This window comes from Coturnix japonica, chromosome 12 (genome assembly GCF_001577835.2).
Source record: "Coturnix japonica isolate 7356 chromosome 12, Coturnix japonica 2.1, whole genome shotgun sequence".
Classification (NCBI taxonomy): domain Eukaryota; kingdom Metazoa; phylum Chordata; class Aves; order Galliformes; family Phasianidae; genus Coturnix; species Coturnix japonica.
Genome location: NC_029527.1, coordinates 2,780,628 through 2,852,716, shown reverse-complemented (window position 1 = coordinate 2,852,716; position 72,089 = coordinate 2,780,628). Strand labels below are relative to the sequence as shown.

At 39.5% G+C, this 72,089-nt stretch overlaps 1 protein-coding gene across 1 annotated transcript; it reads right to left on the bottom strand.

Moving 5' to 3' along the window:
* Positions 1–28,329: 28,329 nt before the first annotated feature.
* On the bottom strand, positions 28,330–71,859 carry SLC6A1 (solute carrier family 6 member 1). Its single transcript, XM_015874826.2, has 15 exons — positions 71,731–71,859; positions 41,448–41,827; positions 40,559–40,690; positions 39,706–39,806; positions 38,415–38,524; positions 38,189–38,321; positions 36,883–37,017; positions 36,688–36,791; positions 36,240–36,364; positions 34,721–34,833; positions 34,036–34,167; positions 33,409–33,511; positions 32,667–32,767; positions 31,935–32,102; positions 28,330–30,835 (listed from the first exon to the last, which is right to left on the bottom strand). Exons 2-15 carry the CDS (start codon positions 41,680–41,682, stop codon positions 30,731–30,733), a joined length of 1,797 nt encoding a protein of 598 aa, XP_015730312.1. The 5' UTR covers positions 41,683–41,827; positions 71,731–71,859; the 3' UTR covers positions 28,330–30,730.
* Positions 71,860–72,089: the final 230 nt, after the last annotated feature.

The following is a 72,089-nucleotide window of genomic DNA, read 5'->3' as shown; positions in this document are numbered from 1 at the left end:
TCTCCAAACTGAAAACATACAGATTTGATAGGTGGACTGATCTAGTGCCAGGTCTCCCTTATGAGGAAGCTGAGAGAGCTCGGGCTTCTCAGCCTGGGGAAGAGTAAGGCTGCAAGGTGACCTGATAGCAGCCTTTCAGTATCTGAATGGAATCTACAGGAAAGAAAGGAACAGACTCTTTAGCAGGGCACGTTGCAGCAGGATACAAGCCCGAGTTGTTAATTCGCTGGTGTCATTCTGAGGCAAAACTGTACTAATAGAACTGATGGGATTTTGTCACTTCCACCACCATTCCTTCCACTGGATGGCAATGTTTGACCAGATACCTGACCTAATATGGTGAAATAATAAAACGGGAATCTGTTACTCTATTGGTGGTAGAAGAGGTACACATTTTCTTTTAGTTTTACGGATTTCTTAAGTCTGAACAGAAAGAAAATATTATGTTAGTAAACTGAATCAAGTGTATTTACTCTGTTTGTTAGCCTTCCAGAAGTGCTTGGAAAACTGCTGAGCCCTGAGCTTCAGAGTTAAATGCTTTAGAAAAGGTATGCTGATCATTTCATGCCTGTGAGAACTTGATAACTTTCTATGAATGCAAGCTCACTTAGGAAGTATTTTCTCTTAAGGTTACTGATTTAATCTCCATGGCTGAGCAATGCCATAAACCAGAAATCAGTAAATGGTATAACAATATACCAGAACACCAACTGTAGTTGTGAAGATGATGATGGTGAGAAGTTGACTTAGTTTTAGAGTGAAAAAAAAATCAAGATAGGACTTAAAACCCCTTGGACCATTCTCTTCAGCTGCAAGCACCTTTCTACATTGCACTTATAAATCCAAGTATTAATTCAGCAGGCTGTTGGAACTGGAAAAATATAACTAAATCAGAGCATATTTCACAGTTTTTTGTTCTACTCTGAAGCCCAGGAAAGGAAGTAACTTCTTCTTGAATGCACTTACACATTACACTTTCTGTGCGTGGAGGTGATATACAACTCCAATAGAATGTTTATATCCAAAGCAAAATTTGTTTTGTGAAGAAGTGCCTACTGTATCTGCACATGTTCTACATGTTGGAATAATTAGTAGCCCAAATGATACAACTCTGATAATTTTTCCTCCCACAAACCTTATTTCTCAATCTTTGGTATGAGCAACATTTTTAAAAAAAGAAAAAAAACATAATTATTTTCTTCTCTTTGAAGTAATAAAAACATAATAAAATATAAATATATATAAAATATATATAATATATAATATAATATAATATAATATAATATAATATAATATAATATAATATAATATAATATAATATAATATAATATAATATAATATAATATAANATATAATATAATATAATATAATATAATATAATATAATATAATATAATATAATATAATATAATATAATATAATATAATATAATATAATATAAATATAAATAAAAACATAATAAAAATTCCAAATCCAGGAATTCTAGTAGCACAAGACTAAAAAAATGCACCAAGGATCTTGCTCATTGTGTATAGTAGTTAGTGAAAGCAGGTAAACAAACAGCAAAGTATACATCTCTCATATCTGCTATGGAATACAGGAGTCCACCTATATCTTGGTCACGATCCAATCTCTATGTCAGGCAATATTCTATTTACCTCACTCTCACATGAAGGCAATATAGTCCCTCAGGCATTTGGAAGAAAGAGTACGTGGAGTAGAAGAAGCAATTATATCCATCTGTTGAGTATTTTCCTCTCCCTCTGTGCTAAGTGGGAAAATGCTGCTTGCATTTGTAAAGCTTTAACACTTGTACCATTTCAAATGTGTTTTCATTTGCCAAGTGAACTCTCAAAAATTAGATATTATTGTAGAAAGCACTGCTTAATGAGCCAGTGTCATTTAGAATATTCAGATTTATATCACTACCATCCAGTTTTCAAGACCTAAAAATGCCATTAATAGGCTTCAGAAATACATGGGGTGGTCACAAGGACAATAGACCTGGGTTACAGCTGTTCTTGCAGCTGCCACAAGCTTCACATGCTCCAGATGACAGTGACTGATAGTCAAATTACATTGCCAGTACTTGTCTGTGTTAAACTCATTATTAGGCACAAAATGACTCAGTCGCTCTTGGGAATTTGCTTCACATAACTGTTCACAAGGTGAATTCTCCCATTACAATAAGATAACATAGCTTAAGCTTGAATACATTTGTACAGTTAGAATAACGCAAGAATAGTAACATATAGTTGGAATAGTACAAGAATAGTTATAAATAGATAGCCAGAGGTTATCTATAGGAAAAACTCACCAACTCCGAGGCCTTCAGTCAAGATGGAAAATGTTGAGTCTTGGCACCAGTACCTCCCACAAAGGAGCAATCTCCAGAAAGAAATGCTGGCTTAGTGGTGGTCAGCCCTTAAATGAAATCTAGGAGAGGTGGAGTCAAGCTCCATGCCTTCCAGGAGCACAGCTGAATTACCTTCACCTGTGCTCCCACAGCTGACCTGATGCTTAACTCAGATGGTTAATCAGAGGTTCAGGCTGTGATGAGCAGTTTCCCATACAACATTATATTAAGTTATATTAACTTCTATTAAGTTCAAGCATGTTTATAATACATAAGCTATTTTTCCCTAATCACCAACTCCTTAGAAATATTTGAAGGTAGGAAGTAGAGGTTTAACATAGCCCATGGTACGTAACAAAGTTTTGAGAAGCCTAACAACACAGGCCTTGTGAAAGTACAGCAAATGGCAGGAATATCCAAGCGAGCTTCAAATGGTTATGTCAGAAGATATCATTGCTCTACTGTACTGTACATGTTTAATGGTCTTGGAACACCGTCTCACAAGTCAGTCTGTAAGCTGTTACAAATGACTTGCAGATCCAGCCTCTTCTCAAGATCATGAGCCAAGAGGCTCTATCCCTTCAGCTATGTTATTTCAAAATGGGTACTTGACTGGAGGACTGGTTTTCTCTTGTGAAAGCGTGCAAACAGGAATCTGAACTGCCGCTGGCAGGCACCACTGAATCAGGAAGAAAGGATATGGAAGTAGGAGAGTTTACCTCTGGAGCTCATTCCGCTATATGAAATGATGAATCTGATTCTTGCTACTAGGAAGCTTGTGTACACAATACACTCCCTGCTGAACTCAGTTTAAAAACAATCGTTTTGTGATGTTGGGTAATGTTCAGCATGAATAAAAATGGAAGAACCTGGCTCACAATGTGGAAAACTGTGAAGAAAAGCTACCACTAATTGCTAATATCTGCTTTTTAAAATGAAGGGATTTATTCTTTTCTGGTTTCTCCAAGGAAATATTTTGGGGAAAAATATAATTAAAACCTTGACCTTTGTTTCGTTGTTCTACTTTGTCATGGAAGTTTAAAAGTCTTGGAATAGCACCTCAGAAATCAGTTGGTAAACTGTTAACAAATGCTTTGCAGATCTGGCCCTTCTCAAAAGTGTGAGCCAAGTCAGAATGCTTTTCAACAAAACAGTTTTACAGCACATAAACATTAGGCAGAAGTATTTGGAAGTTGGCCAACTGAAGTAGAGCAAGCATGATTTCTTAGGAACAGCATAGGAAACACAGCATTAACAAATACCAAATACACTGCACAGTCAAGCACTATGTAGAGGATGTACACTGTGCCAACACTCAAGACTTGAATGATTTCAATAAGAAATATATCTGAAAATTAACATTAGGTTTGCGAGTAAAATCCATGAATAAAATGCCATAAATTCAAAGCATCAGCTTAGGAAAACTGTGGATATTTATTCATTTATTTCAATGTCAAGGGCTTACATGGCCATACTGTATATCCTGGAAAATCTGGCTAGTTTTTCACTTTTTGCTGAAATTAGAGATGACTTTCATCAAGAGAGAAATATTAAAGTTGTATTAAGCCTTTAAGGCCATCCCCACAGGCTCATCGTATGACACAGAGGGGCAGAATGCATGAAGAAGGCTGGCATTACTGAACAGGGAGTTCTTGCTGAGACCCCAGGAAAAAATAAAACAGTTACCAACTTTGGAAGAAAGATCAGGCAACTCACTAAAAGTATGAGGATGTCACCAGGGTATGCAGAGAGAAAATTAGAAGGAGAAAGCCCAGCAAGACATTAACCTTATCACCATCATTAAAGATAACTTGTAAAATATGTTTTAATAAACAAACAAACAGCAACAGGAGGGCTAAGTAGAATCTCCATTCCTTATTGAATACCCCAGCCCTGGATGCATTCAAGGTCAGGTTGCACATAGACCTGGTTGGGCCTGATCAAGTGGCTGGCAACCCAGCCCAAGACAGGGATCTTAGACCTCACTCTGGTCATAGACTATTGCAAATGGAAAAGCCAAAGTGCAGCCGAATCCACTGTTGGTACCAGACTTAGAAAAGTTTATGTCTAAGGGTTATATCTGTGATATGATCATAGCAAAGCTTACAAAGCTTAACAAGATGCAACTCAATTAATAGCGATCAGTAGTGGCAAACAATCTCATAACATCATAGCACCAGGAATCTCTGTAAAGGTGTAACCTCAAGAGGTAACCCTCACACAGGGAAGATCCTGTCATGCAGCCAGCTGCCATGCAGGATGGCTGAAGGAGCTCCTGGGCCGCTTACTCACTATTTCTGGGGTGAAATGATAGATTCACAGTCGTTCTCGCATTTTAACTGAAGATATTATTTTCTTCCACATCCGGCTTTTGAGGTACATTGATCAGCACAGTGGTTAAGTGGGTGCATTGCTTCGACTAGCTCTTTTGCTGCATTCCCCATGAATCCTCTATGAGCTTGGCAGATGCAGCCATCAGAACCAGTCACATCCATCACAACTATCACCGACAGTTATCTGCTTAGGACAGACGCAGCCATTGCAACCACCACAGGTGGGTTTTTGCTTGAGTGAGGATATGGGAAATAAAGGTCATGTTGTAGGTTGGGGAGCACATACGTATCACATAGACCTTTACTCTGTGTGTCTTTAGCACCATCACAGTTACAGTGCATGCTGAGCTTTTATTCTCTCTTTTTAATGACATTCTGCTTTGTAGAAACAAGTATTGATCACAGAGAACTTTGTAGCTAGGATGCTCTTTTGACAGGCTCTGGTATTGAGATGTTTGGTTTTTTATCACCTTGGTGTTCAAGAGTGCCTTTGCAGAGGTGTAGAGGGGAAGATATTACCATTTCATTTTCCTCTTCCTTCCTCATGCTTGACTTCATGAATCTATAACAGTAAGTGTTCCTGGATTTCTGACTTCAAAGGTAGTCAAAGATGAGTACTGGATTGAAGTGGGTTATTACAGAGCAGGAATACCAGCAGCAAACTGCTTGATTGAATTTTGCCCGTGTTTCAGCTGTGATAGGTTTGTTCTTTTTCTCTGGGGATGGATGCTTCACAGAGAGCATCTGATGATCTGTACTTGATTATCCTGCCTATTGGTGAACAGTAATTGGCTGGGGAAGCTGTGTCTTGGTTGGATAAGCATTACTTTTACTGTCTGGAGGGGACTGGAACTGTCAGTATCAAATAATAATTATGAAACATTACCTTTTTGGGTGGTGTTTGCTTGGCTTACTTCCAGCAAAACAGGGCTAAATATATTCACTGTTTAAAGTGTGATGTTCTGGGGATTACTGATGCAAATAAAACTGGGGCATGCAAACAAAAGCAGTCCAAAGGGCAAATGCTATTCCAATGATCATTTTGGAATGTGTTCCAAATCTCTGTAGGAGAACGTGCAAGCATTTTGGTCTGACTTGTCAGCACTAAATGAAATACATGTATATTTGAATCATGAGCCACCTAGTGTATAATGGCAGAATAAAAAGTCCCTGCTCCATAGAATATGGACCCCAAGTTAAAAGAGGACTTTATTTTCCAGAGGCATCAGCTCATACTCAGACATCTGACTGAGTGGACAGAGGTTCCGAAGTGCTTGATGCTCAGTTGCATCTTGCCAATTTGTTTTGGTATTCAGGATGCAGTGTCCTATAGGATTCCCTGCTCTGACCTTTTCTCCAGTCTCCTCCACTATTGCCACCTGTATTGCTGTTTGCTACTTCTTCAAGCTTCAAATCAAAAAGCTTCAATAGTGAGTGCCAGCAGCAGCTTCTGGGCTTGATTAACTTCTCCAGTGCACCTGCACTTTCTTTCACTGCTGTTGCTGGGATTAATCCTCTTCAAAAAGAAATGATCAGCCAAAAACCTCTGAAAATTAGCACAAAATTTGCACTGGAGAAAGTTCTGGGAGGACTTTTGACTTTCACTTTGCTCTTTTCTTACTTTTCCGCTTTTGAAGACTTGATAGTACATTACTGTACAACTTGCGTCCATAAAAACTAGGATCCAAGACTAGTTTGTTAGTATTTCTTAAACTACACCCAAATGTGTTACATTGCAAGTGCCCAAGTATGCTACTTACATCTCTTTTGTTCCATTCTGGTTTCCATTTTACTTTGTTGGGCTGCATCAGGTGAAGAGTAATTGTCCTGGGCCTCATGTAAAACATGTAGATTGCTCCAACAATAATACTTCCTATTTATTTCCATGGCAATGACAATAGATACAGAGCCTGATAACACTATTTGATAGAGAAAATTCTCAGCTACAAAATACTATTTTTTCCATGTAGTCACTATCATCAGCTATGGATTTTCAAAAGCAATGAATGAGAGCCTGAATACTGTGCTTGCAAAAATCTACACCTCTGGAGGCAGCCCACTGTTGCCATTGCCACTGCCAAAATGCACCACCCGCCCCTCACCATGCTCACATTCACTGTTTGGTCTTAATAAACATTCAGCAAGTGTCAGTGAATGTCAGTGGGTGCCATTTATTTCGCTTTCTAGTAAGAATACATGCTTTTTCTGGGGACTGTCTTACATGGGGCACGTTTTCTAAGTAGATTTAAACTACTGGCTCTTTCAGGAAGGCAGGCCAGGAACTGCTGCTTGTCCTTTTTCCAGTAAGTACTGGAGCCCCTTGGGGCTGAGATTGACTCACTTAGCTCCGCATTCACAATAGCAGCATGAGAACAAACTCCTTATCCAAACGGGAGTCACACTGTCAAGGACACATAACTCTTTGATCTTCTGTAAGTCAAAAATAACATCTTAAAATCAAATATCCTCTCCAAAAATGTTGCTTTTGGAAGAGAGTTCTGGCAGAGAGGAGCCTTTAGTCTTTTAAATTGCTGGAGTATCGTGTTTGCAAGTCTAAAAGAAGAAAGAAGCTCCTCACCATTTCTCTTTTGCTTTTGCCCATGGGCCAGAGTTAATGCAAATATGATCCCCACACCAGTACTCCCAGAAGGAGTCTTCCTGAAGATATAACTTCTAGAAATGCATGTCAGATTTTGGAGTTCTTGAAAGACTTTTTTCTTGGGGCAAAACTTTTAGGGATGAATCATCAAATCAAGCAGTTTTTGGAAGACATAAAGGCAGGTGTAGCTGAAGGGCAAATTCACATTTGCCTGTGCTTAGAGGCCTCCTATTACAAACACGCCCTGAGGCTATGTTTGTTCACTCTCACCTTTGAAACAAACTAATAAACAAACCTAAAAACCCAGCTCCAACACTTAGTATCAAAATTTGCACATTTGAACTTATAATACTTCAGAGGGTTCAAAATGTTAGTAGGATTGGTTATGATTTAGTTAGGACTCAAAAGCCAAATGATGGATGGCTTAAGTAGCCCCTAGAACATGGCTTGTCTGTTATTGTTAACATGAGCCTTCTCCTCGATGTTCCCTCAGTCTCTGACAGAATGGTGAATTTGAAACTCATCTATGTTGCCCTTGCAGCAGTGTCCTGATTCAGTGCCTTTTTGGTACATTCCTCATCTGTGCAGATACAAAGTGTACAAAACCATGGCTGTGTAATGTGACATATTACATTAATATGAGTTATGCATGTAAAGGAAAGAGCAGAAATGGTGAAATGATGATAATAAATTGGGAAGGTATGGAACAGTTATGGATATACCTCTCTAGGAAATTTTTGTTACTTAAATTTGCAGCAGGCATGCTGTGTTTCAGGAAAAAAAAATAAGAAAGAAAAAAAAAATAGAGAATTGTGTACTTTCTCAATTGGAAGAGCTAGAAGCTGTGGAATTGCACAAGTGTGGAAAACCTTCCATACCATGGAATTGCTTCAAGTATCTGCCAAAAAGGATTGCAGCTTTTTAGTTGGGCAATTAGATCAGCTTCTTTGCTGAATGTAGAATGATTATAGAACATTTCTCTGAAAACTTGCATAACCAAGGAGCGTCACCATAACTGTGATCATTGTAAAGCTGGTAAGTACTTAGGTAACCCCTTCAGCTACTTGCTCTCTGAGTGTGAAACTCCTAGAATGACAGAAATGCTCCATACTCCACCAGGAGTATGTAATTAACCAGGTGTTAATTAGGATAGTCTTTCCTAAATGACAAATTCAGAAAATGCTGAAAACAAAACAGAGTTCTCTGCTTGACCCCTATTGAAACAAGCAGCCTGTTTAGGTATCATGGCAAAGCTTAAATCTAAGAACTTCCTGGGTAAATGGATGCACAAGGCTGCACAGAGCAGAACCACATCTGACTGTGATCTGCCCAAATGTGTACCTTTCAGGATAGAATAAAGTAGTACCTTGTTCTTGTAATGCTTTCCTTCATGGGACAGAAGCCATGATTTTTCTCCAACCTGTGCATTCTACCCCTTTGTTCACTCTTAAGGCAGCTTTCAATGTACTTGTCATTCCTAAACAATACATGAGGAAATGCTTGGTCATATAATATTGGCAGGAGAAGCAATAAAGGACAGAGAAGAGTGTTTTCCTCTGTACAAAATTTTGGCTCCAAATTCTATGGCACCCACCCAACATTTTGAGAAAAAAAAAAAATTAAGTATGACACCATGGTACAAAAGGCACAATCAAAAGCTCAGAAAGAAGTACTTTTTTTTGCCGTTGATAGTAAGAGAAAAAAATAATCCGTACTTGACAACTTGACACAAGGGACACAATACAGCTTATCAGTAAAAAGACTGATAAGAAAGATGTTCGTTTCCTCAGCTGAATTCCTGGTGAGGCTGAGCTGCCATTCCTGTTCAAGGTCAGACAAATGAGATGATCGAGTTCAACTCTCTGATTATGACAGACAGGAGACATGCTGGCATGGAAAATATCATTGACAGGAATTTGCAGTGTGATATCAGAAAACAAACCTCGGTGTTAAAAAGAATAAGAGCAGTATCTATAGCATGAATTGTTTGCAATATACAACATATAAATTCATCATGTTCCTCCTGTTGCATCCAACCTTTTTGCTGCGTTGTCTACCTCACACTTACTTTCTTGTAATAAATATTAAACTACCAGGGAAAATGAAAAGAGCACTTTGCAGAACCTGTTCTAATCTTTTTATTTTTTAATCTAATTCTTTTTATCTCCTCAAAAATCAAATAGCAAACCAATCTATTTACAAAAATGAGAAACTTTAATATATACCATAACATCTTTTTCAGCATATCAGCAGAGTAGCTGATGGTAGATTAGCATACTAATGGCATAGGATATGAACTCTCTCATTTTATTTATTAGTTTCAATTCCAATTATACAGTATTATATTGTGTTCTCTCACATTCTGCTATCATATTTACTAAATTAGTTATCTCCCTTAGCTCATTGCCACTGTTTAGTATTTATGCCCATCTCACTACCTTTTTGCCCTTTTCCCTTCCCACTCTCTCAGGATGTGGGTCAGTAGGTCCTCCTGCCCCATTAGTCACAGAAGTCATAAAACACCTTCAAGATCTTCCAGACCAATCACCCACCTACCACCATAATTTCCCCACTGAACCATGTCCCTCAGTATGACATCTAAATGTTTCTTAAATACCTCTTTATTACCATTCCTCAGCCACCATCCTGAGCAGCCCATTCCAGTGCCTGGACAGGAAGGAATTTTTCTAAACATCCAACCTGAATCTTCCCTGGTGCAACTTGAGGCTATTCCCTCTAGTCCTATTGCTAGTCATATGGGAGAAGAGCTCGACATCTACCTTGTCACAACCTCCTTTCAGGTGGCTGAAGTTCACAACAGTAAGGTCTCCCAGGAGCCTCATCTTCTCCAGACTAAACAATACCAGTTCCCTCAGCTGTTCCTCATAAGAACTTTTGTTTCACACCCCTCACCAGCATTTGCATCACTGCTCTCCTCTGGGCATGCTCCAAGGCTTCCATGAATTAAGCAAAACTTCACCCAGAATTGCAGATCAATTTCAAAAACTGCTGATGGCAACCTTAAAAACCTTCAATCTTACAGAAGAATTGTGTTTAGCACTTTTTCAAATGGGATTTCTTTAAAGCTACAATTCCTAGATAGAGAAAATAGGCTGAGCATCATAAATGTTAAGATAACTGCAAATCTTAGTTATGCAGATTTTTGCCATGTTTTATTTAATACTGCTATGAATTCAAACTCAACAATAGCAAGTGACCTGTGGAATAGCTCCTTTTTTGATCCCTAAGTATACCAAGTCTGTAAGGATCAAATATGCATTTTACATCTCTGTAGAACATGAGACATGAAATATTTAAGCCTTTTTTTTTAAACTAAGAACAGAACAGTTTTTTAGTATTGCTATTCAATGAAAAAGCAGGCTACGAAAGTCTTCTGGAAGATAAAATACTTTTGCACACAGTAAATTAATATGTTTATGAACTGACTGAAGGCTATAGAATGAAAAATAAATGTTGCATGCAAAATAGAAAAACATAGACCCGATGCATTAGGAAATAAACAGTTTACAGTGGTATCTTGTCCAAGTTCACTTCTCCATAGAATTCTGCCATGCAAATCTCATTGAGTCATGGCCTAATTATTTCACTCAAGCTGCCGTTTCTGTGAGGTCAGAATTTATTAATTTAAGAAGATTATTCCTTTAATTAACATATGTATTTTTAGAGCTTATCAAGAGGCAAAAGTACTCCTTGCCTGTAAGTGGCATTACAGCATCTGCAGTTCCTATTCAGGCTGTCATAAAATGGTTATTTTTTTGTTTCCTGCCTTATCAGATGATCTGTTTGCAGATGTCTTTGTCAATGGTGTTGACGCCGATGCTAAGGTCATGATTTGTATGACATTAGTAAGGTGTTGCTAAGCAACAGTTAGCAAAGTACATCCAATATCTCAGTCCCCCAATATAGTGTTTTACATCTGTCCTGACATTTGAGTGCTGACAACCTGAGAACACTGATTTGATGCTGTGCATTTCTCACATGAGGCCAGTAAGAATAGTCAAGCCCACTTCTCACAGCCTGGGCCCTGTGGAATGGCATGGCCTTGAGCAAAGGCTTTGAGCTGCTCAGGCTGTACCAGCACAGTCTAGGGAGAAGGAAAATCCAGTGGTATGAGAAAAAAACACACAGAAATAAAGAGGTACAAAAGAATCAAGAGGGCCACTATATTTCCTCCTTAATATTGTGCCAGTTAGTCTCAGAGACATCTATTTCAAGCCACCTGGTGCTTTCTCCTGTAACAATCAGAAAGATCAACACAATAGAAAGGTGATACAAGAGGTGTAATGACAAAGGGACTAACACAATAGAAAGGTGTTATAAGGAAAGGAAAAACGATTGCTCACCCATCTCTGAAGATCTAGGCTTACAGGGGAAAAGTTCACAAAGAAGAGATCTCCAGATCCTTCCCCAGAGGCAGTCAGCCCTTAATTGGGGGGGAATCAAAGAGATGCAGCCAGACTCCACCCATTCCATTCTCACAGCTGAATTGCCTTCACCTGTGCTCCCAGGGCTGACTGGGTCCTTTCCCCACATTTGATAACTTAAAGAGTGCCAACAGATTTTGTTTTCATCAGAGTTGTGTATTAAGGGGGCAGTTTTTACAGATAAAGCACATATTCAATCTGTATTTTTGGCATGAAACATCAGATGCTTTCTCTCTCTCCCACCCCTCCTAAATTGTCATTGATGCTGATTTCATGTGACAAAAAATGGAGGTATATTCGATCCATACTCTGCATGCCTCAGCTGAGGAATGCTAGGAGACAGACTTTTAGGACAAGATAGCTCTTAGTGTCATAGCTTACAAAACACACAGTTTAAATGATTTACATGAGCAACAATATTAATTAGTGCTTGAAAATTTGTAAGAATTATAATCACTAGCAAGGAAAGAAAATACTGTTCAGTACTCTGAAGTGTCCACCATAGAATTACTCTAAAGGGTAAAGCAACAGCAGGAGATAACCAGCTGATGCATCTTTGCAGAAGCAGAACCTTGGAAGCAATGTATGCAATTGGTGAGAAAATTCAGCAGCTAATAGGCTCTGGTTATGAAAAATGTACAATTTAAGGGCAGGTTCAACTTTACTATTCCCTTACAGCAGTTCACATGTTCACATTATCAAGCTAAGAATTCCCCAAAGATACAGGCAGACATCAGAATGCCTTTTGAATCAAATGCTTCAGGAAAATTTCCAGTATCACAGAAATAAATTGATTACATATGTCAAGTCCTGTCTGAGTCCAAGTCTATCCAGAACAAAAGACAGATATAATCTGAGACATGTTTAAGATCATGTGGAAATTGCAAGAGCACATAAAAGTAGTTGATTGAAAGATTTTTCTCCATTGAAAAGCGCAAAGAAAAAGAGAATTTATTGAACTCATAAAGCATGCCTAGGAACAAATAGTAAAAAGAGATATGTGTAGAACACTTCAGCCCTTCAGGCTTCCTGCTCTAGTTCTTAGAGAATCAACACAAATAGGATTTTTTCCCATGAATTTAGAAGCTAGGAAGAAAAAGACTTTGCTCATTGGGAAGTTAATTATCTATTGTGCTGAGACCTAGCAGAGGCCAGTGAATAAACTCAACCCTAGTTTAGTATTGCTGTCATGGGTCTTTACTTTCTTTTTAGCAGGAAAACAAGGTTTTATTTCATAAGAAATGAGTTAATTGTTTTGATTGTTGTATGGTCTAGCAAGCACTCCCGGTTTACATTTAGCTTGGAAGATTGATATTTCTACTGAACTTCAACCATGTTGTCTGGCACAATATCTCCGTAATTCTTAGGAGCAAACACTGGGTAGTAATTTATGACCAGGAAGACTTGTATTCACTGATTCATAAACAAACCCACTTGATTATTTTTTTTAATAGGAACTGCTCAACTAGCAGCATTTGACAGTTCCTTCTTGGAAGCAGCAGATTTATAATGGACTCACATTAGCCACATGTAGCTCTGTTTTGCTTTTCAAGGGTTGTGGAAGGAGAACATTTGAAGAAAAGAATTCAGCACTTTCACAGTTTCTCTGGAAGGATTAAACTGTCTTTTAGAAACTCACATTGGAATTTTAATTTTAGAATGTGCAAATTAAAAGGAATGTGAAAATTATAGACATATAAGTCTATTTTGCATAGAGGAAGTTTAGGGAAGTGAAATGATTTATGAGGAATAATGTTTGCATTAGCAGTTCGATGTTATAACTCAAGCAATCCATTGGATTTTACTTTGGTCCATTTATTTTGTACTTCCCTTGCCCAAGGCCTTGTTTCTCATTGCAGTGAAAGGTCAGCTTCCAGCACTGAGTTAAGCAAGAGCAGTACTGAAGAGAGTTCAAACACAAGGTGACACGCATCCCAGAAGAAACCTGATGATGCTTGATATTTTCAATATACACAATATAAATAGGTGTAAAATGAATACTTATGAACAAATTTATCCTAGCTTTTAAAATAATCGCATTACAGCTTACATCTGGTGTGCCGTTTTGGGACATCAGTCAGTTTGAATGTCATGTATGCATATCAGTGTCAGACTTTGTCAGGTGTCAGAGATTTTGCTAAAACCTGAGAAGCTGTGAGAATCCTTTGCACACCCACACTTCAGAAATGATTTCTTAAACAAGAGTTGAGGACAGTGCTAGCGGCAGCCTTTCACAGTATACTATCTATACTCATGGGTCATGCAAACATCAAACCTTAGCAGCTGAGCACTGCTTGAAATTAAATGAGATTGTAAAGAGCACAGAGTCTGTGTTGTATGGGTAGATCATGCAGCAATTGCAGATTAATAATGAAAATACTTACCAGGATTATCATTATTGCTGGAGAGGACCTGAATGGCAGAAAAAATCAAGCAAGTCCTTGAAGGGGAAGCTAGTGCTTTGTGGCAATGGAATGTTTTATTTTTCACTGACATTGTATTAGTGTAATGCGTAGCAAACAAAACAGCTGTGGCAGAATTTTCTGGACATGGCCAAACACAAGGGAAAATGCTTATGTCACATTTTCTTCATTTGCAAGAGATTTTCTGACAAATTAAATTAGGGTTTTAATGCAGCAAATAAAGTTAATTTTCAACCCCTTGGAGCAGCTTACAAATGTGATGTCTTTTTGGAACAGAAAAGGCATTTTGTTTGCTTGTATTTTTTCCCTTTCAGTGCCTGGATAAGTGTCACTGACAGAGGAGGGCAGAACAAATAGGTCAGAAGAATTGAAGTGCTGTCAAGTGTCCCTTTCCTGAAGCTGCTTCACCGCTTCTTAGTTTTTGCTGAACTCCTAGTCCTTCTCTCACAGTCCCCCTTCGAAGTGGCACATGCCACTTTATGTCTAGCTGAGCTGGTGTGAAACTGCAAAGCCCTTCTCCTTCTGCCTTGAAGGGTTCAAACCAGGACGTATTCAGACACAAAAAAAGTTTTGCCTAGAAATTTTGGTTTCCTACAGAATATCTAGCCTCAGTGCTGTGTGTACTTCATAAAGCCAGTGTCCAAAGAAGCAGCCTTTTTTAGTGGGTTGCTTCTTCAACTCTGTCTTAGCTCCTTGATGAACTTGACAGTGTGTACAATAGTCTTGTTAGCCAAACTTTCTAAGCAATTGGTTAGCTGAATGTCTGCTAGTTATCCTCATTTATTTCTGTAAGGTGTTCAGCAGTGAGATAAACGCTTCTTAAAGAGTTGAGTTTCTCATCTCATACATACATGATGTTTCTCATGTAAGATGGAGAAGAGAATTTTTCCAAATGTTGCTCTCAGGCAGTTAATCAGTGAATGAAGAAAAGCTGAGAAAAGAACCATTGTGAAGTTCTAAAAAGAGCATAGAAAATCTCAGAAGAGATATTTGACAAATTAATTAAAATATTAAAACTTTGGTAATTATGTACATGACAAGGTTGAGTCTGAAAATAAGAGTGCTGTAGTTGCAAATGTTTATTTACTGAAATTGTGATTAAAGGAAGAAGAAAATGCCAAAATAATCTGATCTATGACAGACACCTTGTGACTGGGTGCTCCTAATGCCTCCATTTTTGATGTGGATTTCAGATCTGTGAGGGTAGGAGCATCAATTTATGCACAGTGCTTGGCAGAATGAAGCTGTGTTTGGTGTAAGCTATCTAGAAGTGGCAGGATTTTAATTGCTTAAGGGTTCAGCCTGTCCTCATATGTACAATTTGCAGTGGTGGAAATATGACCTTTTTATGACACCCTTGATAGAAAATGCCATCATTTATTAATAGCTGTTATTAACCAAAGAGTCATCAGTGAGTCAAAGGGCAACTCTTGCCCATTCAATATTACAGTGCTGTTGCTGAGCCTTGTCTGGGCTGTGACATGTTGTGTTGGTATTCTGAAATCTCTAAATTAAGACGTGTTTGTTTTTTTCCAGAGGAAAACATATGAATGCTTGGAATTTGTGTTAGTTGTTAACAAATTTAATTCCAAAGGTTCTGTCTTCATGTCATTGTGCATCGTTCAGTATTATGTGGTTATGGGTCAAGAGTGATGTGCACATGCTGAGAAATTACTTAGCATCCATACATTTTTTTTCCTTACAGTGGACTGACAGCATGAGGATGGTAAAAAGGGTGGTTGCTAGTGGTGCCTGTGGTGGAATCTCACAGTTTGGTGGAATTCTGTTTTCCTGCTCAGTCTGTGGAGCAGAACTTGCTGCCTTACACGTACCCAGCCCAAGCTTCTACAAAGTCTTAGAAACTGCAGCCTATTATCTCAGCAGCCAATGAGTATTGTGGCTGCTAGTTTTGATCTGTGAAATTACTGCCTTGTGATGCAGATGACGCCAGCAGACCTGCCTCTGTTTGGATGATTTATTTCTGATGTAGTTTCTATAAGAATATACCCTTACAGAAAAGTCAGGTCAGATGCTAATGGAATGGCTTCTTGTAAGAGCCTGAGCAGTGAGCAGTTGTTTTGTCTGCTACCTTGTTTTCACTGCTACAGATAGATCTGTGTAGGGAACAGGCCTCTTGAAATACATGTAGAATAATTCAGATTATTATTATTATTATTTTTAATATGGCTGATAGTTTTAAGATGTTTTCATCCTCTCAAGATCTTCCTCTTATATTTCACAATTCTCTCAACCTAAACCCATTAATCCTCTAATCACCTCAAACTAAATCTAAATGTCTTACATCTTCACTGAGCTCTTTCAATGCTTTCAAAGAGCATTCTATCAGGAATACACAGTGGATTGCATGGTTATTTTGAAGGTCTGGCTGTGAAAATGTTTCTGGTTTTGTGTGTGTGTGTGTGTGTTTTTCCCCCCCCTATGAAAACACATCAATTTCAACCACTAAACTGTCAAAACTGAATGCTTATTTCCATCCTCTCAGGCAAGATTTGTGTTACACTGTTATTGAATGTTCAGGTGAAACAGTAGTATTGTAATGAAGAACAATGTCTACTATACAGCTAAATGTTTCTCTGGTTCTGCAAACTGAAACCACTTTCTGGAAGTGAAAATAGAATTATTTCTATGTCTGTGTGCAAAGAATTCTAAATCTTTTTCCATTGCTATATTCCTTGTTGTTCGTACTGCACAGAGCATGGGAAACATCTATGGTTTTGAATTCTGTAGTAGTTAATTGTGTCCAATCCATGCATCTCATACATGCAGACTATCAGCTGTTCTGTGCTTCTTCTAGATGTTCCTGAGAAAGAAGTTACTAAACAGAATATTTCATTCAGTTGTGAGTGGCTGAGCCTTGAATCCTCAGATTGGACAATCTTCCAGCTGAATTTGAAAATTATGATTTGAATTAGCTAAATGTGTCTTTGCTGCCTCCTTTCAGAATTATGTTCGAGTGGTTTCAATCTGAAATGAAAAGTTTTGACTCTTCTGAATCTTGTTTTTTATTTCTTGTATAAGAAAGATGTAGAAATGTTAACTTTTCAAATTTGCTGAAGAGCTTAAGTGAATTTTATTTTTATTTAAAAAAAGTTTATCATCTGTGTAGGTGTGTAACAGGAGAGAAAAGGAGTCCTGGCAGCACTGAGACTTTGCATTAGAAATAGATGGCAGCCTGGAGGAATAATGCGTTACAGTCAAATTTTAAAGCTTTTGATTATAAGAAAATTAAAGAAAATTGATTCTACATCGCTGCAGAATACGTGACTCTGTGTCTATAACCTGTCCTAGATTACTGCAGCATGTGCAAGCTTTAAACATTCATTAAAGCAGTTGTGTTATTTGTTTGGAGGAAGACTCAATATTTTCCAGCAGTAAAGAAATACAGTGCATCAACTGATCTCCTTTCTTTTTTTTCTTCTTCTTTTTTTTTTTCCTCTTTAAATGTCATCCTGGGAGTGTGCTCTGGTTAAACAAGGATCACGCTGCTCATCTTAGCACAGAACGGTGAGATGAGATTTAATGTAGTGTGAAAGACGTTGAGCTCAGGAGAAAAGGGAAGGAGGAGAGGAAAAAGTTCATACTTCTACTTGTCAGCATAATTTTCCCCCTGCAGTATCTTTTTTTTTTTTTTTTTGTTTTGTTGGCTTGTTTTGTGTTTTATTTGCTGTGCACTTGCACTAGGATTTGAAGCATGTGAGTCAAGCATGTTGCTTAGCAACTGGAGGTGAACAACCTATGGAGAGAGCTAACAGCAGGGGAAGAGGAGAGGTGTATATATGGCCCTTGTTTCAGTTGCTCATTTTAGAAAAGAGACAGGAAATCTTTTTCTGAGGCTCTTTTATTCTACGTTTATTTTCCCAGAGGAAGCCTTTTTCCTGGATCGGAGTGCACTCAACTGATGTATAACTGTGGTAAAGGAGTCTGGTGATCTGGAAATCAAAATCTAGGATCTCCAGAGCAAATAAAATACAAAAACACACTGGAAGAACTTATTGCATTTCAGCAATCAAAGTTTAAGTTACTTGGGCTGAGCTCCACAAAGTCTGGAATAAATTAGGGTAATGAGGAAAGGAGATCACTCCCAGAAAAATGTGGAATGATGTAGTTTTGGAACAAGTCGTTTTAATGGCTGCAGGTATTACAGGAGACAGAGCTTGTTAACAAAGTCCCCTATTAAGATTCTGGACTCAGGAAATTACCTTCATTAATCTACTCTGTTCTGCATTAAGAAGGATGGTGCATCACCACCAGATTCTCTGGGCAGAGAAAAAAGTTCAGCTCACCCCTTACAAATTAGCTTAGTTAAGGAGAAAAGCCAAGGAAGGTTTATGTTCCAGGCTAATAATCATTGGATAAAGATAACTTCGTATTTGGTGCCTCAAATCTGTTTTTGATGTTCTCAGGCACAATTCTAATCTACTTATACTAACTGTAAGTTGATCTCTGATTTCACAGAAGGCCACTGACTTTATGAAAGCCTCTAAAGAAACAGCTGTTTGGAAATCACACCCTTGTTTTAATACATAGGCTGAATTACAGGTCTTCTACCTTGTTACACAGAAGTAGGAGATGGAGTAAGAGGCTGCAAATGATATTTGTATGCAAAACGTTTGGTGCACTCAGAGCTAGTGATAGAGTGCTGAGCAGATTAACAATTAGATTTGGATATATATAGTGGATGCAATACAAAATGACCTAATGCTGAGATAAAAATACTTAACCATCTCACAGAATTAGCTCTGTTACTTTCTTGCTTCCTGGAAAACATCTTTATATTTCCTCCCAGATATTGTGCACAGGCACAATCTCTTTTCCCCATACATGCCTCTCAAGAAAGGAGGAAACCAGACAGGAAAGAGTTGTCACCGGTCATATTACAGTGGTGGGTTTAGCAAGCAGAGTTCCTTTGTACCTGGAATCATTCACTTAGCGTTGTGTTAATGTGGATTAACAGCACGTTAAAAGAGTGTTTTTCTGTGATTCATAGGTGAAATACAATCTTGTGGAGTCTTCCAAGACCTAAGAGAGCTGGTGGTAACACAGCCAGTCAGTCCTCTCTTATCTGCAGTTTTTCCACCCACAGATGTTTGGGGTGGGCTGCCTGAGTACGTCAGCGGGCACTGCTTTTGTGGTGAAGGGGTGCTGCCAGGGCAGTCAGTGGGCTGTGCAGGTCATGCTGTTCAACCCACTCTTGCCTGTTTGCCAGTGCTGCAGGACCCAGGGCTGCAGGCAGCTGCTAGTGCATTGTTCCCAAGTCCTATGACATCCCTTTCACTTGTGCAGGGTGTAATTAGGGGGCATTTTACCTTCCTCAGTGCTGTTCCTTGACGTTAAAATTCAATTCCTTTCATGCTTGCACTATTACAGGCAATATATGGTGTATCTGAGAGGAATACTAATTGGAAGGTGAATTCCTCCTGATATGGAGAGATGAGACCATGTGATAACATACCTGCATTTTACACTATCTTTTATGCTATCTGAAGCAGTTTCTCTCATAAACAGTTGTAAGAATGGGAATTGTGTCAATTGAGATACCAGAAAAGCAAACATTTAGGCTAGGGTGTATCTTCTAATTTAAAATCAGCCAACAGATCCTGCTGCCTACTAGTTTTCTTTAGCAAATTTAGCTCTCTGTTTGCTCATTAGTGCACTAATTTTGAGTTCTATAAATACACACATTGTTTTTAATCAGTACAAACTTGAATGAAAACATTCCAGGATTCCAACAGATTTTGATAGTTCTGTGATAAAATATCACTGAAAATGAATAATTCACTCATAGGCATAATTAACATTCAATTAGAGCGAAGGAAATCCAATGAGCTGTGCTCTGTGCAAAAATTTAATAGGCATTGCTATTACTTTCCTCTTTTATCTTGCAAGCTTGTGATTTGTTTACGATCTTTGAGGCACACAAATATTGGTCTTGTGTTTTGTAAACATTTTTTCTTCTGAATGTGGATATATATTTTGTATTTCTTCCAAATGTTCTCCTGTACTTGTAAATCAGAGATTCCTCACCTTTGTGCTGTGCTGTTTGGTGCTGCATGTGGCCTGCACATGCCCCAAAAGAAATTTCATAGTGATGGTGACAAGCTAAGCAAGCTTGATGGCAGCAGAGGTGTTGGTGAGAGAATCAGAGGCAGAGACAAAAGCAAGGGACATGGAGCACTCAGACATGCATTTAGTGCTCTTGACAGAGCTGAGTTTTAGCTTTATGCCATTTGTTTCTGGGCTGTCTTATGGCCTGAAGCAGCTTTGACTTAAAACAGAACTGCATCAGGTGGGTAACTGCACGTGCACAGTGGCGTTTCTCCTGTCCCATTCCCATTGTGTGCGTAACAAACTGTCAGCACCAGGATCTGTGCCAACAGTGCTGTGAAGCACCCAGGCAAATTACTGCCCTCGGATTCTTGTACACAAGAAGAAATCCTCAGGTGCCTTCTAAATAGCAGTTATGTTGGTTTCAGTGCAAATCTGTAAGTGCTTGTCTTGTCAGCCCGTGGGCTACGGACAGAAACAGCTGCAACTGCCTGATGCCTGAGGTACCTACAGAGCACAGCACAGCCTGGCGCTGGGTAATGGCTGCGGTTCCCAGCTGCTGCTGAAGTGCAAATTCAGTATGTCCAGCCTGCATTTCTTATTTCATTTATACGTTTTTTAAATACAATAATTCTTCATAGCAACTTTAGTTCTAAAAAAATCCAAAAACGTAGTCTGAATACATTACTTCTTATTATTAAGTAGAATTCTGCTAAAAAAATCAAAATCTTGAACTCAAAAGAGGGCATAGATTGATGTCTCTCATCTCTTGAAAGGCTTCCTTTAGCCTGTTAATTTTTTTAATAACCTCATAATGTTTCTTTGAACATAATCTCTCATGTCCCAAGGCAACTGTACTTAATGTTCAGCAGCAAATTGAATTTAACATGTTAAAACCACAGTCTAATCAGGTGTGTGACAGATGGAAGACAGCATAAAACACTCTAAAAGTCACAGCAATGTTTTTAGAATTCAATAATATTAGTCAATATATTTTCTTGTTTGATGGGAGAAGAACGCACACCTAATTTATTTGTAACATTTCTGGTGTGGATTCCTTCTTTGGTTCTCTTTCTCATTTTCCCCAGAAACAAACCATTGTCTATCTTAAAAACTTAAGATATTAACTAGTCTTACCAAACCTCGTGGTGTGTTTTTCAGAGGGGAAGTGGACAGGATGACTGGGTCCTGGTGTTGAGCATATTTTACTTCTCAGCAAATCAGTAACTCCACATATAGAGCATCTTTCTGGAGGTGGCTAATGTCTATGTGGGCATGTAATGTCCATATTTGATATTTTCTTTACCAGAACTCCTATTGCTTTCTTGAAGCCTCTTTTTCTTTTTCTTTTTCTTTTTCTTTTTCTTTTTCTTTTTCTTTTTCTTTTTCTTTTTCTTTTCCTTTTCCTTTTTCTTTTTTTTCCTGTGGATCTGGGCTGGGACTGTCCATCCCAGGCCACAGGGAGACAAGCTGGCCCTCAGACACAAGCTACAGGTTGTGGGCCTCCCCACTTTCCAGCATATGTACTTGTTACAGATTTTAAGGAAACCAAATTTTCTTCTTTTTTCTTCTCTTACTTGCATCAGTCACTAAAAAAAAAGTACATGGCTCATTTGAAGACTCAGCCAGATTTGGCATTTGTACTTACACTGACAAAATGCTGGCCTGTGCAGAGCATTGGAGGAACATTGTTCTGACAGCCCATTGAGTTTTACATTTCCAAACTTTCCTGGTTAATTTAACATGGACCGCATTCTGCTCCCCATGCCTTCCAACTCCGTGCTGACGCCATGGACCTTGGAGCCACTGGCAGTCAGCACACGTGCCCAAGGAGCAAGCTTCACTGCTGATACCTCTGTGCTAGGGAGCTGTGCTAGTAACAGTGCTAGGAAAAGTGAAAACAAAAAGCCCAGTGAAGGAGGTTTCATATATTTCTCATCCTGGTGCTAAAAGGAGCTTAGTGATGTGCTGATGTTCTGAGAGCAGTGTGATGGTTCAATGGCACTCTTGAGTTTTTATGGTAATGCAAGCTGCTAATGACACTATTCCTACAGCAATCATTTATCTCTGAAAAAAAAGGAATTATTTCCTGAAAAGCCATCAGTAAATAAAATGACCCCCATCCACTAGTCCTAGTTTCATAATCTTGGGGAATTCAGTTTCGTGAGATAAAGAAAATCAAAGAGAAATGTGGAAATACAGAATGAGCCTCTGGAGAAGACAGTGAGAGTTACAAAGGAAAATCAGGAGCAGAAAATAAACCATCTCATAAAATATTTAAAGTTAAGTAATACACAGAATGTAAAGAACTAAGAAAAAAACTTTTCTGAGCATACTTGTGGCTGCTTTTTTTTTTTTTTAAATTAAAAAAGCAAACAAAAGCAACGCACACAATGTCTCATACTGACAGTTGTATAACTTTCAATGGCAGCGGCTTTACAGCTGCTGCAGAAGCTCCAGTGGAACCACCTGGCAAGCGTGTACTTGGCTAACTCGAGGCACCGGAAGAGATAAAATATAGCACATACTACTGTCAGATCTCAGTTACTGGCAGACTTACCTTAGTGCGTGAGCTGTGCAACATAACACTGCTGAACTGTGGCAGTGATGAGGCAAGCTAATAATAGAAACAAAACAATTCAACAGAGGTGATGGAGTAAACGTGTGGTGAGCACAAACCCAGCTGTCACTGTGAGTGCAGCGATAGCCATGCGGAACTACCCCATGTATAAATTGTGACGGAAGGTTCAGCTATGTACAAAACAACTTTTCTTTCTAAGCTTCTTCTCAGCCTGGACTTACTGATCTCAGAATGGGATGTTGGGCTCAATCAATCACTGGGATCGGTTTCAGGAAGCTCAGTGTCTTCAGAGAAAAATAGAATAAAAGGAGTGCTTTGTTTTGTTTGGCTAGTATGAGAGGGTTGAAATGGAATGCTTTTTTAAGTCTAATTAAGTGATTTTTAAGGGGATGTTGACCGGCAACTCCTGTCCCAGTACAGCATGTTAACAGCAGCAGCAACCAGGCTGGGAAAGGTCAGCCCCATCACCCCTAGACTAGGGGTAAACCTGTGCAAAGATCAGCAGTAAAGGTCATGTGTTGCTGATGTATGACTGTTGGTAAAGAGCAGGTTAAAAATGCTGAGCTCTGTCCCTTTTAGGGCAAAGTCAGTTGCCTACAGTGTGAGCTGGTGTTTCTCTCCAATGTTTGGATTAATTATTTTGGTCATTCATTCAGTGCAGTATTTGCAGTGCAGCGCAGTGAACTGAAATGACCTAGAAATAATTCCCTAACAGAACCTGACGCCCTGGCTCATATCCAGAGAGAGATTTACCATTTTACTCATAGAAGATCTTCATCAAAATGCTCCTCAGTCATTTCAGGGCAGCTGCTTCAATTTCTACAATACCAGGTAGCTTTATACACACAAACAAACACTTAGCTGCTCTCTGCTTCGGAGTTCAGTTGAAAAGCTCCCAGAGACCCACACACACTGCCTGGGGAGGCACAGTCCCGGCAGAAGGAACTGCAGCTGTTCTTTGGGAATCCACTCTGGCAACATCAGGACCTAAGGACTGACCACATGCTGCTACTGATGCTGATCACCCCTTGAGCTGCTCTGAAGGGATTGCTCTTTGGGAGGGTGGGCTTACAAAGAAATAGATTCCTAGGTGTAGCCAAAAATACCCAGCCTGGAAATCCACTTTTCTGCTCCTCCTTGTTTTTTGGGCCCTGGATGCCTGCTGTCTAGCCTGTTTGCCCCATTGAAACCCTCAGACATTCACTTGGTAGAAGTACCCATGCACTCAGAAATGACCCTTTTTGTGTCGTTGTAATTTGCCTTCTAAAGGGTCACATTCGGAAGTGTCAGCCTGATAACAGAGGAGGAGAGGCTGCTGCCTCTGCTGTGCTGCCAGCCACAGGGTTAGCGGGGTGCACAGTCCTGTCTGCTGTGAGGCTCTGCAGGGCAGAGTCAGGTGTAAAAGGAACTATATGTTCCTTTTGCCATTTTCTACTCAGTGTTCCTTTAAAATGTTTATCAGTGCCTCTTAGCTACTTATCTCTGAAGTCATGTAAGGCAGATATTCTAATAAGACTAAAGTGCCATTGCTAGCAAAACACATTAATTTTTTGTCTCTGTGACAATGCCTCATCCATCTTGTCCTTCTCTAAGGCAGTGTTGGACACATTTAGCACCACCATGTACTTATGACTCACAAATAACTCACCAGATTATTTCAGCCTGGTTTAAAATGATAACTAAATATTTGCCACTAATCTTAATGAGATACCATTTACAAACCATGAAAAAAAAATCAGGTATTAACAAAAAATAGTGAATAGTGTAAGTCCTCCCACATGTGAGTTCAAACTATGTCCATGTCTGTACAGCATGGGGCTGGCAAGTGGGGATTATACATTCCCTTTGCTGAAACCTACTTGGTGAATAATGCTGTTTTAAGGTGAGCTTGTGAGCTGTAAGGCTGATAGAGCTAATGACCCAGGTGTTTGGTCAGAAAATGGAACAAAATACAAAATACAGACCGGCAGCCCTGAAAATAAAACGGATTTCCTAGAAAATAAAAGAAAGTTTCTCAGTGTCCATAAAATATCAGAAGGAAAGAATGGCCTCAACTTGTCTGTGAGCAGAGGAAGACAAAAAGTGACAGTACTTACATCAACTTGGTAAGAAGACTAAACTCTACACAGCAACTAATATGTTTTGCTTTACCTTCTTTAATTCCTGTTTTCTGATCCTTCTGATCTCTCTCTCCCTCTCACTTTTATTTTTACTTCACAAGGAGAGATGAAGTGAGATAGATATAAACTGAGGGAAAAAAAATAGGAAAAAGCTGCATGTAGGAAGAAAAAATGCCTTTCTTATCTGCCTTCTTTCAGACAGGCTCAGTCAGTGCCACTTGAAACGAAGATAATCTTGACTGATGCTTTTCTTCCTTGTCATCATGTCCTGAAGGGCTGCTTAGTCTGCCTGGAAGAGAACTGAATTGCACCTGCCTCTATCACAGCCACCGCACTGTTACTGTGGCTACAGGAGAGGATATGAAGAATTAGTGGAGCTATGGGTGGCGATCCGACGGTAGTGCAACAATTGCTACTGTCCATTCTGGACCATTGCTCCCTTGAGAGCCGTTCACGTTGCAGAAGGGAGAAGTTGGCCAGTTTAGCTTGATCTTTCTGTGTACCAAAGCTGTAGTGAGGCAGGGCATTCAGGTCCAGGAACTGCAGTGTTCACAGCTCTGAGCTCATCAGCCCATATTCCCAGGGAATAAGCTTTTTGCATTGTTGCTTTCCTTATTGAGTCTGTTTGTAGGTATCTGTCAAATGGACTTCAGGCTTCTCTTCGTTGTCACCATTTCCTAAAGTGGAAGGGACAAGATGTGACTGTCTGTCTGTTTAACTCCAACCCACTTCTGCTCTTGGCTTGGTCTGATGGCAGCTGCCAAATGTAGCCACAACCATGATGCGGTTTTGGCAGGCTTAGAAGCCTAAGGTAAACCTGAGATTGTATGCACCTGGATACATAGCCTTGCGACTGGGCTGTAGCTCCAGGGCTGCCAGCCTGCCTCAGTCCCTCCCCTCTTGAGAACCAACCAACTGTGGCGTTGTGTGATTTTAATAGTTAATTGTAATAATTCTATTTTGGCCTGAACAGAGCAGAACAGAAATAATCAGGCTTAAAACAAACAAAAAACCCAAGAGCAACATAGAGTTATTTTAGAATAAAAGCACACGTAGCTGAACTAATACTCCTGACGAACAAGGACATGGCTTTCTCTCAGGGCATCCTGCAGTCCTGTAGGGAAGATGTGACCTTATTTGCATTCTTCTTGTTGAATTGCTGTTGGGATTTCTGCAGCATGGCAAGAGAAAATTCCTCCGGGAGAGCATGGAAATATCACAGCACTAACACAATATCCTTCAACTAGGTTCCTTTTCCTCGGCCACGTTTTGCCCCTTGCATTGCTCTCTGGCCAACCAGCCAGCACTAAATGCATCCCCCCCAGTCTCTCAAATACAACTCTTATCCTTTTTCTTACAACACAGCCCAAAAGCAGCAGATGACGAATGCAACACATAATGCTGATGAAATAAACTTTAAAGATGGTTTAATTTTTTCCGTGGATTTCAAAACCACTGAAGTTGCTCCTTCCCCCATTTCCAGAAATAAAAATCTGTGATCTGCCTTACATGCTCCTGCCCTTCCTCCCCAGCCTTTTTAAATAAAGCAGAACAAGGACTGGCCCTCCCCTTGTACTTGCACATTTGAGTGCTCCTTTCCAAGGGCAGCACTTTGAATTTGAAGTTTATGATTTTGGATACTTCTATCAGAAGCATTTTCAGTTCTAATAATGTTCTCTAAATTGCTTAGACTCTTTCCCAGCATGACGTCCTGCTCCAATTTTCTACTTAGATAATTAAATTCAGAGCACAGGAGCATTCAGCCCCTCAGCAGAGGTATCACATTAGACCTAGGTGTAAGACAAACTGCTGTGGAATTCACATGACATTGTCTCTGTTGTCAACCAATAGAGAGAAAAAAAATGGCTTTTGTAGCCACAGCTCTATAGTTGGTTAGGATAAGAGCGCTGTTTCACTAGCCCATTGACTTTGGCTTTGCTTCAGTCGAGGGTTAGAAATCAGTGAATTCAGGCGCTGCAACTCTTGCCCCAGTGTCTCAGCAGAAAGGTACCTGATGAAGCGTTATTTAAAGTCCTTTTTATTTTGGCTGGTCAGAGGTCCTGGTCTGCCACCTTCCTACAGGAGTGTTACAGAAGCAGGATACCAGGCAGCACTATTAACTTGAGGTCGCATCTTCAAAAGCATCAGTTTGAGTTCCACAAAAGCAGGTGAAGAAAAGCCTTTTTGTGGGAGGAATGAATGTTTATCTTCTGCTCCCACCTCCTGGGTTGTCCTGGTGAGGTTGTAGTGTGCAGCTCCAAATTTCTTGACTGCGGCAGACCTCATGGACAGGAATGGATGTGGGCATAGGGTGTAAGTGCTCAGCAGTCCTTCTCCCAGTAGGAAAGGCAGTGGCAAGAGCAGATAGACGCAGGTGTTCCACAAGACTCCCCAGCCCAGCATGCTGTCAGTTGGCCTCCTGCAGAGTGCACTATTAAATGCTGCATTTCCTCCAGCGTCATGGTTAAACAGGTTCCGCTCCAGTCTGAAACACACCAGCTACCATTCTGCTTGTAGGAATTTTCATGGTAAACAAGTAACTCTTAAAGCTTGAGTCTGATGAGTTATTTATCTAGTTGTACCACATAGCTTCCACTTTTGGTATTTTAGCCATTTTTGTTTCTCCGGCTAGCAGCACCTCCAGGCTGGAGATTTGTCTATGCCAGCTGCCCCAATCCCAATCCTGCCTGCCCCTCTCAACCTCATGCATATCCTGTGGAGCATCCAACTTAATCTTCTTGAGACAGCAAGGCAGACACACTGTGTATTCCTACAGACTGTATTCAGAAGTTTTGCAAATGGTAGATTTCTCAGAAAAAGGACAATTTCAAGGCTTTTTTCCTTGTTGCCTGTTGGAATAATATACATGGATCTGGATACCCAGACCATAGGTCTTAATTCATCAGAAGTCAAAAACCAGCTGGAATTCTTATCTGCCACATGGAATTTAGCACTTTTAAACATACACTCATATCTTCCAGACAAAAAGGCAAATCTGGCAAGTTTCAAAGTTACCTTTTGTTGGATGAATTGGTAAAATAACCTATACATTTGTTTTGGTTTTGTTGTCAAACTGTAGAGTACTAAATCACAGAGTGTCCCTTTTCAGTTAGAGCCTGGTGAGAGACAGAGATGCAACTCCAAGATAAGTATCACATTGCTTGCTCTTCTGCTACAGACTACGCTTACCGTAATCAGGAACCCTGTTACCTTTTCAGCTTACTGTATAATGCATGCATGAACAAACTGAATTATAGCAATATCATCATGGATTAAATATAAACATTACAAGCTTGATACAGCCTTCCAATATTTGAAAATAATAACCAAAACATTTAGAACTTACCTCAGAGAAAATAATTTAACACTGGTTCATTTTGTCCAATGAAAGATTGCATCATTCTGAATTTAATGTATAATATAACCTTTATTCTTTTTCCTCTAAACTCTTGGAAACTTACATAACAATCGTGCTTTAATTATGACACCATTTATAGACATTTAAAATGCATCTTAATTTATAAATATTTTACATTTGGTCCATAGAACAGGTTGCAATTTACTAAATAATACTGTACTCTTTTAAACAGGCTCTGTATATATTTTTGAATATGTATATATTACATATATATTTTTATATAGAGATAGATTTGCTTGGTGTTCAGATAACTCCTTATTGCAAAAAGCATATATGATCATACAATAATCTTTCTTTCAGGGCAAGTACTACAAAAAGGATACAGCTATTCACAGTTTACACACAGTAGTTCTACAACACTATTTTGTGCTATGTGGTACGTTTGTACAGCTTTTTGCTAAAGAGCAGGTCTGTCAAACATCTGTCATAATTGTTTACAATCAAACATTAAATACTGCATTTTTCTTAGGACAACATGGGACTTGATTACATTAAACGATAAAGAGAAAGTTGGAATTTTAATCCTTAGTCTAATGAAATCCACAATTATAATGTGCATGTATCATGTATAATGTGTGTGTAGGATGTATACTTTTCCTCTAAATCCCAAAGACTTACAGGACTCTTGCATTTCAGCTATAGCCATTTAGGATGTAGCTTAGATCTCATCATATTTTACAGTTGATCTATGTATGAAACAGATTAGAATCTACTGAACATACTCTGAGATTTTATGATGTAGTTTGAAATACATGTGTATTATATATATATTATTTCTACAATAATGTGCTTGACATTCTGAGAATAATACCTTATTGCAAGAACATGTTTGTCACCTTCAGACAAAAAACAACGAAAAACCCAACATTCACAGTTAACGTTTTTCACGTAGTAGTTCTACATAAATTGTGCTATCTAACATTGTACGTTGCACAAAAAATTGCTGAAAAGCATGTTTCATTGCACAGTTCTGTCACAGTCATTTACAATCAAACATCAAATACTGCATTTTCCATAAACCTTTGTGTCTGTCATATAGCTGCCAAACAAGAAATGCCATACAGGGCTAACTACTGCATTTTCCACATGGAAAAGAACTTCCATTAGCTGAATGGGGTTTTCAGCTATGTGGCAAATGCAGATGGAGCCCAGAGTGGGAAATTTTTATATTACTGAAATAGCTTTCCCTCCTGCCTTCATCACCACAAATAATATGTAAATAAAAATAAAACTGTTTTCAAAGTGCTCGTGATCCATATTTTATAATTTGCTTATTTGAAACCGTTAAAGTTGTTTAATGGATTATAAAGAACAGTTGTGAAATTAAACTCTAAATTAGAATTACAAGGATAAGCTTCAATCTTTAAGCCATTGTTTTGGTTTCTATTTTGGTGGCAATGCAATAATAGCGTGATAATAACAGCATAACAAAAGCTCAAGTACTCTGAGCTTGAATTGCAAATACCCTGTATTTCTCTCTTTTTTTTGTCCTTTTTCTTTCTCTTTTTTCTGGGAATATTTAAGAGCTCTTAAGAATTGGATGTTACTTCTCATCTTACTAATAAAAGGTTAGAAGTCACATTTTTGCCCCTACATCTGTGATTCATGTAGTGCTGCTTCACAGAGTTCTTTTTATAAGTTCTTTTTATAAGATAGAGAAAATGCTTTAAAAAAAGAAATTCACAATCTCATGTGAAAATTATCCTGAAAGGTTAAGAACAGGTAGTGTTTACAGCTATGCTATGCCGCATTACTACATGTAGCCGTATAGTAACTTCATTTGTAATAGGAATGTTAATAAAGGCTATGCCTACTGTGACTCTAAGTTAACTCAAAGAAGTCTCTCCCTTCTCAAATGGCCTTGACTGGAACAAATTTTAAGGGCAGACTTTTTCACTGGAGATCACTTGGTTACAAAATGCATCACTCTTTTGTACAAAACAATTCCAAACTTAATTTCACTCCTGCAAAGTCAGAAATAACAGTCTTGGGATTCAGTGGTAAGAAGTACTGATAAACTACTAAAAATCAGTAGCACAAAACTTCAAATAGTTGTGCTAAAAGGTAGATTAAAAAGGTTTTGCACATCAGTTTACAAATTCCAAGATATGCAACTATTGTTCTGAAAGGATAAAAACATTAACAGTCTGTGGATTGCCAGAGAACACAAAATACTGTCAGCATCTGAGCTCGCACAATGGTTGGATCAGACCTATGGCGATTCCCTTATAATGCAGGTGACCTTTTATCTTATTTTTTTTCTTTTTTTCTTTTTTTTTTTTTTTTGCCACTAGAGGTAGGTAATTATATTCTCAGACAAATTTGTGGTCATACTCAACCATATTTTTTGTTTTTCTGGAATAGGATTTGTACTTTTGTAATACAGAAGTTTAGATGTAGGCTTCTTTGTTTGCAGAGTTGCTCTGTTGTGCCTGATCTGGCCCATTTTCAGGATGACTGATGTCTTCACTTGGCTGAATCATTACTTGGATGCGCTGTTTAAAGAACAACAAAAAACGTGAGGCTGTCAAAAACTGATTCTATGTTTTTTATTTACTTGTTTGTTTTAGACAATCACTGGCCAGATATCAGAGCTAAGATGAAAAAATTCTGTCCGTCTCCCAGAGTCCTAATGAAGAAGTCTCATACATTAAAAAACATTATAAAAAATACTATTGATACTGAGCATGTCACAAAATAGCCCACTATGGTCCAATAAGAAAATCTGCCTATGTTAGGTAAGGTTATTCTTAAACGGCTCACGTACTGAAATTTGAACACAGACTCTTAAGAGCCCTTTGCTTCGTCAGTTTAGTGGAATGGGAGAAAAACCAGTCACCTGCCTTGCTCTGTTGGTGAGAACATTTGTCAATGCTCTCAAAAGTTGAAAATAATTCAAATGTTTTCAAAAATGGAACCTTAATCTACAGGAAGACTGAACTGAAGAACTTTTACTTTGGTCTTTTACAATCCTGGCAAGGAAGGAATTATTGATATAAGGGCAACAATTCTCCATTTACACATAAACATTTCCATGAGATTAAGATAAAGATACTGAATAAGTAGGAGTAAGAAAAAGCATACATCAGTAATAACAGAAATGTTTTACAGAAATCTCTGGAGGATTGGTAAGTCTTTGGATACAGGTCTGAGCAACTCATGAGCCATTACCCATCAATTCTGCTTACAATCATCTGTCTATTTGCAAGGATGGCTCTGTCAGTTGATTTTAGAATATTCCAGAAATACTGACAAAATCATTTTGACACACAGTCATGGAGGACAGAGTCGTGTGTTTCAACTGCTGAAGTGTCTCCTATACACAGAATGAGACTATTGCCTGGGGAGAAAGAACTAAGGATGCACACACTTCAAAAAATTAAGGAGGACAATTGACAGTTAAAGAGCGTACTGGTCAGTAACCCTATTAGCATTTCACACTGTCAGCAGCACGCCCCTGAGTATCTTAAGATGGATTTAAGCTATAAGAAGCCTTTGTCACATGGGAAGCATCACCTCCTTTTTAACAGATGGTAACAGTATGCATAGGTTTTGCAAGATTCAGTCACGCAGACAGGAAAACGAGATACTTACCTGTTTCAAAGAGCCTTTCAGGGTAAGAAACATATATGCCATATAGCCTGGTATCAGCACCATAGAAGACAAAGCCATGAACCAGCCAACCCCTTGGCCCCATTTTGGAAAAACATAACTTCCCATTGTGAGAGGAGTCATTTGGACAGCACTGAAGATAAATACTCCCTGTAAAATAGAGCAGGGATGCGGAAGGGAGAGAGAAGATTTGGATGAGTATTTCATGTTCATGTTCAGCAGTTTTTCTGGATTGACTTGTTTCTACATCCAGGCACAGAGAAAAGGGCTCCTTAGTTCCTGGGAATAGTGCAGCAGGCACTAGATTGTTGCCTGCAGGTCAGTCTTCCAGATAGACACAGCAGGAAACAGACAGATGTCAGCAGGGTGTAACTGACTGATTCCTTGCTTGCTTATTCTCTAGTTTGCAAATCTGTAAATATCTGAATTGTAATTCTGCAACTATTAAGTTTCTGGTTTATACTACGTTTCTTATTGTTTCAGTACAGCTCCATTGCATAGGTCAGCAATGGACTCCTGTATTACAAAGGTTTCTTAAAGCCTTCTTCCCTCAGTGCACAGGCTTCCTCTAAAGACAAGGGGCTTTGCTCACATCCTTAAGTAAAGGATGAGGTCAGGCCTAGTATGAAACTATGGGGGATGGCAATGACAATAGAAAGTACATAGTTCACCCTGTTTATCCCTTAAACCATATAATAAAAGTTTGTTTCTTACTGCCACAATGATTGGAGTAAAAAATGACCAGCAGAGTTTCCACCAGATGCAGGGTCTGTATCCCACCATCTCTTGGATGTTGTCATAAAATCTATTAACACCTAGATATAAAAATAAGAAACAACATAGAAAAATATCACATAACTGATTCAGTTGAAAGCTCAATGCTTTTGAGAGAGACTGGCACAAATAAAGCAATATATTTGGAAGCTCTATACAGACCTCAATCAACATAACATTTCACCTTCTGTAATGGAAAATAAGCGTGCAAACTCATAAGAACCAAAGTAATTTTCCCCCTCATTTTTAATGCCACAATTAATCTACTACCATTTAAATTGTTCCATTGTAAAGATAGAGTAATCTGAATATTCTGAATATTTTAAAGCAATTATGCAAGACAGATTTAACCAAGGAGCCCGCCTCTCCCTCCAAGATCCTAAAGTATCATCCAGAATCACTTCTGGAAAAGAAACATTAGAAGGTAGATGAGACCCAAGCCATTACACAGAGAGGGAAACAAAAATAAATGAAAAGAGATGTCACTTAGTGTCACTGAAACACCTGGCATCCAATCACTTTGAGGCTGATAATTAGGGTGTCTTAAAGAGGCAGGAGCACCTCATGCCAGCCACCTTCGAGTCCTCACTAGAGTTATATTTACAGAAACGCAAGGCCAGTTTTAATTCCAGCCTCAAATGTGAAAAAAAACAAAAAACAACAAACAAACAAACTTGTTTACCATAGCACCAAGATATGGAGATGCACTCAAAGAATACAAGGAACAAGAGACTCATCCCACTGGCAGAGTAGTAGTCAAAAAGCTTAAACACATAGATTCCACCCTAAAACACATAAGAAGGAAGTGTTAGAATAAGTATTAAGGACTCCAATCTCAAGTTGGATTAAAATAGAAGCTGAAAACCAACAGTGGAGCACAGGTTACGATGTAAATTAATTAATTTCAACAGCTTAGAAGTCTGCTAATGCATGAGGTCAATACTGACAAGAATTAGATTAGTGCTAGAATTCAATTAACTGGTTTGATTTCACTTCACTCCTTTTTGTTCAATAATTCAGTCACTTCCCTCAATCTGTCTGCAATCTACTATATCACAGGGAGCAATGGAGAACATCTCTGGTTACCACTTCCTGAACCGTAAGAGGGATTGTGGATACATGTATTTTCTTCTCACACAAACTGCTCAGCAGACCTCACTGTATCCAGGGCAAACAGAAAATGTACCCCTGCAAGATGATATCCTCTTCCTGAAGCCTTTCCAATGATTCTAGGTGAGAATGGCAGAGGAGGGAAATAAAGCAGATATGGTACAGCAGAAATAAGAACACATTCTTCTACTGAACGTACCTGAGTAATGTTGGACAGCCCTATCAGATAGGAAACAATGCACACAACAGCAATGAAGATTTCCCTTCGGTTGCGCAATAGCTTTGGAAATTCATCCACCAAAGCTGTTATGAATCCTTCGACAGTGCAGAACTGCAAGTAAATTTAGAAATAACATATAATGTGATGCACTGCAACTGCAGGATTGGGTTTAGGGGAGGAGTTTTTAATAACACTCATCATTGGCCTAAGGCCGCATCCATTAAATGATAAAGGAAAATTCATTTGACTTCAGAGGAAGCAGTGCTTCTGAATATCCTTGTTTCTGTCTGAAACGATCTATGCAAAAAGATTTCCAGCTTGAAAAGCATTCAGAATTCTAAAGTATGACCTATAGCATGTGCTTGACAAGATAAAGTGCTCTTTCTTGTGATGGAAGCCTGCAGTTGGAGGCTTTGGTCCACAGATCCGACAAAAGCCTAGACTTCTATTATTTACTTACATATATGAAACACAATAGACTCAAAAAGTCTGGTCAGATTCATGCTTTGGAGTAAAGACTAGAGACACGAGATTGATTCTAAAATGTTAAAAGCAGTGCACCAATAACAGCCAGCAACGCAGAAAGCACAGAGCAAAGCCAACACTGTACCATATGGCTGCAAAAAATTCATCTTATTATTAATAATTTTTACACCAATATTACCTGACTGTCAATTCCAAGCATCAGCAACATGGAGAAGAAAAGTATTGCCCACAAAGGAGAAATTGGTAACTGTGTCACCGCTTCTGGATAAGCTAAAAATGCCAGTCCAGGACCTGGTAGGAGAAAAAGGATAGAACGTGTCAGTGCGGTTGACTGGGTTCTGGGATTATCAACTCCTGTTGATACATAGGTTTCTCTGAATGACTTAGTCATGGATGCAGCATCTGTCCAGTGATTTCAGCGTAAATGGTGTTCATTGTGCAATCACTGCACACATCTTGCATTACAAAACAACCGAAAAAAAAAAAAAAAAGATAACAAAACCCAAAAAACCCAGACCAACCAAGGAAAATGCTAGATAAAGTTCAGAAGTCGCCTCTACAGTAAACAGGGAGTGTTATCCTTAGCTAGGAATATATCTTCAGTTAAGAACCAGCTTTCTCTTCCTCTGAAGTAATGACTGATAGCTTTAATCTTCTGCTCTACATCAAGTCAGTCAGAGGAGAAACAGAAATGGAGAAGACACTTAGAATAAAAAATTCTTTCGTAACATCTCATCTAAATCTCCCCTCCTTTAGTTTAAAAAACAGTGACAACAATGTATGCCACAACATTTTTTTTGCTATTTTTTTAATTTTTTAAATGAAGACTATTTTTGGTGCTTAAATTCTCTAATTTCCTAAGAGAATATTTCATCAGTGATATTTGTTTGCTAGTATAATAATACACGTTTTGTCCACCAGACTTCCAAACAAGCTTTCTGTTATCAGAACCCTCCTTGTGGCCAAAAGTGCTAAATGAGTATTTGGTACACCAGCTGGGTGAAGGTAACCATCTGCTCTGCTTCTGTAAGCTTCTTCATCTGGAAGAAAGGCAAAGATTCCGTATACTTTGCAGTTCTATCTATGGATCTATCGTACCACCCTACATAAAATTACTTTTCTAATAAAGGGTCCCATAAAATTGGCTCATAGCTGTAGTTTAACCAGTGACAGACTGATCTGCCTTAAAGGGTCTGACCTCAAGAAAGAGAAGAAGGAATTTAAAAACCAAATTTGAGAATATCTGGTCCTAAAAATGTCGACCATAATTCCTCCTTTCAGATTGTTTTTAAGAATTTCGGTAGCAAGAGGCTCTTAATCTGATATCACAGCCAAGCACTCAAACAGCTAACTGTGCTGCCATCTCTTATAAATGCAATCCCTGTAAGCATATTCATTAGTATTCACTGCATCAACCCAGTATGCTTTCTGGCTGACCACTCTCCAGCACTGAAGCTTTGCAAGCACTGAAGGCAGGCAGCCTGGTAAATGTGAAATGATTTTGCTGGTGATGCCTCAAGAGGTTTTGAACACTGGTTGCAAGAGGAAGAGCGTTAAATGCTACTGAAATCACAGGGAGCAGAGGAATGCTTTGAAGGAGAGATTTTAAACAAACTTGTGAAGCAGTTGGGATGCACTATAAAAACAAAAAAATAACTGATGTCTCTGAAGGACTTAGAGAAAAATATATTATATACCTGATGCTGCAACATCTGCAATGGGCCTCTTTGTGACATTAGCCATGAATCCAACAATGGAGAAGATGACAAAGCCTGCAAACATGCTTGTGCATGAGTTTATGCAGCACACTATGATGGAGTCCCTGAAATAAAGATAAGGTGTTTTAAGCAGCAAGTAAAGTAATGCTAATGCTCAGCGTATTACCATTTCTTACTTTGGAAAGGTTTTGTGGATACATTTCATGATTTTAGATTTCCTAGCATGGGTTCTGTTTCACCCTGGAAAAGTCATATCTCTCTCACCAGTGTAAACGCAGTTCTACATCTCATTCCTATGTAGGTATAACATTTAATATTTATTTCAGAGATTATATGTTAATTCAAAGATATAGGACCAAGAAAGACAGAATCCAACTCCACTTGAGAGAGAAAAGTGCCACTGTAATATGTGCAGTCATCTGCTTACCTGTAAACATTATTGTGGAAAGGGTTGTAACTTCCAAGGGCAATCAGAGAACCAAGACCCAAACCATAGGAGAAGAAAATCTGTGTGGCAGCATCCAGCCAAACCTGATGGCAAAAAATATTTTTTTAATTTCTTTAACGTCTGGAAGGTGGAAGACAGTAGTGAAACTTCTGTTTACAAAGACTAGATATTTACCTCAGAGTCTGAAAGCTTACTGAAGTTGGGAGTTATATAGAACAAAATGCCTTCCTTTGCTCCAGGCAGTGTAACACCACGGAAGAACAAGATAAGCAGCATAACATAGGGATAAGTAGCAGAGAAATACACCACCTGATTTGAAGAAGAAAAGTCATTTTAAGTGTGAAAAAAAGAATCATCTATTTATTTAGACATTTGTTCCAAAAAAATAATGTAGCAGCAGGTAAAGCTGAAGCATTTATCAATCACAGAATCAATTGTAGAATCATTAAGGTTGCGGAAGACCACAAAGATCATCTAGTCTAACTGCCAACCCACTAAACCATGTCCCTTCATGCCACATCTAACAGCATCATTCAATCATCAGATGCCACACAATGTCTGACACCATGCAGACATCATCCCATGTTTATAACGGCCAAGGAAAAGCTTAGAGTGCAAAGGGTAGAGCCTAATGCTGAACATCCTAAACACTGTGTCTTCACTTCAGGCAGCTGTTGCCAACTTTCCAGGGTGGTCTGGAAGCCTTCTGCACCAGGGGCTTGTGCTGCTCTTTCTTGTGTTCAACAAGGAAGTTCCACAAACCACAAGACCCATGGCTTCAGTACTCCTACTCTGCATGTAAAATATCATCATTTTATTTCTCAAACAGCTACTCGAACATTTTTAACATTCTCATTTCATCTTTATAACTGCCCTTTAGTGTCCAGCTCTCAAATGCTGTTACTGTTTCATTCCTGGAGAAAGTTCTCCCACAACAAACTTCCTTTAATTCAGTTTTGTACTTACAAACCGATCAGACTCCAAGAAGTATAGCATACAAGCATGCCTGTGGCCAGAACCATGTCAGGCTCTTGTTCAGTGTAAGGAGGGAAAAGGTCTGGCATATACTTTCAACAGTTACATATCCAAGTCCATCAAGAGTCATTTAATAAATGTATACTTGTTACTGAAGGCAAAACACTGCATCCTGACTCTACTACAATCCAAATTAGCTAGAATATTCTCTTCAGGAGCAGGCAGACAGATATTTAGGCATTTTTCTACCTGGCAAAGATAGGAAGTCTGTAAATGAACACCCTAACCAAGATGGTCACAGCAAGCTGTGGAGGAACAAGGCCTTTCAAAAAAAATAAATAAAAATTGTGCTCTATGAATTCAAATAGGACAGAAACACAGTGTTTAACAGAACTGTCCCAGAAAACTGTCCAGTGTGTCTTACCTCATAAATTTTCAAAATATTCAAGTAAAATAAATATTTTTAATAAAAGCATATTTACAGTATATATTTTTTTAATCTTACCTTTCCAGTCCAGCCCACCCCCTTCCAGATACAAAAATAAACCAGAATCCAGGCAATTGCCAGAGTAATTGCTAGCGGCCATCGGATCTGCCCTGGTTTTTCCAATCCATCAGTCATTTGGTGCATGTTGCGTCTAGAAAAAGCAAGCAGAAAGGTGTATTTGACAAATAACGAGCTAATTCTTGCATATGCACAGAAATGGCATAGAGAAACATTCTCAGCTTACTCCCAGAATTCAACCACAGCACTTGTCATGTTGGTGGTGTTTGCTAAGGTATAATTGGAGAAGCAGCGGTCAGTGTTCCATGGGTTCTCACAGTGCTTCCAAGGAAGAGTCTATTTACAAAAGAGAACAAGAGAAGATCCTAAACAGTCAAGCAATTTTTAAGTAAGCATTACCTCAAATATCTCTTTCCTCTTTACACCTCTCCTCTCCTCTCCTATTCTCATTTTACAAAAAAGGAATAGAGAACTAATACACTTTGACTTCTGCAATGCACTCATCCCCCTGTGGTGCATGTCTGCCACATATGTTATTTAATTTGATATCAATTACATGAATCAGACGTGAAAATATTTCCTCCTTTCTTTACTATACCTGCTGAAATGCTTTGGAGCTGGCTATGTCTCTCAACACGTTAGAGTACACTGAGCATGCTACAAGAAACAAGAGCAGCGCAAAGGACCTCCAGGAGGTCCAGTTACTCTAGTTGCGTTACACGTAATAAAAATATCATGATTTCTTATTGGAGTAAAATTATCTCCTTTGGCCAAGGAACCATTAGAAAAATGGACACATAGAAAACAAAATGTACATTACATCGTAATCTTTCTGAAATTCTAATAGACAAAGTCTATTTACACGTGTTATGTAATAGAGTGAGTCTGATATAAATATAACAGATTTTCTTGGGATGGCCAAACTTGGTAAACATTTCTCACATTTTAAAAAAAGAAAAACAAAAACCAGAAGAAAACACATACACAAAAACCTAACCTTTTACACACTAGAATTTTTCTCAGAGGAATGACTGGTTGCCTCTTTGTTGAAAGACAAGGTGATACTAGCACTCTTGTTAGCATTGCCAGGACTAGCAGTCACAAGCCTGAGCACAGATTCTCTGCATCTGCCTGGTAGAGAAGAAAGCAGGCATGCTTGTGATTGAATGGCAGACAGGTAATAATGTGAAACTAAAAGGGCACAGATGAAAGACTTGTGGCTCTGAAGATCAGGATCAGAAAATTTAAACAAATAAGTAAGAACGGGAAGCCTAAGGCTCCAAAACAAGCCTTTATTGTGTTTCCCCATTCACATTCAGTTTTCTATTCTGTATTTCTCATGAAAGAAAAAAAGAGAACTTTAAAAAGTATGTCTTGAATAAAAAAAAAATCTTATCCTACTGATTTTTATGCATTTTGTGTAATCTCTCACCTCCACAGTGAGATAGTTCAATCAACTAACTACATCACTTTGCTTTCCCTTGAACAAAATCTCTCCACCTCTACCCCATACTTACAGTTGTAAAGGAATTATACAGGTAATAAAGGGCCCATGAAATAATCACAATGTAGTAAATATTTAGCCAAAAGGAAAGGACTGCAGCAGCTAGTCCCACACCTGTCAAAGAAGAAACAAAAGAAGGTAACTTTCTGTAATGGTCGTACAAGTGTCTGAAACAGCAGTACCAGGGCAAATTCTGGCACAGAAATTGTGTGCTAATTTATAACTTAGTCTATAACTTGCTCCTTTTTTACTCCACAAGCCAATTCAGGAGCTCTCAAGCATCAAATGATTTAGAATTAGTGGATGGAAAGCATGGTATGCAAGGCTTGTGGGTCCGTACAGAACCTAGACTAAAATCTTAAGGTTCTAGCACCAAGAAAACCAACCAGCTGAAAATCTAAGCAGGGAATGAATTTTATGCAGTTCTTTTATGCAGTTCAGACTGGAATTGCTAACTTTGAAGAGTCTGGCCTTTGCATTTCGGTACAAAACAAAAGGAGATACAAACCTTCATGACCTGGAATAGAAACTTGGTTAGAAATAGAAAAATGCTGTGAACTGAGGAACCGGTTTTTTTTCTTTACCTGCTCAGACAGGTCGCCAGATTTTGAACCATCTTTGTATGTTCCTAACAAAAATGAGTTTTTAAATTTCACAAAATCAGTCTGTTGATGCCCTAATTTGAACAGGAAACGAATAATATTCTAGCCTGTTTCAAAATTGCCAGTTACACCTCATAAAATCAGGAGCTGCTGTAAAATATGACAAATTAAGTAAAAACGTTAATTAATTAAGTAAGAAATGTCCATGCCACTTCATGCAACGTGGAAAAAGAAGAACAGAAAGAAATACAAATTAAATCATACCTTTGAACATTGGAGCAAGCTTCCACACTCCAAGGCCTCCTATGGATGTGTATTGACCAAGGGAACACTCCAGAAGAAACAGTGGCACTCCAGCAAAAATTAGAGTTAGGAAATAGGGAATCAGGAATGCACCTAAAAAGAAAAAAGAAAAAGCTTATTACAGAACAGAAAGCCACTACTGTTTCTAGTTTTTCCATCCTTATTAGATCTGAAAAAGAAACACACATTTTTTTCCTCTGAGGTGTAGCTTGCTAAAATAGCTAGTGAGAAGCTATGTTCTGAACCAGTATCTCAAGAGGTTTTGCTAAGTGGAAAAATGTCTCTCCCCATCATGTAAACACTTTCTATTTAAGTAAAAACAAAATACAAAGGACCATGCATTTTGTTTTCTTCATCTATAAGAGCAGCACACATACGGTATAAAGGCTTTAACCAGGACTGGCTGCTTTCCAGCTGAAGCCAGCCTTTGATGATAAGCTCTGAGTAAGAGTTACAAGGCTTATGCAATCCTCTCAAACACTCAATCCAAAAGAGGGTTCTGAAGGGTTGGAGGGGAACGTGCTTCAATTCTTCTCTAATACTTTATGGTCTTTTATAAGCACTTGCCAGTGAGACATTAGAATAAACTCAAGGGCACAGCAGACTTCAAAGCAGAGCGCCCTGCTCTGAGAAGCTTCCAACCCTCATGATCTAGTTTAAAGCAAAGCAAAAAAAAAAAAACAACAAAACAAACAACAACAAACAATCAAACAAAAACCCAACAACCCTAAAAGCACACATACAGAGATGGAAACAGAAAACTCTATTGAAGCATATTGCTAATAATTTTTATGGTGAATACTAACATGCAGTCATATAAAAAGTTGTACAAAATAAAGAGCAAGCATACCTCCACCATTCTTGCCACAGAGGTATGGAAATCGCCACACATTTCCTAAACCAATGGCATAACCTACACAGGACATAAGAAAGTCAAATTTTCCTTTCCAGGTATCTCGGTCTGGAAGATCCGTCTTCTTCTTCTGCACTTTTACTACCAAAGTTTTAGGCTTGTCATTGGTGATCGAAGCATCAACTTCCGTGGAGATCTGTCCATCAGCCACTTTCGTTCCGTTTGTTGCCATGTCTCGGGGCTTGGCGGGGGAGGCTCTGGTGGCCGCCGGACGAGGGACTTCAGCTCCGGTCCACGTGGACAGCAGCTTTGCGGCTCACTGTGGCCCGGCCGTGTGTCAGCCCTGGGCAGCGGGCGGTATGCAGCTCTGGGATGCTCTGCAAGGCACAAGAGGGGCACTCAGTAGGGCCCTACCAACAGCTGCTGCACTGGGCATTGCTTCCCACTGAGTCAGTGGGAAGAGATTGGAGCAAATGCTGTCCTCAAAACAAATGCCAAGCCACCATTACTTATTTTTCATTTCCATATAGTCTGCAGGAACTACAGTCCCTGAGTCTACAGATAATTAATTCTAATATGCCCCTAATGTGTTCTTTCAACTCCATGGGGTCAAACACATATCCCTCTTCCTAGAGAAATAGAGTCAGTGATGAGTTTTCTCTTTAACAGCTCAGAATTTTTACAATGAAAGCATTCATTTAATCATCCCACATTAAAAAGCTAGAGGATAATTCCCATGAGCATAAAGTTCCATTAAGCATAGGCAGGTGCTACTATGGTTATGGTCATCAATGAATACCTACAAATAACAGAGAGTTGTAAAGGTTAGGAACTACGCACATTTCTCTAAACACCTTAATATGAGATCCTCCCAAAGGGATTAAAAAATAAACCAGATTAAGCAACAGAACTTAATATTGGATAATGATGTTGGGTCTTCTATGTGGTTATAATTAGTCATTAATTAAATACAATGTTCTACTAAGTTTAATATGTATGTGCTTCAGTACAAGACTGTAATAAGCACACCTCAGTTAGTTTAGTAATTCTTTCACCTGCCAGTACTGCAACTACGCAATTTTTGAAGTTTAAATAAGGGAAAAATCAAGGAAGCAAATGTGCATTAAGCAAAAGAACACAAGGTATTCCTATCAGCTCAGAAGTATGTGTAGGCTTCCGTTTCATTAAGACAAAAACACAGTGAGCTACTCTGTTGTTGCATGTCTACCATATGCCCATGCATGAGAGGTTTCTTTAGGCAGTCCCCCTTTCTCAGCTCCTTTTACCATTTGGCAGTCATCACTTCTCAAAACAGACACTTCAGCAAATGAAATACCTTCCTGTGTGAAGCTCCATGTTATGGCAACGCTGGACATAAGCGCCTGCAAAGATTAACATTTATTTATAGATTTACGGAAAGGTAGATCAAGACTATTAGTCATTCACTTCTAATAGTAAATTATGTCAAAAAGAAAAATAAATGACACAAAGGATTTCCCACTAAAAGTGTTTTTCTTCAACTTCCCATTTCAGATTGCTGTATTAAAATGCTTCTTACTCCTCCACAAACACAAGGACATACCTGGCAATTAAAAAGGACTTCAGTTGGAAGCTGAGGAGGAATCACCTGTTACATTTGCTGGGGTGAGGATCATGCTTATAAACTTCCTCTCTGTTCTACATTAAGATTGATTGCAAAGGCGGAAAATTACAAGTATTTTCCTATCCTCACAAGTCCTTCTGTGTATAGACATCTTTCCCTTCCCTTTCCCGTAGGCTTAGTTTTCCATATTTGTATGCAAGCTTATCTAATTTTGCATACCAAATGCCATTTCTGTCTACAGTCTAGGTTATTCTTAACATCTACTTGTCAGGAAACTTCCTTCTTGTGAGACACGGCTGGCACTACATCTCTATCATAGATAAAAGGTACCCATATCTGAGATGATGAAGTAGAAAAGGCTCCTATTTCAGAACTGCCATCTTGAGGTGAGGGAGAACGTGAGATGCCAACCCATATCTCATCCCCCAACTCCCTCAGATTGATCCATGCTCTTAAAGAGAATGACATCATGCCTACAATAAAAAAAGGGCTATGACTGATCAGAGCTTAGCTTCTCAAAGTTCTCAAAAATAGGACAGAATTAATCCAAGCAAATGTCAGAACTGCCAGCACAGAGCTCTTTACCCGAGTTAGTTGCTTCAGGCCTCCCTTGTGCCCAGAGAAGGCCCTCGTGTCAGCAAGGTCCATCTGACCTAAGCATGAGTTCTCCACACTGATTATAGAGCCAGGGCACATAGCTGACGCACATCTGCACAGCAAGTGTTTCCAGCTGGATGAGCTGAAACCCATCCTTGCTAACCAAGTCTTAATCTCAGCTGCAGCATGTAGCAGACTGATGAAGCATTCAGAGCAGTAATTGCAATTACATCCCCTCAAAAAGTACCACAGAGTATGATTCTCCCACAAGTAATTCACCAAATCCTGAACCGCACCCTTCAATGCAAAAACTTAAGTCCATGCTTACTGGCTTTATATTTCATTTCTGCTACACCTCAATCAGAAAAGCAAAAACAACTGCTCACAGAAAGTTTGAGCAATTCTGGTAGCCATTCAGAAGCCCAACAACCTTCACATAAGGCAACACAGACCATCATTTTGTGGACAAAACTGTGTTTCCGTTCTGAGGCTGGATTAAGATCACATTGCAATTTTGACCTTCCCACCCAAGTTTGTAAGATTCAGGCACAACCTCTGGAGCACTAACAAATGCGCGGCTAGCCAGCACCACCTACTGATGAAGATGCAGAACTGAAAGTGTTTCTTTCTGGCCAAAGGAGGCTGCTAAAGTCATCAGGGTGTTCTAGTACTTTTGTAAACCGGTCTCATAGATCTTTATTTATTTGGCACTTAATTTGTACTCAGCATCAGCAGGAGATCCCAAATATTGGAGAAAGCTGCATGTTGATGAGTAGAAAAAAAATACCACCCCAAAGAAAACCAACCAACCAACAACAAAACTGCAAAAAGAAAACTCAAAGAACAGTATGTGTGTGTGTTTATGGTTGATAATATGGGAAAAGTGTTGGAGGAAACTCATCCTTACGCTGGCCCTCCAGGTTATGGAAAGTAACCTCCCCTAAGCCTAAGAAATAATAAATTACAACAAAAGTAGTAGCCCCTGGTCTACAATGTACCCTCACCACCCACTTTTATATATGGTAGTTCTCCACAAAGTATGAGCTGCATACAACAATCCAGAACAAGAGTGGGTGATATGGCAACAAAGATACTTGGCACACACCCTCTGATTAATTGGGCATTCTCTCACATCATTGGGATTGGAATTTAAAATGAGTTTAACATGGAATGGCACAGAAATATTCTTATGTAAGCCCTGTGGCTCAGCTTGGTCAAAAGGAAAGACAAATTGCAATTGTCAGCCAGCAGAGCAGGTAGGACACTCGCAATTCAGCATTTCAGTTTGTGGGAAGAAGCTGGAGAGATCCTTTAAATAAGTCAGCCTTTGCTCCCGCAGCACCTCTGTGCCAACACTGAGTGTACTAGGAAGGGTATGGTAGCTTCCCACCACATTCCTCAATGCACAATAGAGCTTCCTTGACTTCAGTTACTAAGGTTGCTCAGCCAAGAGGAGAAAGCTCTCTAAAATAGGGATTTAGATACCACGTGGTTGTCCCGCATCACCACCGCATTAGAGAAGAATGAGTCAAGAGAGCCAAGCACACATAACAGCCAAGGTAATAAGCACAGCCAGGGAAACCAGAACAAAGAGAGTGCCACTTCATTAATAAAAGCATTTTTCTCTCTTCTGGCCTGGTTAAAATTGGATTTGAAAAGTATAGAACTGGTTGCATAAAATCAAAGTCCACAGCAATATTCCTATCATCTTTCACAAGTGATATCAAAAGGCAAAAAAGGAACAGTGCAGAAGCTGTGCAGCAGGAAACTGCCATTCCTACAGAACCTGTAACCTCTGCCTCATTCAAAGTGGAGCACCCCCTCCCCTCCAATCCATTGTGCTCCTCCTTCCCCAGAGCGCAGCAGCTCTGAGGGCTCCACACAAGGCAAGACTACAGCAGCTCCATACAATAAATTCTGAAGAAACACCATTATATAAAGTGCCACATCACTTTCATAAAACTTGGAAGGTATTATTGCTCTGACCTTAACGGGACTCCAGTTGAGCCCATTTCTGCCAAGAGTTACTTTCACTTACATTTCTATTTGTATTGGTCAGTCAAGTCAAGAGAACACCACACATACTAAGTTTCATAGCAAAACAGTTCATGTCAGCAGTGTCCTGGAGGGTATGAAATGGGTCTGAAATACAGAAAGTGCTGTTCTTATTGGGAAGAAATTTTTCCTTTATGGGCAATTTTTATTTACATGTAAGCATGTAAATAAAAACAAACAAGAAACAAAATGGACTATTATTAATAATTAATAATAATTAAATAGTTTCCTAAAAATACTGCTCCATCTGCTCTTTGGTTGTGCAAGTACTTCTACAGCACTTACCCATCTCTCATTGGACATTTGAGGTCACCCGAGGATACAGGCCAGTGGTCAGGCACTCCATGTACATCTTTGACTTAATCTTGAGCCCAAACCACAAGTATTTACTCTTCAAGCCCAACTTCAGTTCAGCACTGAGAAGAGCTTCATTTTCAGAGCATACAGAACTCCCCAGTGTGAAATTCAATCTTAGTGTAGTAGACAATAAGATCTAATTTGCACAGAAAGCTTATCTGTCATATAGCCTCACGATCAGAATGTGTAATGGAGAGATCCTTAAGCAGATATATATCCCTTAATCCTTCACAAAAATGCCTCCCATTTCTTTCTGAAGTGAGTAACCAACAACAAATGAAGAATCATGAAAAGCATAATGCATAACAAAGTGCTTTTTGATGAGGAGAGGTGAGGGACTTCTTAAAAAATTATATTTTTTAACAAACAATGAATTCTATTATTGTTGTTATCATTAGAGCTAAGCAAATGAAAAAACCCCACAAATATCATAAGTGCAAAGGCATTCTGGCAATCCTAGGAGACAGCTTGCAGCCTGTTTAAAGAATAGCAGCATTTTTCCTATAAATCCTGTAGTATCCTGTAAAATAAAATCTATTTCACTGGCAGCTGCTCCATCCCCAAAGATACACATATTTCCTTTAGTGAAAACATGATACAAAACACTCCGCTTTCCTTCTGTGTGTGCTGAACAAGACTCTTGAGATTTTGATTTGTCTGAGGTCTGCAAGAATATCCCGTCTGTCAGCGTGTAATACTTTTTTTCTTTGAAGCATTGTTGTTTGTGCAAGACTTGCTAGAAACATATTGCTTTACGTGCCAGAATACATCAGGAGGAGTGCCATTCATGCCAGAAGTAACCCATATTTAGTACAGGTGCTGTTGATCACCACCCTATGAATATCTCCTGTTTCATGTCAAAACTCGCACTGCTGTACTGCCTGCTGAAAGGGGGAGCTGCAGCAAAGGCATTGCCTTTGCCTTTGTCATAGAATTGAAAGGTAAGGGACTCAAGAGTTGGCTGACATTCAAGTACCACTCCTTTCAATATCAGTGCACCCCTGAGAGAAAGAGATCAGGCAAAAGTAGCAGGAGATGGATGAGCAAGGAGCTCACTGAAACTCAAATGGAAGAAGGAAGTTATGTGGAAGATGGATTTGGCCACTTGGGAGGAATACAGGAATGTTGTCAGCGCTTGCAGGGATACAAGGAAGGCTAATGCCCACTTGGAGTTGAAATCTGGTGAGGGAAGTCAAGGACAAGAAAGGCTTCTTTAAGCACATCAATAGCAAAAGGAAGACAAGGGAAAATGCTGATCTACTGCTGAATGAGGTGGGCGCCCTGGTAACGGAGGACACCAAGAAGGCAGATACTGAATGCATTAAATTGCTTTGGTCTTAACTTCTAACTTTGCCACTCAGGAATCCCAGGTACTGGAGATAAGAGAAAGAGTATGGAGAAAGGAAGGCTTCAATTTGGTTGAGGAAGATCTGGACAGAGACTGTCTTGGCAAACTAAATGCACAGAAATCTATGAGCAAAATGGCATGCAACCATGAGAGCTGAGGGAGCTGGCGGAAGTAACTGCTGAGCTGCTTTCTATCACGTTTAATAGATTATTAAGAATGGAAGAGGTGCCTGAGGACTGAAGAAAAGCAAACATCTCTCCCAGTGACAAAAAGAGCAAGCAGAAAGTGCTGAGAGATCTGAATAGGGTGTGGGAAGAGAGATCTTAGTGTTTATGAGCTTTTATTAGCCTTAAAAATAACAAAATGTTTCATTTCTGTTTTACTCTGAAGCCAAAAGGACAAAAAAATACTATGGAAATAATCACAAATTATGAAAGCTGTTGTTTAATAGAACATCAGCCTTTTGGCAATGAAAAGATTATGTTTTTGTCCTGGATGCTTCCCCCTCTGGTTTGTGTCTTCCTTCAGCCACCTCAGGTTCCTAAATTTTGTGTTATTTGGGTTTGTCTTAAATCTGAAAACACTGCCTAAAAGTGTCATGGACAAGTTCTTCACAGGATGACATCTTGGCACATCTGAGATCAGATTTTCTCTGTGTCAGTGGGCAAGTCACTTTAGATGATGTCCAGAAAGATAAGTTGTCTAAAACTTTGAGAGCCACCTAAAAGACAGGATCCACAAAGTTCCATGCATCAGGTTTGGGGGTAGAAATACAGTCTGACAAACAGAGGTAATAGTTTGTATTTTTCAATTTCTAGATGTTATCTTTATGCAAGGCAAGCTTCCTGTAATCTGCAGCACTTTAATGCAATTCATATTTTCTCCCCCACAACACTCAGAAAAACTCTTAGCCAATTTTAGCAGCCACACACAACATCGGACTGAACTTCCCCAAGCCTGGTGAAGAGGAGGCAGCTATGGCAGATGCTGTACGTCCAATTTCCAAGCCTATTGACTGACAATAACAGCTGCCAACACTGCTAATTCCAAATGATTCTATTTCGAGTGCTGCCTCCAGATTCTAGATCATAGCTTATTTTAAATAGCCCTATTTTCAGCCTAAATAAAAGGCTTTACAGTTGATACATTTGATTTGATGCAGTTATACTGCAAACCATTAAAAAAAAAAAAAAGACTGCAGGCACACACACATTAATGCAGTTAAGCCTCTTTCAGGAAAAACTAAAGGAAATATCCTTTTTGGAGGATAAGGAAGGAGTGGGAAGAGAGAAAGAAAAGAAAGCCCTGAATTTGAGGTTAGCTTTTTCAGATGCAGCTCCAAGCTAAAGCCACTTTTTCTTTCTGCTCTATTTTCTTTGATCCGCAAACTTCAGTCCAAACCTTTAATTTTAAATGGCATTTCATTCTGAACTTAAAGCTATTTAATTCACAACAAGAATTTCTCCACCCTCCTGAATCTGAAGCTGCAATACTGAAGTGACCAGAAAATCCATAAAATTTTGTCTTTAATCGATATGGACAATCAGGAAGCTGACGCAGAGTAGAGGATAAATAGAACGTTTTGCTTTCTTTTCACTTATAACATAAAGAAAAATAAATACAGAAAGAAGCTTAAGGTATATTTGACATTTTTGCAAATGAAAACCTTTTGTTGTTAATTGATGGCTCAATAGCACTGCAATACCAACAGGGCAAGGTTTCACTCCTGCCCCAAGTCATTTTGGGTCCACATTGGAACAGTTGAGACAGATTCTGCACTAAAAAAAGTGGCACCGCTCTGAACAAAACACAAACACATTTTGTGTGATTTGAAGCTACATCCCTAAGTCCTAGATTCTTTAATGACAGGAGAGCAGAATCTCAGACTAAGCTTTCAGTAGCTAAATATCTTTGAGAGATGCAAACCTTTTCTTATATTCTCCATACTCTCATGGTAGTAAGTCTACAGTGCTGTAATGGGATCATATTTATACTTGGCCAGGTACCAGTAGGGTACCACAAGGTAGGCTGGTTCCTACCTTATGAAAGGACTTTTAAAAAATTAAAAAAAACATCACAAAACATTTTTTTTACACTAAGTTTACTAAAACATATCCATACACCAGCACCTACATTACTCATAACTGAAAGCCGACTGTTGCTCTGTATCATTAATTAAAGCCTGCCACTATTATCAAACAGAAAGACAAGACGCCATCTGGAGAATACCCACTTTTCAAGGAGAGAACAGGACAATTCAGATCCAGAGACTAATGCTGCCACCTAAAAACTATAGTCTGTATCTGGGACACTTTCCCCCTCAAAGTCAATAACACAGAACTAGTGCTTGCCAGCTTGGCTTGAAAGACCCATCAGTGACACACTTGATGCAGTACTTAACTGGGGTAATTAAGCCGATCAGAAGTGCAGACCAACAAGAAGTAGCAAATTTGCATGTTCCAGACAAAACTATGCCATCTGGATAAGTTTCTTTTTTGCAAAGACCAGGCAAATGGGTCTCGTAATGCAGCCATTAGAGGAACGCTGTCAGTAAGCCAAACCTCGCCAAAGAGAAAGAGTTAAACTTTCCAGTTTCAACCCACTGTCCACTTATGTTGTAAAAGGAAAGCTGTTCATGCAAAGGTATAAATTTGTTTAGTATCAGAAAGTACAATACATGATTTTTCTTGATATCTGAGAGTCTAACAATTTTTCAGTATAAAGTCCAGCCTAGACTGTCAGAAGGCAAATACCTGCTTGAGGAGGTGAAGGAGTGGGTTATCACTTACACTTTCACCAGCTCTTTTTATAATAAGCCACCTGAACGAAGTATTATTCATAGGAGATATGATTTTGCTTATTTTTGCCTGCAGATTAAGTTAAACTTGACCTTTCCCAAAGGTATGTCTTCTATCAGGAAAAAGTTTAAAAAAGGAAGAAAAAATGTTTTCATATCAGCTACTTGCACATGTGGCTGCTTCTGTTCTCCAAACAGATGAGTCCTGGAGCCTGCACCAGTCTGCAAGGTTGCTAGATTTATTTATTTCTCACTGACCTGAACAATAACACATCAAGAAACATCTCTCCAGACCCACACCTGGTGGTTTGAACACTTGTACTGATTCCACCTTAATCCCATCTGACAGGAAAGATAAAAATCAGTTCTATGTATTTAATTATTCCAGACAAAAATCTTATTTGCTGCAGCAAATAATTCAGTGTGATTTTTTTCCTGTAGGAAATTTCTTTCTTCCCATTCCCTCCTCAGACTTTTACAGCCAAACAATCTCAGCACTTGCCACGGGTGTATAAATCTAATTTGCTAATTCAATCATCATTTGCAAACTAATGACTCTAAGCACGTATAAGAACTACATTAAGATACCCAGAACACAAGCCAGGTTGATGAATACTTTCTCAGAGAGGAAATAAAATCACCTTTCAACTCTAGAAAAATAAAACTTGTGTATACTTTTGATTAAAGAATTTAGTCCTTGTCTGGATAATAGTTCAGTTATTGATACAATTAACTGCAAATCAAACAGAGCTCAAACTTCCTCCCTAGCTGGATAGCTCCAAGAACTCCAGCTATAACCAAAATGTTGGTTAAGTCAGCAATAGCTGTCTCAGCCCATCCTGTACAACAGGAATTGCCAGAAGCCACCTACTCCTCAGTCAGTGATGTCCATTTCAGCCACTCTCAAAAATTAATATTTTTCTGCTTATCTGAAATTTACGAACCATATGAATTCTAACCCAGGTGAAAGAGCACACCTGGATGGGATTAGGAGAGTGAGAAGAACCAAACCATACAAGCAAAAAAAAACCAGCTCCCAAACCAGCAAACCAAATAAGAAAACCAATGGTGTAATGTGAGCCACCAGCTGCAGCAGCAGCCACGGAATACTCGATTCTGCATTCAAACACCAATTTTGGTCCAACCCACAAGCATAACAACTCCTAAAACCATCAGGAATTCAGTTTTAGGTGTGATCTTAAAGTACACCTGGAAATCCAAGTCTTAATCACCTGTATAGCATGCCTGTCACTCTGCTCTGAGCTGGCGGAGAGGACCCTCACTGGAAGAAGTTGTGCATATATACACTATGGGACACATTTCTGGCATTCACGTGTTAATGAATGACCCCTATTTTCAGCACATTCAAATTAGATTATTGTGCCAGAATTTCCTCAAATGGTGATCTGAAAGAAGTGTCCTTAGGCAATCACAGATGCATAATACTGTCTCTTAATTTATTTGGGAAAATAGCCTGAAAATTGGGATAGTTATATTTTCTTGCCAACCAAGTACTCTCAGCTGCTTATGGATAATAGATGAGCAATGTTATTTATCAGCAGGCTTCCAGACTCCTGAAGTTATTTTGGCTGGATCCATTCCACTGCTGCCATACACTAGTATATGTTCTATTCCACTCTCCTTTTCAAAGATTTCACTTAATCCTCCTCAAGATCAATGCATTCCACTTCACTTATCAGCACTGTCCAGACAATCTTTCAAAGCAGAAGCAGATTTCTAGGTAAAATGTGCAACAGATCTTAGTAAAGCACGTATTTGCTCACTGGATCAACCTATGGAAATACTGGTCCTGCACAATAACTCAAGAGTTCTCTTACCAAGAGCAACTCCTTATTATAACATTGAATGTAACAGATTTAAACATTAAAAAGCAATATATAGTCATTTTTCTATTTTACAGTGATATGTAAAGAGATAAGACGGCCACAATCATCCAAAAGAATCACAGAGTCATCACAGATGAGGTTGAAAGGGACCTTCGGCGACCATGAGGTCCAACCTCCCTGCACATGCAAGATCACCCAGAGCTGCTTGCCAAGGCCACCAGGAACTGATCATAACAAAGGATCAACAAACTGATCATAACCAGGTACATTTCCTAAAACTTGAGGATCAGATGTTTGATTGGCTAGAAACATTTCAGAGTGCAACCTCTTTGTATACAGAGGTCAGTCAGCAGGTAAAGGAGTAGCGTAAGTTTTCAAAGTTCACTAACTATGAACTCTAGAGAAATGAGTTTATAAAACACCTGCCTTTTGCCACTCACAATGAGAGCACAATTTGCAGTACCCAAAAGAGCTGGCTAACAGATTTCCATTTATTTGAAGGAACACTAAGTAATAATTGGGTATCCAGAATTCTGCACATAAAATATGATGCCTGACACCCGTGGGGTATTTTTGACCTTGGCTGGGCATCTGCCTCATAAACCCAACACACTCTCCAAGGATTTCCCTCCTCGCATGTAGAGTTTGATCACAAGAACAGCAGGGTAGGAGTAACTCAAAATCTGAATGAGACCCTGTGTGATAAAACTAGCTCATCCCAGCTCTGGGTACAGGTTTAAAATGCAAAAGACTTGGCTTTTGTTTCAACTGTTAAAATCATAACTTCTGCTTGAGAGCAGACTGAAGCCAGGATGGCACCATTTCAGATTACTTTATTATGTTTATGCACAGATGAGAGGAATTCAGGGTGCTAGTGGTAATTCCATGCATCACATAATTTAGCACAAACTATAGAACATGTCTACACTAAATGATTCAGTCCAGCACCAAGACAGTTAAAATGGCTCTGAAAAAGCTATCTCACTGCTGGATGCAGCCCATTCAAGTAAGCTCATCAGCTAACCCACTGTAGCATGTCTAGTACCCAAGCTCATCTGCTGAGTTAGCTGTATTTGCTCAACTACATTGGCACTGGTAATTTCAATGTCATTTGCTGTATGCAGCTTCTGTTGCCCTCAATTAGTCTTTGCCAGTTTGTCATCATGGTGTTACAGTTTAGCATACTTCAGCAACACAAATGGCACGCTGCTGAAAAAGAATACAGTGCACTACATTAATATACTCATCCAAAAAGAAAATTAAACTTCCTAACCTGTGCTCTTCAAGTAAAGGGAGACCATATGACCTTTGCTCAGCAAGATCTGGCATTGCTTCTTATGGCATTATTGTGCCAACTTCAAACACCTTCTCTGTGTTCACCCTCCCTCCCCCCGATTTTTGCATTTCCATTTTCACTAGCTCCAGCCCTACAGAGAAATGACTGCTGAAGTAGTGAGGCAGAAATAGGGAAGGAAATAAAGGGTTTTCTCTGGCAAAAGGGCTACGAAGGTGATCAAGCAGCTGGAGTGCCTCTCTTGTGAAGAAAGGCTCTCCAACCATTTTATGATTGTGTGAAAATCAAAGCTGAGAACTCCTATTATAGCTCCAGAAACTATCCTGCTTTTATTATTTAAAATCTTTTAAGTCCATCGTGTACTCTCTCCTAATTCACATACTTGACATTTCTCTGAATTTACTTTTTCCCCCAAAATACCGTGCCTTTCTAAGCTGCCTTGAGAGGATGTACATTTGAGATGGTGAGAGACAAAAGCATGAAGAATATTTTTCTTCTCCCTTCTGTCCATTACGTCATATAGGAATGACACATTATGCATGCTACTTGTTGTAATGTATAGTTTTGGCTTTGTTTTTTTTTCTCTACTACTTCAGTCTAAAAAGGACACTAAAGATTTTCTTCCACTTCAGCTGATGGTTCTTGTTGTCCCATAGCCCACTGTCTCCAAAATTTTTCCCATCTCATCCACTGTAATTAGTCTGACCCACTTGATTGAAAAGATTTACCAAGGCCCAAAAGTAGGAACCCTTTGTTAGTATCTGATAAAGAGCAGACAGCCATGACAAAGAAACTTGGTTCCCCTATTGAATTTGAAAACTAAACTAGCAATGCTGAAAAGCTAAGTAAGTATTCTGCTAAGAATGGCTTTGTATTTATCCAACAATTGCATTAACTATGTCATAAAACTGGATGTACTACTGTAATTATATACATACAAAACACTACTTAAAAGTCTGCAATGAATGTGTTCCTTTTTATTCTTCATTGCCTCATCTTTGCAGATTATTTCCTTTTAAAAGCAACATCAAGTATTATGTTCAGACTATGAGAAGTGAGGAAGAAGGCAAAATGCCTCTAAAACCCAGATATCCTAAATATCCCTCATAAAACAGCACTTTCAGATCCCACCAAGCTGAGAGCAACTTAATTCCTGCAATTGCAATTCCAGCCACTGCAAGTCATTCACAGTCCTCCCATGAAAGCATTAAAAGTTAAGACTTAATTAGCATCCCTGATTAAATAGCAATTCATACAGCCATTGTATCTTCCATCTAGGGAGTGCAGCTCTCAGAAGAAGCAACAAAAGGGGGATTGAAACAAAGCAAAAACATATCCTCTCCCCTAAATTCCCCCAAAATTACATCTGCTGTCCCTTGGGAATCCTGAGCTGATAGAGAAAAGGCAAGTAAGGGCAATACTATGAGGTCAAGCATATACTAAGTTTGCAGAGGACAACCATGGCAGCAGAGTTCACTTCATATTGTAATAGGAAAGAGCTTGTGTTTTATGGTGCAAGAAATCCTTCAACTTCTGGATTTCCAGCTCCTGCATATTCTCATTCTGGTATTGGTTCTGTTCAAAAAGTTTCCAGCTTCCCTCTCCTGGCTGGATGTGGGACAATCTCCAAATGAAAAGGAGCAGTGTCAGAACACACGCAGCAGATAGCAAATAAAAAACAACAACCCATCTCCATACTGCTCACACACTGGCTGCGTTCTCTCTGACTGGAAGGACCACCTCAGCCCTTTGTGAAGCCTGAGAAAATGCCTGCTTTCAGTTGCCATGTCAAGAGGGAACATTTTCCAAGAAGCAGTGAGAAGACACCACCACCAAAAGAGGACTGCAGAAAGGGAAAAAGTCACTTAGGTGTTCATGTTCAGTAACAATGAAAGAAGAAAAAGATCTTAAAAGCATTGGAAGCACACGTGCAAGGGTTACCAGGATGGTTCTTCTACTGTAGTATAGGTCAGAAATTCTCAAATCCTGCAGACAAATGACCTTTTGCTTTCAATGATACATCACAGGATGAAGAGAAGATTTATGAAGGGGTTCCAGGCTACTGTCCTAGCAACACTAGGGAATCACATTATCATTTTGGAAGCATCTCAGATAGCAGAGAACTACACTGCATCATTATGTCTTCACTCATCCACAACAGAAGCCTTAGATAAGGAAAATAAGCCTGTGATGAGGATAAACACACTATCATATGATAAGATTCCAGGAGCTTATCTCAACAGCCAGAACAATGACTGACAGGATATATGAAAAGAACGAGTTTCTGTATTTACTGTCTGAAATAACATTTGGATGGCGTTTATTTCTTGTGTGCTCTCCAGGATTTTCCAAGTTCTGTTCCTCTGACCTTCAGACAAGCAGAGAAACATATCAAAATCTGAATGAATATTATGATTTGAGCATTTCTTACCTTCTGGTAAAAGAAACAAACAAATAAACGTTATTCTTCATTACATTTTTTGGAAAACATCTGTCCATTGCAGCATAGCCCAACAGTCCATTCATTACACACTATGCTCAATCCTCTGCTGCTTCGAGCATTTCTTGTTCCTGCCTCTCAACTTTTTCAAGTCTTTTTTTTTTTTTCTTTAGAGATCTTAGATACATTCCTCTAGAACTGCCTTAAAAATAAAGTCAAGACTCAAAGTATTTCTTGCTTCATGATGCTCAAAAGCTTCTTTGTCTGTTATTTCTTCTAGCTTAGGCAATGTTCTATCCAAGAAATTGAAAAACCAAGACTTTTGGAAGAAAACCTTAACAGAGCCAAACAACACAAAGCTATAAAATATGGAGTACCACTGGGCACGCAAATTAATTTACAGATGAGTCCAAAGCAGTTTCACTTATTTGCAGTGTAATACATGGCTGCTCAGTTGAAGAAATAAACTTGGAACAACAGGCAGTGCTAATTACCTATATCCTCCTGTAACCAACACTTGTCCTTTTCAGACTATTTATCTAAATTGCTTGGTGGCTCAGCTGTCTCTCTCCATTCTCCTGAGGAATACTATCACATGAAGTATGGCACGCAGAAGTGATTTACACTGCAGGCAAATTATTTCTGCAGCAGTATTCCTCATAATGTGCTCATAGTTGCACATTATGCATCCCATTGAAAAGGTAAGCGTCAGAATTTGTGACTGTTATAGGAGTCTTCCTTGATACTTTTAGAGAAATATAACCAGAACCATGGCAAAGTTTCAGCTTTGGTAATTGCATTCTGTGCATCTGTAGTTCTTTTCTAACAGCTGATGAATTCTACCTTATATGTGACTGATGCCATCAAAGAAAAATTAAAAATTATCTGACACGCATGAGAACTGATACAAAAATACCACTAAGTGACATAAACAGCCTTCTATGCTTGGGACAATTTAATACAGAGTACAGTGTGCTATGAGAAGCACTCCTTTAAACAAAGGAAAACAATACCTGCATCATTATGAGGTACTGCCTTCATTGTATGCCAATAGAATGTGTTTGCTCAGCTTATCAACTTTCAAAAAAGCCCCAAACATGACATTAGCAGCAGCAACTCTGCAAGCTGAGACCTGAAAAACTCATCGCTTGCTCAAGGCTGCAGGGTGAGCGCTTGTCATAGCGTCAGGTATTGAAAGGCTGGCAATTTGCTGCAGACTTGAGTGCTGGATGTACAACAGCCATCATCTCAAGTTTTTCTTATTTTCAGAAAACAATTTTCTAGGTCATTTAGTTGGAATTGTCATCCCTCAAACGAAGCAAATAACACTGCTCTAAGAGTATCAATTCTACTTCTATTAAACATAGATGGTAGTGATGGCAAATAAAACACTATTTTTACATCACATCATAAAACATGTAAGATTTACTTTAAACCATTGAGATTCAATCACATGTTGGAAATTAAGTTAATACTGAAGAAGTTTAGCATAACTGAATTGGGGTATTTCAAGGTAAAGTTGCTCTGGCCAGGAGGACTGAGGCTCAGGAGGTGTGCTTATCCCTGTTCTGTGTCCCTTAACACAAGTTCTAGATGCCCATGTTACTCAGCCTAATTTCCTTTTAGCTCTTGTCTGTTTGAACAAAGCAAACAAAAAGCTGAGTATTTAAGCTGCTAAAAAAGCCAAGAGTGGTCCTTTTGGGGAATGCAGTGTTAACCTGGGAAGGGTAAGCATTCAAAAATACACATAACTGTCCCAAAACCAATACCGACCTATATAATATAATAGGTTTTGTTTACTAAGGCATGAATTTAAGTTCTGATTTAAGTGAATAGGCTCAGAGCCAAAGCTATCAATGGAATTATATCTGCTTATGCTGCTGGGAAGTTCTGCTCTTTGCACAGCAATCAGTGAGTTGTAAAATGAGGACTTAATGTTACTTGCTTGGACTCATTTCAAAAGCAATTGCTGCACCTGTTCGTACCAAAGCACACACACAACAATTTCCCTTATTTTTCCCAGTAACCAGCACAATAAAACCTGGATTTAAATAATAAAGCTTTGATTTACATTCCTTATCATTTCTTTATTCTTTAATAATCCCTTGCTTTCCAAAAGGCATCATTTTCCTAAAGTGAAATACAAAAAATAAAAGATCGGTTTCTGCTTCATAGACAATAGCTGATTCCTTGCATCTTCTCTCCAGAAAAACAGAAACCTTTCTGGGTTGCACAGTACTGAATATGAGCAACACATCGAAACTCATCTGAAGCATTATGTTCCAGCAGATACCCAGGAAGCAAGGTCTCCCAAAGAATAATGCATAGTAGTTACGCTCAAACAGTCCCAATTGAGTACATAATTAAAATAAGAGTGGCAGAACAAACCAGATTTCCTCGCAGGCAAATATTGGTTCTTATCTGCATAGCACAGATACAGTCTCCTTTCCTTCTTCAGTTTAGCTCTAAACTAATCTAACTAATCTAAGTCAGCTGGAATGGACGTGATCCAAATACACTTGCAAATTGAAGGCTTAGTTCTATTAAGTGGTGACTACTCTCAGCACTCACTGATGCGATCACATCACATTACTGTGGAGAAAAAGAACAGTTTAAGAAAGCCTACAGGAAGTGCCACAAAGTTCTTACAGTAAGGACAGAAATATTTATCTCTGCACAGTTAAAAAAAAATTGCTTGCAATGACAAAATTGGAAGAAGCAGAGAAAGTGAACAACCCATGTAATGTACATAGAACTCCATTTGTTCAAATCTTTCTAAAAGTCATTTAAACACAGATATAACCAGTACTCCCAATGCACATGAATGGGCCAGATTGCCGCCATGAGTCCTTCCCAATCTAAATTTTATTTGACTGTGTTCCATGAGGTCCCACGTTCCCTGCCACATCTCTGAAGGTGGCACAATGCTTGGAGATACTACAGAAGGAGGAAACGTGAAACCCAAGCATGGCAGCTTCTTTTGCTTGATCCTTCAGGTGTCCTTGCAGTCTTGCTAAGTAATTTTAACAGGTTTAGATTTACTCAAGGAAAATGTACCTTGCACCATCAAAAGCCTACTCTGCCCTTAATATCTTTAATATATGAGAAAGGAACAATTACAGTATTGCCACATATTGTTTTAAAAATAACATCCCTCATTCATTCGTGACTTTCATGAAGGCAATACCAAAGAGGTATACGCCATTAAGAGAATAAGCAAAAGAGCACCACTGGATTACATTAAATAATGGCTGATTTTTCTTTAATAAAGAAACCAAAATAGATATGCACAGATCTCAGTGGGATTATGGTGTCTATCTTCCTTCTAAGGAAAAATAGTACCTTGAATGATTTACATCTCCTTTGGTTCTGACAGACTAGATTTAATTACGTTTTGGTCTAATGACTGGCACAGATTAGGAAAAGAAAGATGCAGAGCAGAGTGGGAAAGGGATTATGCCTGCCAATCATATCCACAAATAGCACTACACTTCTTAAGATCTACTGGACCAAATCTTGCAGCCTTCTATTAGCAATTCCCCTTAACTGAGAATGTTCCACACAAGGCAGCATTCCATACCTCACATAATTCAGCTGCTGAATACAAACTACCATTTCTAACTCTTGCAGTGATTTTTATTATGCATAACACACTCCAGTGCATACAACAGCTCTTTTTAGGGCTTATCACTGACAGATGACAAAGTGTCAACTTTAAGCTACCCTTGAAGATTCCCTGTAAAGATGCCAATCTAAGATTCCACAAGCAAAGGCATGTTCGTGTTCTATTACATGTCAGCAGCTATAAACAACTGCCTGAAGGATGTTCCCCACCACCCCCTCCTGTAAACAAAGCAAGCTCTTTATTTCTGTAGTAGTAGATCTTTCACAAAAACCGTGAACGCTGACTGTTAGACAGCAGCGATAACTCAAGCTCCTGCTAAATAAAGTTCCCTAGAAATAAACCGCGATGTTGAAGACATTTGTTTGCAAGACAGTTCAGACATCCTCAAACACAAATCATTCAGAATATTCCTGTTATGTATTTTTCAGATTCCTCTGCATGTCCAACCACTGATAGTTTCACCTCTGATTTTAAAGAAGCTGCCACCATCATTCAAATGAATCACAGAGCCTTGCTCTAAACTGAATGCAAGTTCTTTTATTTTGCCATTTGAGGAGTGACAAAGATTTGTGGCAGCAACAGCAGTACAATGTAATAGGGACTGGATTAGTCTTATGAAAAAATAATTACAATGGGAAGCAGCATTCTTTCATAATAGCCACCTTCCCCCAGACAGAGCAATGCTCCTGGTGAAATAAGGAACATCCCCTTAGAAAGCCACAGCAGCACAGCTGTTACTGAGTCACTATTTTGTGCTCCCCATAACCATGTCTGAATGCACAGAACTCTGACAGTAACTACTCTTAAGTGTACTGAGGCCAGAAGAGTTACAGCTTTCTGCAAAGGTCCCTGGGCTTTTCCATTAACAACATTACCAGACCCCAGCTAAACCCTGGAAAAGCACTCATTTCTACTGGCTATGAGTAAACCCTCCATCCTAAAGATAGAAAAGTCATGAAGAAACACTGCTGGACAACTGACATCTTGTTCAACCAAACACTTCAGAAATACAAACACTTCTCACAAATCTTGCAAATGCCTTCCTGCTCTCCTCCAATTACTCACTGTAGCCCAGTAGAATAAAACCACAAGTTAATATAGCAAATCAGCAGGTAGACTCACATAATGCTTTGCATAGAAATCAACTCAGTGTAACAAGTGATAACATAAGTACAGCAGAATGCATGGTACCCACATAAATCTTATACTGCCATCCCTGTTGAAGTGCATGAAGGCAACACTGATGAAAACATATCCGTAGACAGCAATGTATTTTGCTCTCAGAAACAAGATAGGCTGACATACAAGAGTGTAATGATCTCTTGTGTTCCACAGTATCAAGCAACAACTCCATTTCTTTCTGATATTTGTCTTTCGTGTGGTGGGTTGTTATTTTTCTATTTTTAATTATCCTTTTGTTGTTTGTTTTAATGGCTGCAGCATTCATCAACTCAGATTTTATTTCTTTTTTTCTGGCTTATGCTCCTAATCCAGAAACAAGCAAAAAAACCAGCAATAAATGTGACATGCTGCACTTCAGGGCAGCTACCTGCTGCTACTCAAAGCTCTCCAGTTTCAAGCTCTTGTCTCAGAGCTAACCTCTTCAAGGAGAGCAGAGTCAGACTCCTCACCTGCTGGGAAAGGCTTGATCTGTTACAGCAGACTGCCTTTTTACTATACTGTCAAAGAGTGGGAGACCGAGTAGAACAAAACAGTAGATGAAAGATGAAAAGTGCCCAGTTATATTCCTTGGCTGTTCCTTAAAGCCAAAAGGTCCAAAAAAGAGCAATCTCTCTTGCAGCAGCAAGCAGCAACCACTCCAGCATCAATCTGCATTGCTTCCTCCCATGCGACCCAAAGGCCCCACAAGCAGCAAGGCAAGCGTGGAGTTGGGCCTTGATAGTTTCAATCAGTTTTTCCAAAGAGGACACGAGAGGGTAGGTAATGTTACCCTCATTGGGGCCATTCCTTTGTAGTGTCATTAATTATATGTCATTCTACCCAGAAGGGAAGTACAACAGATACATCAACATGCACACCCCTGTCACCCACGGGAATAAAACTGCCCATAAATCTCCTGCATATTTCTTTTTTTGCCATACTGTGTTTTCAGTGTTACCCACTACTGGTGCAATTTCTGTTTGAATGGAGTGAGGGAGCAGCTAATCTTGACTGCAATATGGAAACGTGATTAAACCCCATCATACACTGCGTCAAAAATAAGCTGCAATAGCTTTTCAGGGAGCCTTAATACAATACGCTTCAGGGCAACATCTTTATTACCTATAAAGAAGGAATATTATTTTCCCTACCTCACCTCCACTATAATGGAAACCACAGTACATCCATAAATGGATTTGCAGCCACTGTACACGTGGCTTTTCACTAGCACATATGAGTATTTACATACTTAGCTGCCATATTTTAGGCATCTCACTTTCCTTTAACCACTTGAAGCAAAGCACCATATAAGCAGCTCTGCCCTTGCAATGCATTTCTGTTGCATATCTTTTTCCCCCGAAGCGTCAAAAATAGCAGTAAAGGAAAACATAATGGTCTCATGAAATGAAACCAATCATACAGGATTCACTCAGACAGCATTTGTCCCTCAGAAAGAAAAAAGCTTTTGTGCTACCCAAAAGACAAGGCAGCAAGTCCTTCTATAAAGGACAAAGGAACAAATGAATGGGGTTGCCTTTCTAATAATGCCAGTGCTGGCACAGACGTGATCTGCAAACAGTTGTGTTATAGAAGGGGGGGCGAAAAAAAGACACTAAAATTTTTGTTATCTTCCTGGAGTTTTTCAAAGGCCCGCCTGGGCCACCCCCAAGCCTGCAGTTATCCACTAACAAACTGTTTTGGCTAAGATTTATACGCTCTTATATATTAAAAGAGTAATCATTAAGCAATTTTCATTTAACACTCCCACCTCCCCCAGCACGTTTATCTTCATCAACTACCTATTTATTCTCATCCTGCCTGCTTCACCACAAAGACTGACAGAACTGAAATACAGTGATGAAGCTCATTTTTAATTTGGAAAAAGCATAGAGCTGTAATAAACATCACTAGCAACAGTTCTTTTGTAAGAGAAACTACATCAAGACAAACCACAATGTTTCTTGGCCTAATATGCTTTTTGACACTGCCCTTGAACAATTCTTTTTTATTTATATCAAATCAGATTCCCATTGAGACTGCACTGGCAGTAAGTCATCAGTCTGTAAATCTGTCAGGTCCCTTGGAGGCCCTTGGCAACTGCTCTTGTAAATGTAGCGCCTCCTTGGAAACTCTTCTTGTGTAAAATGAAAATCATCCTCAGAGGAAATTGATACACTTGGAGTAGCTGAATGCAAATATGGGAAAATTATCTTCCTTAAGCAGCCCCCTGAGCATAACTGCAAAGCAGAATCAATCTTCTTTTACATTCAGGCATGAAGATGAAATTCTGTCACGTGTGTCTATGCCTGATCAGGTATTACTGCTTCCTCTTGAAGGCTTAATGGCTGGTAGCAGCCCTCAAAGAGGGAGTTCTGGATGATAAACCCAAGACAGTCTCCATTTGCTTGTATGTGTATAAAGAGCAGAACCCTGCCCCTGCTCCTTAGAGGCCCAGACACTGGGGATCAAACTACAGGCCAAACTACCGTTGTTCCATCAAAGACCCCAGTCCTCTTAAGGCACAGGCTTGGCTTGCTTTCCCATTCTTTTCTTCAGAACTATTTATTCTCATTCCCTTCTGAATTACTCATGCTGATTATTGGGGCATTCACATATTCAATCCACCTACCATCTTGCATGCCAGAGATTTCTGTGTGTTTAGGTGGGACAGAGAAGGGCAGCTGCATTTCTAAAAAGACCTGCACCCATAGAATCCAAGTGCATTAATTTGGTGTAGTTCAAACAAGTCACCTAATATTATATTAATGTAATGTTAACATCAACTTAATATACTAGGCAATCAAGATGACTACAGCAGATCCTGTCTCTCATGTTTGTAGTGCAGCCTCCCAATGCTTTTACTCAGGGAGGAAAAAAAACAAAAAATGTTGAAAAGATACCACACTATAACCTCAGCTCTTGCCTCAATTAAAAGCAACACAGTCTTGAAACTGGGAATTTGTGTGACCAACACAATAGACTTACAGACACCAACACCATAAGACTCCGCAAAGAAGAGGAAGGGTATTCACCAGAATTCTTGGTGGGCTGCATCAAAAGCAGCAGTCAGTAAGGCAAGATCTCGTCCCTCTGCACTGAAAGATCTCATCCAGAGTAATGCATCAAGATGTGGAGTCCTCAGTACAGGAGAGATGTGGACCTGCTAAAGCACATCCAAAGGAGGGCCACAAAAATGATTTAAGTGAAGGCAAATACAAACTACCAAAATGCAAGACAGTCTCAGCATACTGGCAGGCTTCCTGGCCCTGTAGACAGCAATGCAGTGACACTGCACACAAGGTGCACGCATCTGCCTGGGGCCTTCTGGTGTCACTCCTAACTCAGGACACTCACCCTGAGAGCCTCATTTCCATGACTTGGTTAACTCCAGTTTAACACCACAGTTTTGACATCAACTTCATGATGAAAAGCTGTTGAAGTACTAAGTATCTGTGACCTTCTCTCCTCACGTAAAGAGTCAACTTTTTATTTCAAATAAGCAAAATCTCTCTGGATTCAATCTAGCTGCTAAGCTTCCCTCACTCGCTGGGTGGAACACAGTGCAAAGCAAAAAATGAAAAAGAAATCCAAGAAATCTTGCAATCAATATGCAGCACAGATCTCTGCACCACAGCAGTTACATTATCTTGTGTGGCACATGCACTGTTCCCATGGCGACCAGCATCCTTCATCCTGCTCCATTATTATGGCTATTTGAAGCTTTCAGAATCTCTGGTGTCCAAGCCATGGCTCAAAGCTACTTTGTGCTAATAAGCCTGAAGAATAGATACAAGAAGAAAAGCAGAAAATACAGCAAAGCCTGTTTTGCTAATCTATAAGCAACATGGAAAGCAAGAAGTGGCATGGGAAATACAATTCAATCAGCTAAGGGGAAGCAACTCTTATATAACCGTATTCATTAAGTGAGGCAAATACAGTGCCAGTTCACTATAGCCTTTTAATTCCAAAAAAAAAGTCAGCTCAGTAACTCTGCTGATGAAGAATGGCTTTGGAGTAGGTCATCTTACTGTACATGTATTGCAATATTAATTACTTTGATACCATATGTATGTAGTTAAAATGATTGCATTTGTAACTACCTTAAGAAAAGATTAAGAAAATAATTTGACTACCAGTTTTTATGACGTCCAAAATTAAAGTTCTAAGGAACTATCATCAAAATTTACAGTCTTCACATTACGATCTGTATTTAGTTGATGTAAAACCATCCCTGGATACTTTCAGGAAGCTCTTTTAGTCAATAGCAGCACTCCCTCCACCTTTTATTTTTTAAAAACAGTTGCTACTGTGGAGTGTGGGGGGAATGTATGTAGGCATTTCCACATCAAAGCACTACAGCAACTTCATTATGCTCTGCACAGCTTAATACAAAGTTCCCATTGGTCACCAACCAGGGAATTTCAGGCAGAAGTAAATAACCTAGTTTATTAAAACGACCCTTGACAAATCTTCCATAAGTTGCTAGCAAGAGTGATCCCCCTGAAATACACATAGGTCGGTGCAAACAGAAATGCTTTGAAACTGGAGGGTTTCAGGGCTCTTAAGAAGAAACATTAAAGGCACATCGTAAGCTTCCTTATGATTGACAGAAACCATCAGGCCACAGAACACAGTTTACACAGCTACACTTTGGCTTAATTATGCTCACAACATTCTCAGAAAGGAAGATTTAAGTGTCTTGAACACAATCTGTCCTTAACTACACCAGCCACCTTTAGTGCCAGGTCTGGGACAACTGGTGCTTTTGAAGGCACACAAGGTCAGAAGCAAGATCAGACTCCAGAATGGACATCTCAGGGAGATGCACGATGCCAGCTGATACTGTTCCGACAACCCCTGTCTATTCAGTAAACATCCACACTTTGAGATCAGCAAAGCCCAGTTTCACGAAGCCTCTTTCAGCAGAAGAAATAGCAGGTCTCAAGAGGCTCACTGCTGCTGGAAACTCCCCCTTTCCCTTGCTGCCATACTCCAGTTTCCAAGCAAACATTGCATCCCAATCAGAGAAGCACAAGAGAAGCCCAGCAGGTCCTGTTCTTCTGGGCTGCAGGGCAGTATCTCAGGAAGAACTGATGTCACTTTCAAGGGACTTTAAAATATATGTGATGAGTATTTTAGATTCTACAAAAAACAAAACTTCCACCAGTATTAAACGAATATGCTGAACACTAAGGAAAGTTACTAAATGTTTATAGCTACCATTACAATAGGAGCACAGCACTGTTTGCCACCTGAAAGCCTCCTGAGCTGCACACACAGCTCATGCCCTCACCTAGTAATTCCTTCAGCTATCAGGTGCAACGAGAGAGATTCATGAGGAACGATATTCTTTCAGAATGTAAAAGCACAGTTGAGATTAATTTTAATTCCAGAGGTTAGGAAATGTAATCGAATAATTAAAGCATCTGTGTCACTGTCTATCCCTTCCTGCTACATGTAGCATTTACAGAAGGCAACAAAGATGCAGCACGTACCAAAAAAATCTCCACTATCAAGGCTCATCATCAGCGCAATGATAGGGATTTGTGCTAGTGTGGCTTATGAACTCATCTCCTTAGGCTTTCATTAGCCTTTAAAAACAATGGAGAAGGAAAGAATACTAAACAGTGCCCCCTTGTTGTAACCACAACTGGAGGCCATGTTTATTCCTGTGATATTTGTTTTTAAAACAGCTGCCTCATTTCATCTCAGTTTCACTGAGAAAACAGTCATGCAGTGAGGAAACAGTTGTCGTAGCCTGAAATTAAGAGATGTGTTAAAGAGCAATATCACATAGACAGAGAATAATATTTTCTTTCCAAGCAGCGTATCAATTGTCAGACCGAATCTCCACTACACTGTGGCCAGGCAAAAAATAGCCCTGACCAACCAACCTCTCCCACACACATACACCACCTCCACAGGAAACCACTGATGCAAGAAGAAAGTGCATCCCCCTGAGCTACACCCCCACAGAACCCCCAGATTAAGCAATTCCAGGCTTCAGCCTGATGAAGGGGTGCTGGCAGATAGGTGCCCTTGATCTTCAAGGGCAAATTGCAATTTAGAAGAAAGGTGACTGCACAAACTGTGCAAACTTTGTCCCTCCTCTCCAACAACTGCACCGACACGATAAATATGCTGAGAGAACTTCCCTGAGATACACCTACTTGTTATTTATCTTCAGAGGGAGGAACAAACAGTAATTTCTGGCACAAGCAAAATTCAAGATCAGGCAGACAATTTACTGAAGAATTTTTAGCTTGTACAGAAAGGAACACATTGATCAGTAGCCAAAAAGGTACATTGAAAATTTTGAGATGTATTTATTGACTTGGTTTTCCCTTCCTGTTCTGGTAGATGTTGATCTTGTTGCACAGTTCTGTAAAGTTACAGAATGAACCTCAACATGTGCAGGCACTGCTTGGAAAGCAAATGAATACAGCTACCCTCAGAAGTGCTTATTTCACACTCTGTGCTTTCATTATAGGAGGGCTTGTGTTGGGAGGGACCTCAAAGATCCCCAGTTCCAATTCCCCTGCTCAGGGCAGGGATAATTATTTTAATGTCTAATTAGCGATGTTATAATCCAGAAAAATGCTTCACGCAATGATTATTGTAAGACAGCACTTCAGACTAAAATCATCATTAATTTTGCTAACAATACATCACAACTCTTTAAATATAGAAATATGAAGATATTAATTATGATCCTCCAACTTCAAATTATCAATCATTCTGAAGTATTGCCTATTTTTGGACAATGTATTTTCAGAACAATTAATATCCAGATATGCTTAATTTAAAGCTGTCCATATCTAATATACAGTGCTAGCCACCAGAACTTAAGGCTGATACCTGCTGTTTATTTTATTACCTTTAGATTTCTACAGGCAACAGCAGCCCATTGGAATTCCTACAGTGTAAGACAAATACAGGACTTCTGAGACACCAAAGCGATTACTCAAAGCAGTGCAGCAATTACAGCTTAAGCCAAAGGACTTGCACCTGTTATGCCCTGTGCATTCCCCATAGCATCTTTCGTAATGAAAAGCACTAATTAACTCAATACAATGCAGAATTACTGTTGAGAAAGTCGCATTTTCTGAATGTTTAAGTCCGATCAGAGAAGCGAAGTGGAAATACTAGAATTTAAATGCAAATGGTTTGCATTTGTTCCTGGAGTAAATCCAAAGCATGACCACCCATGCCAGCATTGTTTCAGCTTCAGTACTGCAACTGACAGCAACATTTAGTACCAGCTTTGCAGATTATATCAGCTCTGTTGTGGATGTGGTCATCATCTGCATCCACAAGCTTATGTATTGGTCAGATCTTGGACAATTAAAATAACTGCAAAATACATCCAAGGGAAAAGCCTAAGGGTTCCTTCCTGGAAACTAGCAATTTGTTTTCATGTTATACTATGTTTTTTTTCTTCTTCAAATTCCTTCAGAACTGAGAACACGTATACAAAGATGCTCTTTTGAAAACAGTTTTATTTCTTTTCATATCAGGGAGCAAATCCTGTTTGCATTCTTGAAACAGCACTTTCTATACAGCTGGCAGAAATCATTCACTGGTAAAGGAGATCCAGGTGTCAATGAATTTGCTCATCAGGACGCCTTTTAAATAAACAGAACAAAACACATTTCAAATATCCAACTGCTGGTTCTGCCCTTAGAGAAGGCTTACAATTAGCCTGAGGAGGTCGTGGATTTAATATGCGCATTACTGTCTTCTAAAACAGAAAACAAAAAAGGCTGTAATCCACTTGGTATTTCAGCCCATTCTCACACAGAGCTTATGACAAAAGCAGACATCAGGGCTGAAATACCGGCTATCCTTTCACTGACAACCAAAGGACATTCTTCTCGAAGAAGAGGAGCAAGACATTGCACTACAATCACTAGGAGTTCTGTTGTTTCATCGAGACAGACATCAAACACTTCACCTGTGATCTGAACATAGCTTAGAATAGACAGAAGTCTGAGGACTGAATTTCCTATTGCTTTCTGTACAATAAAAGACATCGTCGCCTCATCCACTACTTGAAGAGCCACTACAGTGACTGACCTTGTCTTTTATAACGAGATCGGTCACGACAGTGAAAGCGTTCGCTGCCTTTCTCTATTTGGCCTCATCTGTGCTGTCATCGCCTGTTCAAAGAGGTCAGGACTGCAGCATCAACCTTCCAGTATAAGCATTCAGAAAGGCTTTGAGGTGCACAGTTTTCTGCATTTTATGTAACCAAATATGTCACCGTATTAAAAGCACAACCATGCAAATGTCACAGATGACCATCGAACGTGCAGTTGGAAGGCACAGATATGTCCTCAAGTCCAAATTCATTTTTCGTTTCCAACATTCAATGCAAGCTTGAGTTAAAAGAAATCACGGTAAGGAGAAAATCTTAAGATAACTTGAAAAGAAATTGTCACCATGGATTCTCTTCAGAGATAATATTTTTTTCCAAATCACTTGTTCATACTTGAGTCATCCCAGCAAGCATCTAAAGCTCATGGAAATTTGTCACTGCAGATAGGACGATGAGTGCAGAATTCTTACACATTATTTAGAAATTTCCTTTTGGCATCCGTAGCTTGGCTTGCACTTACGCATGACGAATAGAGGCAAAAATCTCTTCCCCCAATACCTTCCTGCTTCACTTGTTCACGGTGCTCTGTTTAATTAGTACTCCCCGATACTTAGCAGTGCCATCAGTGCTGCGGTACTTCAGCAATAATAGAAGCTTCACATCAGCAATCAATACCTTCAGCAAATACATTAACCATCAATTTGCTTGCTAAGAAATTAGTGTTTACTTCCGCAGTATGTTTATTGTGACCCACAACATTCAAGAAACAAATGAGATTAGTGCAGCCTCTGAATATAAGCAGCAGACTCGGTGTTTAACTTCACCCAAAACTATATGTTCAATAAGACAGACATGACAATTGTTTTTCCCCTTTTCCACACACATCAAACACTGAGATTCACACAGCACTATCTAGAATATTTCAAACTCACTGGGCACGAATAAGTCAATTACCACAATACGGCTACTTATCACAAACACAGCTGCCTAACACTTGGGCAGACCCAGGCTCACATGAACACATACATGATAAAGACAAACTGCAAAAACCCCTGATCAACACCAAATGACATAATTCATACCGTTAACCTCAGAAGACAGACAGAACATCAGATTCTCACACATTATACATCCTGTAGAGATTTAGAGCTCCATCACAAGGAGTCTTCTGTGACAGCAATGTTTATAGTATAACACCTCAAAACACGGCCATTTCATTGATCTCACCTTTGTACCCTCATAAGTGAGATTTATTTTAGCAACTGAAGGGAGATAATAGCTTATACTTTCCTGCTTCCCCCACCCCATCTAAAGCATCTATCTTTACATACATTCAGTAACTTGATTCTGAGAAGGGTTGAACTCCACATACCCAATTAAAGTCAATTTGAACGAGCCAAGCACCTGAAATTCAAATTCCTTTAGCACTTGCACATTAACTTAATAACTCCAGGTTTTCTATTGCTGCCCTTCATTTCTAGAGTTCCACATTGAAAGCATAAGCTGCCAAGTTCCTCAGATTTTGAAATGACCAGAATCAGCCACTGTCCCTTTAACGTTCAGTTCAGTCTCCAGAGCAATGTCTTTTTACTAGAGCTCAGTGTGATTCATTGGAATCTGCCAGGCAGGTCAGGAAATCCCCTGGAGCAGAGGAAGAATATTAAAGAGATGGGACATGTATATCAAATCTCATTACTGTTCTCTTATGAGAATCAATCAAGTGAAAGGACGTGGTGATGTCATTATGACATCATTTACTTTGGGATTAGAAATCATAGCTACTTAGCAACCCAAACTGGCCAATACAGGAGAAGAGGTCCAACGGAAGATGTTATCTTCTGACCCATTTACTCCAAGATAAATATTTGTCAGTTCTTGTTTGAAGACTTTAGGTGATGGTCAATAACTTAAGAATTCCATTGTTTCCAGTACAGAATGAGATATAAAACATTCTCCTGTATATATATATATATTTTAAATATATATATATACACATCCAAGCACATTATTTTCCCCTAAACAGCTGCTATGGATGCTTCCTGACAGCCATCATCTTCTGCACGAACTGAAGCCTTACAAAAGCACAAAGGAAAAGCTCGTGCTAAGCAGAGTTCGTTATTTTAAGACCCACTACAGTCCCCACCAGAAATTCACCAGGGTACCTAATGCCATCACATTAGAAACCAGATTTGTTTCATTAAACTAAGCTAAAACCACCTCGATGAACCCAGGAATCGCAGTGAGAAGTACAAACCAGAGAGACCCGGAGCGGAGAGAACGGAACGGGTCACGCTACTTCTGGGGCTATTTCTGGGACCTGAAAGGGGTTTGATGCCCGCAATCTATGCCTGACCTCATTTCCTTTAAAGTTCACTCGTCTCTGTTGAAAACACAGTCGAACCGAGTTCTAAAGCAACTGAGCAAAGATAATACGTGCACTGGAATTATAACTAGGTCCTCAAATCCATTTCCAATAAGCCAGAAACACAGTGGCAGACCGGCACTTCGTCTCTGCAAATCCAGGGCTGTGTTACAGACGGAGAGCATAGAAAAATTAAACATCAAACGAAAGAAAATCAAACACTCCACCTCCTAGAAATAACTTTTATTAGGATAAGGTCGAGGTCTCCGGTGAAACAAGGGCTCCTCATTCTGCGAGCAAAAGCGCTTTAGAGACCCCCGCGCTCGACACAGACCTCCGCTCTGCCTTTCTGACCGCGGAGACGGCGTGCACAATCGCAAGCTCGCGAATATCAAACCGTAACGACCTCGGCGCGATCACAAAGGCACGAAGCACCCGAACGCCTCCAGCGCAGCGGCAACAGGCGGCGGAGCGCAGCGCTGCCCGCGGGATCAGCTTCCCACCCCGCGCTGTGCTGCGTTCCCCGGGGCGGCAGCAGTAGCAGCAGCAATAGCAGCAACCTGCCCACCCTCCTGCAGCCCCCTCCTGCTTGCAACCTGCGCGGGGCTTCGCTGCATCCCACCGCCTCGCTCAGCGTGCGCCCGCGGACCGCGCGCGAGGATGGCTGTAAGTTGGCACGCAGCGCGCACACCCTACCTGCCGCGGAGGCGGAGGAAGAAGAAGATGAGAGTGAAGAGCTGCTGCTGCTGCCGCCGCTAACGCCGCCAATCGGCCCGAGCCACCGGCGCTGCCCACCCCGAGCGATAGTAATGTTCATTTAAAGCTCGGCGCCCGCCGATCCGCCGCGCCCTCCCCGCGCAGCAGCGGGGCCGACCGCGCACCGCCCCTCCCCGCCCCCTGCCCGCCCCTGAGCAGCGATGGGGGGTCGGTGCCTGTGTACTCTCACGGAGCGGGGGCGGCACCTCCGAGCAGGACCTGCCAGGTGAGGCCGGAGGGGTCAGGTGGTCCCATCCTGAGTTGCTATAAGTTGAAATGCAAAGTTAGGAACTGCAGCC

Bases quoted from the DNA above. Each gene is read 5' to 3' on its own strand.
- SLC6A1 (XM_015874826.2), bottom strand. From the start codon at position 41,682: ATGGCAACAAACGGAACGAAAGTGGCTGATGGACAGATCTCCACGGAA. The intron at 40,691-41,447 runs GTATGCTTGCTC...TTTTCTTTTTAG, and splicing joins CTGTGGCAAGAATGGTGGAG to GTGCATTCCTGATTCCCTAT. The intron at 38,525-39,705 runs GTAAGTATGGGG...TTTTGTAAATAG, and splicing joins TGTATAATTCCTTTACAACT to ACTCTTCCTTGGAAGCACTG.